Source organism: Girardinichthys multiradiatus, chromosome 6, assembly GCF_021462225.1.
Source record: "Girardinichthys multiradiatus isolate DD_20200921_A chromosome 6, DD_fGirMul_XY1, whole genome shotgun sequence".
Taxonomy (NCBI): Eukaryota; Metazoa; Chordata; class Actinopteri; order Cyprinodontiformes; family Goodeidae; genus Girardinichthys; species Girardinichthys multiradiatus.
Window position 1 is genome coordinate 12,126,465 of NC_061799.1, and position 72,089 is coordinate 12,198,553.

At 41.8% G+C, this 72,089-nt stretch overlaps 2 protein-coding genes and 1 long non-coding RNA gene across 4 annotated transcripts in view; 2 read left to right on the forward strand and 1 right to left on the reverse strand.

Moving 5' to 3' along the window:
* Nucleotides 1–1,692: 1,692 nt before the first annotated feature.
* LOC124869834 (vasoactive intestinal polypeptide receptor-like) lies at nucleotides 1,693–49,444 on the reverse strand. Of its 2 annotated transcripts, XM_047367988.1 has the most exons (13): nucleotides 48,947–49,438; nucleotides 46,102–46,195; nucleotides 41,317–41,430; nucleotides 17,961–18,067; nucleotides 17,761–17,858; nucleotides 12,497–12,626; nucleotides 9,396–9,549; nucleotides 7,848–7,908; nucleotides 6,414–6,480; nucleotides 6,236–6,327; nucleotides 4,686–4,815; nucleotides 4,189–4,230; nucleotides 1,693–4,029 (listed from the first exon to the last, which is right to left on the reverse strand). In XM_047367988.1, exons 1-13 carry the CDS (start codon nucleotides 49,028–49,030, stop codon nucleotides 3,841–3,843), a joined length of 1,362 nt encoding a protein of 453 aa, XP_047223944.1. In that variant the 5' UTR covers nucleotides 49,031–49,438; the 3' UTR covers nucleotides 1,693–3,840. The 2 variants fall into 2 exon arrangements, with proteins under 2 accessions (XP_047223944.1, XP_047223946.1); XM_047367990.1 differs by lacking the exons at nucleotides 6,236–6,327; nucleotides 6,414–6,480 and having other exon boundaries at nucleotides 48,947–49,444.
* Nucleotides 9,601–10,663, forward strand: LOC124869835. The gene is made up of 2 exons (XR_007038665.1): nucleotides 9,601–10,503; nucleotides 10,583–10,663. It is a non-coding gene; the product is annotated as an uncharacterized LOC124869835 (long non-coding RNA).
* Nucleotides 49,445–70,435: 20,991 nt separating the features above from the next.
* The window catches only part of LOC124870259 (mitochondrial ubiquitin ligase activator of nfkb 1-A), a 2,754-nt gene continuing 1,100 nt past the window's right edge, over nucleotides 70,436–72,089 (forward strand). The window contains exons 1-4 of the mRNA XM_047368836.1: nucleotides 70,436–70,639; nucleotides 70,805–70,930; nucleotides 71,011–71,098; nucleotides 71,184–71,304. Coding sequence (XP_047224792.1) covers nucleotides 70,814–70,930; nucleotides 71,011–71,098; nucleotides 71,184–71,304 — 326 coding nt within the window. The 5' untranslated portion in view covers nucleotides 70,436–70,639; nucleotides 70,805–70,813. The remainder of the gene's footprint in view (nucleotides 70,640–70,804; nucleotides 70,931–71,010; nucleotides 71,099–71,183; nucleotides 71,305–72,089) is intronic.

Sequence of the window (72,089 nt, forward strand, 5' to 3'; positions counted from 1 at the left end):
CCCCAAACCCAAACGCCATGAATCCCCTCCCCACAGGGGCACACCCCCACAGATGAGCTCCATCCTTAAAAGGCTGATGAAGACACATCCACACAGCGCAAGCTCCACACATGGCCCCACTCCGAGCACCCCCGTCATATCCTGCCCTTCATCACACAGCGCACCGTGATGGCAAGGGCCCCATGCAACGCCATCCCAGCCCCAGCCCCAGCCCAAAGACAAACAGAGTTGGGGCTGGGGTTCAGTTCTGTGGTGTCTGCTTCGTTGCCCCTGATGTACTCACAATAGACCCCCCGACCCCACACCTAGACGGGACAAACTCACCCGGCAAACACCTACATGCTGCAACCCCTCCACGCCACCCTCCAACCCGCTGCCCAGATCCCCCAATTGACTTCAGGCCAATTTCCAAACTACTATTTAAGCAAAATTACTTGAAAAAGTTGCAGAGCAATATTTAGAAAAATCAACAAGTCATCTTACGCAAATTCAAATCAGGTTTATGCAAGATAGATTCCCCCGAAACTGCCTTACTAAAAGTTTCCAGTGATGTCATGATGTCAGCCGATTCAGGAAATTAAACAGTCTTGGTTTTATTGGATCTTTCCTCCGCTCTTGACCACGTTGATCACAAGATTTTGATTGATAGACTTCAAAATCAAATTGGGTTGTCTGGATCCGTCCTTAAATGGGTTTCATCATACCTTTCTGACTGAAGTTTTAGTGTTTTTGTAAATGGGATTATGTCAGACACTTCCAAGTTTTTTGTGGTGTACATCTGTTTTGGTACCGATTCTATTCTATATGTTCTACCCCTTGGACAGGTAAAACATGCATTTTTAACTTTATGCTGATGACATGTAGCTGTACTGCTCATTTAAAAAAAAGAAGTTTCATAAATAAAAGTCCTTAATTGATTGCTTGGCAAATACTACAGTGGTTAAGTGACAACTATTTGCAGCTCAGATAAGACCGAAACTATGATTATTGCTCCTGAAAATAAGCAAGTTATTTTGCAAATTAAACAGATCCTTGGTGTTTTAGGATCTTCTGTGCAGTTCAGCCTTAGAAACCTGGATATTACTTTTGATTCTGAAATGCCTTTAAAGCAACACATAAAGCAGCTGACCAAAGAGTTATTTTCAACTCTGGAATACCTCAAAACTGAGGACTTTCTTGACTGAGCTGAACTTCAGATGACTATTTATTCTGTTATTTTGTCTAGTTTGAACTGCTGTAACAGCTTATTTATATGTTTAAACAAGAAGGAGCTTGACTGTCTTCAGATTGTTAAAAACCTGGCCGCTAAGCTGTTAATTGGCTCCCAGTTCACTTTAATGTCCTGATTATAACTTTTAGAGCTTTGCACAGATGAGCTTCCCCTTACATTTTTGATCTGATCCAGCTCCACACACCATCCCGTAAGTAAGATCATCGGGTTAGATGTTGCTAGTGGTACCCCTCTCAAATTCTTCCTGAAGAGATCGGTCATTCCAAGAAGTTGCACCCTGACTTTGGAATGCACAGCCCCCATTTTTACGCAGTGTCTCTGTTGATGCATTTAAAACATTGAATAGAATGGGTAAAAAAAAACTGCTTCTATATCTGCTAAATTGGTAAAGACAGCCAAAAAGACCTGAAGCTGTATTCACAGTGTAAGGAGGTTCAAGCATTGGCTCAGGGGGTGCTGAATGCAAAGGTTTTTCACAATTTTCCGGTTTTTATTTGTATTTTCTGTCCTCTGCACAATCACTGCTTTGTTTTGGTCTTTAAAATGCAATGCCAGTGAATTACATTGATGTTTGTGGTTGTAATGTGACAAAATGTGGAAATGTTCAGAGGGTACTAACACTCTTATAAGGGGAGTTGTTTAGAAACTTGACCTGAAATAATAAAATATTAAAACATCATAATAAAACTAATCATAATGAAATTGAAAAAAGGCATTTACATTATCGTAAATGACTTATCCTCAGGAAACCATGAACTGATGAGAATATGACAATTTATCTTCTCATTGCTAACATACACAGCTATTAGTGAAAACATTTACCTGCTTATGGTAACAGTATAGAATATTAATACAATCAAGTCATTTATCCATGCAGTCCACACAACAGAAGATAGCTTCCACATATAGTATATTCACTGTATTGAGAACTGATGTAATACATCTGCTCTATCTGCTCCAGAATGTGCACTTAGTGAAAACTAAAAGCTTCTCTTATCTGACCAAAGTCTCACAAGCCAGAGTTCCATTTCTTCTCTGGAATGTTATCCGGCAATAATTCAGCTGAGTGTATGGCCTGTATAAAACTGTCACAGACAGGATAGGCACATCCAGTGCACTGGTTGTGCAATGGACTTCTATCAACAAAGTCCATACATTTTGTCCCCTTTGCAACACAAGCCATTAGGTTAAGTGGTTGCCAAACAAACCTCTCGCTTCTCTTTGGATGTAGCTTGTTTCTGGATTTAGCCATCAGTTGTTTAGCGTAATGTGACAAGTGACAACAAAGTTCCTCTTAAGTACAGAGTAGCTAGAAAGGCCATCCTGCCTTTGTTAGCATGTTAGCATACTGTAGCCAGTGTTGCTCTTGTCAACAGTGAGTCCAGATTAACTTCTCCACATACGTGTTTGCTTGGCCTTTTTGACAACTCTCACTCTTCTGGAGTGAGACTCAACAGTTTTTCACTATTTCTCACACGACTCATAGAAATCCCACTCTACTGTTTGTCACAGATTATTCTAAACACAGTAGAAATTTTGAAATTTTACCATCTTGGCAGGCAGTTTAGAGTGCACTACAGACAAGATTCATATAACCACTATTATGATTAAAAGGCAGTTATGCACAAGTCATAAAAATAGGTCCTCACCTCTGTTTATGCACTTTGTAGAGTGTTTAAAGTACATAGCAGTGGATTTGTATGTAATCTGTATGTCAGCTGTGGTGGTGTGTCACATAACTCGGGCGATGGCAGCCAAAATGGCAAATTACGAGAGCTGAAATGCACAGAAATCAATCAAATGTAAAACATAAAAAATAATGTAGATTCATACCAGTTTAAGTTGTGAAGCCGACCATTATTCCTGTCACCACTTGTTTTGGCCCCTACATCCACTGCTAGCATCCAGCATAGCTTGTGGATTAGCAGTCATTTTGTGGCTTAAACATGGTTGGAGTGCTTCCTCTGTCTGAGTTTTATTTCTCCATGAAGAATTACTACTGATTAGATGAAAATGATTCAAACTCCACAGCAGAATCTGTCTGAAGTTGCTTGTCCAGAACAGTGTTTACCAAAGGCAACAAATCACGTAGTTTTGTGTTTCAGCTCTCCTTGTTTACAATTATTCTCATTATGAACTGTCTGTCCCCAAACCTACTGTGACATTGTGGAACTTGGACATTCACTATTTTTTGTGTGCTTTTTAAATGAGACTTATTTTGAAATAAGAAAGGAACATCCTACTTTCTTTCTTTCAAAAGTCTCAATTCATGATCCACTGAAAAGCTGGCAACCCAGTGGACATAATTTGTCATGCTGCAGTACAGTGAAATGTCTCCCTGATCAAAGCTGTAAAAATAGAAGCTTTCCTTCTTTGCAAACATTTCATTAATAAGAAAGTGTTGTCGAAGGTGTCAGATGACTGTGCTATGTAGAGAAAAACACTGAGCACCTGTTTCTTTTTACAGCTAGCATATAAGATTACAACAAAAAAAATCCACTTTAGGATTATCATGGACTTAGTACACTCAGTGTATGGTAACAGTACATGTGAGTCACATAGTCATTAAATGATAATAAAAACAGAAGGGAGTCAGCGTTCGGTGGGTTTCAGATTGCAGAAAGGTGCTCCTGGCAGGTCGAAACCCGTCGCGTGGTGGGGCTGCATTTGGTCAACAAGGTGATCTGGGTGCTAAAATTGTTGCCATTGCTCCCAATGGAGGGCTGCTGGTACTTGTCAGTGCCAAGGAACCTCTGCAGCATCCACCTGCGCCACTTGCGCTTAACCTCGGACTGCACCTGCAGGGGAGTCCCAGGGGTGGACAAACAGCATGGAGGAGTGGTGTTAAAGGAGGGCTGGACACACACCGAGGCTTGGTTAAAAAGTAACAGACTTGGTGACATTTTAAAAAGAGAGTAAACACCTTCAAGAGCTGTGCTTTGTTTGAATTTACTCACCTCTCCATTCAGGAAGCAGTACAGGACTGCAACAACAAAGCCCTGTTGTGAAGAGACACAGAGCAATAAGAGGAGTTGCTGTTGAAAAGGAAGCTGAACTACATAGCCCAGCTGGGGAAGTGCTCCAAATATTTTAGCATGAATAATGATGGTAAGATTAAGACCAACTTCAAGCTTAGACAGGAGGTTCATCATGTAGATGTCTGGGACATGTTCCCAGGAGATATCATTCTGAGCCAAAATGGTTATAAATTGAGAGGACTTTCCACCACAAAGTTTCTATTTTTGCACTTTGCTCTTAACATCTATGTGCATTGCAATACCGTGATTCAGTAAACATATTCCAAATGCAATCCAAGTACACTATTCTGTTGTTGTAGTACAAGTATTCCCCCAGAACTTATTAAAATGGTCATTTAAATAAAGAATTTCTGGTTGACCTCTGGAAAATACAAGATCCAGGCTTTGTATCTGCACAAAGTGATTAGGTGTATTACCTGAAAGGATCCCAGAACAAGATCAAACACCATCCTGAGCTGTGAATGGATGTGGTCGGGGATAAAGGCAAATATTATGTAGTTTATCCCAAAAAGAGGTATCAACAACAGGGTAGATTTAGCCAGTCTCCTAAAGACAACAGAAAAGGCAGATAAAAGGAGACATATATATATATATATATCTCTTGACAAAAAAAGTCTGAAAAGTATGGTGTGCTTTTGCATTTCTTTCTTTTGTCTTTGGGGTATGTCTCTGTCAGCTTTGCACATTTAAAATTTGGATCATTATTTTTTTTTAAATAGCTGAAGCTATACCATTACATTGTACCTTTGTTCTGCTGGATGGTCAACCTCCAACCCAGATCAAGTGTTTCGCAGCCTTTAAAAAAATTCTCTCCCACGGTTGTCCTGTATGCAGCTTCATCCATTCTCCTATGAACTCTGAACAATTTCACTATTCATGCAGAATGAAAGCATCCCCATGGCATGCTGCTGCCACAACCATGTTTCACTGTAGGGGTGGTGTGTTCAGGGTGATGTGTAGTTTTTCTTTTCTACCACACAGAGTTTTGCATGAAGGCCAAAGAGTTAGATTTTGGTGTGATCTGACCAGAGCACCTTATTCCACATTTCTCGTGTCCCCCACATGGTTTGTGGGAAACTAAAACAAATTTTTTTTAATAGTTTTGTTTCAGTCAGATTTGGAAAGGCCAGATTTGTGGAGTACATAAATAACAGTTAACCTATCAACAGATTCTGCCACCTGATCTGAGGATCTCTGCAGGTTGGTAGGTTTGGAGTTGTGGCATGCCCTTTTCATTCTCAGATGATGAATTAAACAGTGCTCTGTGAGAGGTTAAGAACATGGGATATTGTTTTATAACCTAAAACCTATTTGAACCTCTCCACAAATGCATCCTGACCTGTGTGCGGTGTTCCTTGACCTTCAGGTTGCCGTTTGGCCTCCAACAAACCCTTGAGGCCTTCACAGAACAAATGGATTAACTTACACACAGTTGGACTCTGTTTGCTAATTAGCTGAGTTGCCATGGATTTTATTTAGGGGTATCATATTAAAATGGGTTATAATACAAATGCACACCATACTTCTCACATGTGAGGAATGTTTTTGCTTAATTCCAGTTATAAGATAAGAGACTTTGTTGATCTCACAATGAAGAAATTAACTTGTTACAGCAGCTCTTAAGTAACACACAAGTAATGTGCAGATAGTTATGAAAAATGTGCAGTCAAAGAAGAACAGAGTAAATGTGCAAACACAAGTAGTAACAATAGAATTAAAGAGAAATATGATACTTTGTGTGTTCTAGTTACATAAAACTCTAATAAAATGTTTGTGTTTATAACACAACAAAATAGGAAAAGGCTCAAGGTGTATGAATACATTTAAAAGGCATTGTGTAACTTTGTTAATAAAGAGCAATTGCTTAACACCAAATCCTAACACAGAAAGCTGCGTTCTACAATGTCAGACCTGGCTGCAACCTTTGCTTCAACAGACTTGCTGACATTTGGCAATAAAAACCTACGAGTACTGGTTGGATTCCTTCCTTCCGATGTCAGGACAATTCATTTTTTGCCGCAGGATCCGAATTATGCAAATGAAGAGGAAAAAGTTCATCTGCCACAGAAGCGGGACACTGGTTAATGGCGTATTATGCAGAACTTTAGGTGAAATATTAAGTGCATACAGGTGACGTAACTCACAAGTATGGCGACTAAAATGGGTGTTTTGATGATCCACCATGGGGCGTCATCAATTATTTCCCAGCATCTGACACAGAGGAGCAACAAATGGAGAATATAGATCAATTAACGTAGGACTCAACACTACATAAAGTAAATACACAACAAAAGAAATACTTTTTTTGAATTGTTCATCTTAACAGTCAGAAGTATTGCAATGGTTAAAAACATAGATTGTTCTTTTCACTGAACTTCACCAAAGTGATTTTAATGTATAGACACAATTGCAGTGTCTTGCAAAAGGATTCATAATGCTTGAACTTCTGAACATTACAATCAAAAACTTGTGATAGACCAACACAAAATAGTTCATTGTGAAGAGGAAGGAACCCGATACACTGTTTTCTCGTTTATTTTCACAAAAAAAATATGGAACGGTTTGCTGTACATTTGTCTTCAGCCTTTTTCAGTCTGAAACCCCCGAAATAAAATCCTGGACTGCTTTCAGAAGTAACCTAAATTGCATAAGATGTTCTAGAATAAACAGCATCATAGAGACCAAGGAACACAGCAGGCAGGTCAGGGAGAAAGTTTTGGAGAAGTGTTAATCAGGGTTGTGTTATAAAACAATATCCCTGCTTTGTATTAGTTTGTATGCAGCACACCTGAGTCAATACTCTTCAAAGCTACATTTTGCTAGAACTGCAGATGCCAGTTTTTAGAGTAAAAGACAACCTCTGCCACTGTAGCTCTGGCTTTGGTTGGTGGAAGAAGGTGCTCTGGTCAGGACAAATTAAAATCCTTTGACTAACATTCCCAATTCTATGCGTGGCAGAAAACTAACATTGCAAATCTGAACATGAGTAGAACATCATTTATACACAGTGTGTTGCTGTTCTGCAAGAAACAATGTTTTTTTTTATTTTTTTTATTTCTAAGGCCCTGTCCACACAGACAAATATGAATAATATAGTTGTGAGGTTTTATAAGGCACTGTGTGTGGCACATTCTAGATTTAGAGGTTGTGCCGTTAAAGGACTCTTTAACATCTGTTGCAGGGTTCTTAATATACTGCTATTCCCTCCTCAGTTTAGAGTGCTTTTATAAGGTATTATGATTAATATTAAAGAAAACAAAACATCAAGAAAAATTGAAATGAGAGGCTAGATAAAGTGTCTCTCCTCATGAGTCTAAGGACCTGCAGGTCCTTTCAGCTTAGACATGGAGCACTCTCTTCTCCTGAACCAAGTGCTGTTTTTTTCCCGTCACAAATGTTAATATTTGCCACAACCTGGCTCTTTTTTTAGTCTAATTGTTGTTTACAAATTATTTCACAAGGAGTCTGGGTTTTTCCAATAGTGTACGCACTCGCTCACCAAAAGCAGCCATGTTCGCAGCAAAGTTGTGTAAGAAACATGTTCCTTTTTTGTTTTATAAAAATAACATTTAACTCACCCAGGATGATTTAAATAAGCTTTTGTAACCACCCATGCAGAGATGAAGATAGTTGGAGCCCCTGTAAACAAACAGCAGACAGAATTAGCTGTAATCAATGTTAAAATATTCACTGTCCCAAAAAGGAGTTATCAGTTATGTCAACAGTGATCCAAACAACCCAAGCACACAGCCAAGATGGCCAAATAAGTGGCTGAGTGTCACGATGGGGTTTTGGAGTGGACCAATGCGCAGACAAGGGCTTGGCAGCAGCATTTTGAAATGGTCTTCAGCTTTATTCAAAAGGTTATGAACATAGCAAAAACATAGCAAGTACTCAATGCAGGAACGTAGTAAAAACTGAACTTAATCAGTAGTTGTGAAACAGAGGAACCAGCAACACACAATGAAACAAAACCAACTAATATACTGAGGGAGACAAAGGCAGGTAATCAAAGGAACTAAGAACAGGTGTGACAAGGAGGCAGGGAGGCTGAAGGAACAGGTGAAACTAATTAACAATAAAGAGAAACATAGACCTAAGCAAAACTATAGACAGAGATAAATAATCAAATGAAGCATACAAAAACTAGAATAACCATAAACTAAAGGAAACAGAAGAATAACAACAACATAAGACCAGGCAACCTAAGTATAAACAAAGAACCCATAAAGAGACCCAGATTACAAAAGTAAACAAACCTAAAACCACACTGATGGAAACACGCAGAGAACATGAGGACTAGAATAAATACAAACAAAATGTAAATAGAACTAGAACTATAGAAACTAAACATAAAGAACCATGCTAAAAAGGGAGTACAACTATAGAGGAAACTAACACAGAGGAAGTAACCAAAACAACCACGACTAACAAAATACTAAATATACACATCTTAGATAAAAAGTAACTAAACACAAAGTCCAAACCCTGACACTGAGCCCTGCCTGATTTACTATAGCTGAAGCAAGCATGCTTATCAGTTTTTAAAGGATTCTTATGAGCTCAGTGCCACTAAGGGTTCATCTAGGGACCCTACAGGAAAGACACAGGCTCCATTTTCCTGCTGACAGACAGCATTTTACCCCTATTTATAGTTATTTTATTGGTGTGGTGGGGAAAATAAAACATGGTTACTGATTATTTCAAAGGAAATTAAAGGACAAAAAGAGTCATAAAAGAAGGTAGCATGAAAGCGGTCCGATTCTGACAGCTGCTCTGTGTGATTGTTTGTATTTTAATGAATAGTTGCTGCAAAGAGGAAAGTTTCAGTTATTAGGTAAAAATCATATTTATGTTTTTGTTATATTAGTTCAGTCCATGTATGCTGAAGCTGAATTTCTGTCATAAGGGGAAATGCTGGCAGTTCAAAAGCACAGATGCTGCTGCTGATCTAAGCATGACTCCTTCATATGGAGACAAGCGAGTCAGCACTTTACAGAACTAGCTGCATGCTTAAAATCAACATGTAAGTTACTTTAAGAAAGATATCACATTAAGAAAGGATGGACAAGGGGTACAGATTATACTCAGACACCCAGGAATGAGACTGCTATGTGAGCACTTACCCCAGCCAATCAAAATGTACCACCAAAAGTACTTCCTCTCAGAGAAGAAGGAGACTGCCAACAGGGCGTGAAGGTAGAGGCCCTCTACCAGCAGCCAGAAGTAACTTGCCATGACTCCATACTGGAAGAAGACCACTACTGCCTTGCAGCCCACCTGCAACACATGCATCTGTCTGTGGCTTACTGTATTCACCATGAATACAATATAAATGTGTTTCAAGACAGAAATTTGGTTTGATTAACTCTAAATCCAATAAATCAGTCTACATGCTTATAAAAAATATTTGTGAGGCAAGAAAAGTCCAAAATCTTTTTCTCCTTTTTTTTAACAATGATTTGCCAAATAAATGTTCCATTCATGTTAATGCTAATGACACTGTTATTCACGGTTCCTATCCTGATGTATTACAAATTCTGAAAAATCTAGTTTTAGCTTAGTTTAAAATGGTTTCATAATAACAAAGTGTAGTTAAAAAAGAAAAGGCTTTGCATTGTTTGATTGAATTTTATACTCTCTGCACATTCTTCTCCTTTGGTTATTGATTTTGATGACATATGTCATACCCACAGTGGCTGTGTGCAGTTTGTGCTGTGTTTTCTCTGTCCTGCAGGGTGTGACTGACAGGGGCAGCTGCAACAGGTGTTTCTCATTTGAGTCCAATCATCGAGGCTTCATAAGGAGCTGGAACCTGGAAGGAGGCATCAGCTTGTTGTCTCTGCCAGCATGGTAACCTGACGAGTTTCTGTAGTTCTGTGAATTTCCTAAAGCCTGCTCTAATCAAGTTTCTTGTCCTGCTTTGCAGATCTGATTATTCTTGTCTTTGATTCCAAGCTCCTGTTCTCTGTATTCATGCTCCGGTGAGTTTTGGAAACAACTCCACCACTCCAGCCATGAGTCTCCCTTCCTTTCTTACCTCCAGCTCCGCAGCTTTGAGTTCACCTTGTGGAAACACCAAACTATTGCTCACCTGCCTGTTCCCCCCTCAACTGCTGCTTAAGGATCACAAAGATCGTCAGCACTGTGAATCTCCGTGCTACTAATCCTGCAAAACTCAGCCTCTGTGGGAAAGACTTGCTACCTCTAACAAGCCGTCATCCACCACCAACAGTAAGCTTACCCCAATCCTACCCTGCACTACTCCCTATGACTTCCTCCGAACAACAATAACATCTCCTCTCCTCCTCAGTGCCAGTCCAGATCCCTCTGGCAGATCCAGTCCGTGTTCAGTCTTATTCTGGTTGTGTTACAAATAAACTGTTAGAACTGCTGTTTTGCCTCCATAATTGTTGCCATACTCAGTCAGTAAAACAAACATTATGACAACATGTCAGTACTTGAGAAGGTAGACTCCCTCAAATATCTGCTTTACAGTCTAATTATTTAGCCCTTCAAAGTAGGAAGAAAATAACAGCCCACCACAACTGATCGCCTCATGTTAGCTTCCTGAATGCCTGAATAACACTCCCTACAGATTGGAGTTGAGACCCTTTCATGTAGAATTCATCATTATTGCAAGCCTAATATGCTTAATTAGCTTCAATCTGAAAGCCTTTTCATTGGGATCAATTTATTTCCATATGTGTACACTTTATCCTTGCAACCCTAAATCAGTTTTCTTATTTTCACCAGCTTTATTGTACATAATTTTAAATCATTTATAAATGCAGCTATATTAGATTGAAGTTTATAAAATGTACCTTCAAAGAAAAGAACTGCCGGTGTTGCTTATAACTTTGTACACGCAGGCACAGTAAATTGGAAATTATATTGTGAAATCTACATTTGTATGTTGATTACAAGCCACGTGGTTGCTCTCCGTAGAATAAACCTTGCTTTTTTTAAAGGAATTTTAAAAGGTGATTCATCAAATTACATCAGAACATTTTGCTTCATTTAATCATAGCTCTGCACTGACGTCTCCTCTGATTTTACCTGTTTATTTTACCGCTATTCCCATCACTGCTTTTAAAACTCCTGCTGTTTCTCATATTCAGAAAGTGGATCGAGGATGACCTTGATCTGACACGCAAGGACTTCAAATTACTCACACCTGCTAAACTTGATGGGTATGCTGGTTTTATTAGAGCTGCTTGCTTTGTGAATCAGATACTGAGATGCCACAGATAACTTGGACAAAAAAATAAAAAGCCGCACAGGGGCCTTAAGCACAAACATTTTTGGACCACGTAAGGTCTTCATTCTAACCTAGTTAAACGGTTCCCAAAATATTTTGACGTGTTTTTCTTTGTAAAGTTAAGAAACATCTTATACATTTAGCAGCTGTGTGTAGTGTTGGGTAATCTTTGAATCCCTAGGACACAATATCTAAACCCAGACATTAAAATTCAGCCCTCAGAGCAGCAGGTTTTTTTTTTTACAGTCGAATGATCCAATTCCCTAGAGATAACACAGATCAATCAAACAAACTGAGATTTGAAATAGCAACACTGCATTAGAGCCTTGGACAGTCACGTAAAACTGAAACACCTGCGTTGCTCAAAACTGCAGCAGAGGTTAATCTGACTTATGGTTTTCTTAGCACTTAGGCTAATAGTGTTGTCAAGATTAATTCAAAGTAGATTTCACAGCTGTGAATGCAACGTACAGGCATTGCTGTCTGCTGTCCAGGTTCAATGTTAAACAAACAGGAACTCTCACAACATCCTGCATTACAGGTGAATAGGAAAACTTTGGCTCAGGTGTGTAAGGGACTCTGCAAACATAGTTACACCCAAAATGTTGAATAAACTCTGAGACACTACATTTAGGGCAGTATGGTCTGAAAGAGCAACTGCATCAAGTTAAGGCAAAAATCAATGATTTGGGAGGAAAATAGGCTAACCGTGCAGTTTCACTGACATGCTGGCAGCACTGTGTACTTTGAGGGCATAGTCATGTCTTGGAAAACATCATTGGTCATCATTTACTCTGACTCCGTTTGGTCTGAAGTATGACGGTTAGTTTCCTTAGACCTGATGCCTTTTTGTCTATGGTCTAACATCTAAAGTCTGACTATGCTTTCCTGAGACATGTACACAACGTAAAGCAATGTAAGCACAGCGTTTACCAGCACAGATAGATGATTGGACAGAGTACTCACTGTTGGCTGGCAGTTTTCTGTCTCACCGACCTCATACAGAACCACGTCTTTTATAAAAACAGTGACGGCTTTGAGGATGAGAGACACAAACAGATGCATGTGGATATAGTTTCTTGTGCAGTGAAGCTTCCTGTAGAAAACAATGTTCAAACTGAAAAGGACACACTTTTAATTGTTTTGAGTCAAGAAATATCACTTTGAACTGCATAATTTTACTTAAGCAAAGCAGAAATGGATCAGTGGTTATACAGGTCCTTGTCAAAAAATTGGCATATTGTGATGAAGTTCATTATTTTCCATAATGTCATAATGAAAATTTAACATTCATATATTTTAGATTCATTGAACACTAACTGAAATATTTCAGGTCTTTTATTGTCTTAATACGGATGATTTTGGCATACAGCTCATGAAAACCCAAAATTCCTATCTCACAAAATTTGCATATTTCATCCGACCAATAAAAGAAAAGTGTTTTTAATACAAAAAACGTCAACCTTCAAATAATCATGTACAGTTATGCACTCAATACTGGGTCGGGAATACTTTGGCAGAAATGACTGCTTCAAAGCGGCGTGGCATGGAGGCAATCAGCCTGTGGCACTGCTGAGGTCTTATGGAGGCCCAGGATGCTTCGATAGCGGCCTTTAGCTCATCCAGAGTGTTGGGTCTTGAGTCTCTCAACGTTCTCTTCACAATATCCCACAGATTCTCTATGGGGTTCAGGTCAGGAGAGTTGGCAGGCCAATTGAGCACAGTGATACCATGGTCAGTAAACCATTTACCAGTGGTTTTGGCACTGTGAGCAGGTGCCAGGTCGTGCTGAAAAATGAAATCTTCATCTCCATAAAGCTTTTCAGCAGATGGAAGCATGAAGTGCTCCACAATCTCCTGATAGCTAGCTGCATTGACCCTGCCCTTGATAAAACACAGTGGACCAACACCAGCAGCTGACACGGCACCCCAGACCATCACTGACTGTGGGTACTTGACACTGGACTTCTGGCATTTTGGCATTTCCTTCTCCCCAGTCTTCTTCCAGACTCTGGCACCTTGATTTCCGAATGACATGCAGAATTTGCTTTCATCTGAAAAAAGTACTTTGGACCACTGAGCAACAGTCCAGTGCTGCTTCTCTGTAGCCCAGGTCAGGCGCTTCTGCCGCTGTTTCTGGTTCAAAAGTGGCTTGACCTGGGGAATGCGGCACCTGTAGCCCATTTCCTGCACACGCCTGTGCACGGTGGCTCTGGATGTTTCTACTCCAGACTCAGTCCACTGCTTCCGCAGGTCCCCCAAGGTCTGGAATCGGCCCTTCTCCAGAATCTTCCTCAGGGTCCGGTCACCTCTTCTCGTTGTGCAGCGTTTTCTGCCACACTTTTTCCTTCCCACAGACTTCCCACTGAGGTGCCTTGATACAGCACTCTGGGAACAGCCTATTCGTTCAGAAATTTCTTTCTGTGTCTTACCCTCTTGCTTGAGGGTGTCAATAGTGGCCTTCTGGACAGCAGTCAGGTCGGCAGTCTTACCCATGATTGGGGTTTTGAGTAATGAACCAGGCTGGGAGTTTTAAAGGCCTCAGGAATCTTTTGCAGGTGTTTAGAGTTAACTCGTTGATTCAGATGATTAGGTTCATAGCTCGTTTAGAGACCGTTTTAATGATATGCTAATTTTGTGAGATAGGAATTTTGGGTTTTCATGAGCTGTATGCCAAAATCATCCGTATTAAGACAATAAAAGACCTGAAATATTTCAGTTAGTGTGCAATGAATCTAAAATATATGAATGTTAAATTTTCATCATGACATTATGGAAAATAATTAACTTTATCACAATATGCTAATATTTTGAGAAGGACCTGTATGCGCTTGATACTCTTGACTATTGCAATGTAAAGTGCCGTCACTGTTTCTAAATGCCCATATATAAACCCTGAAAATGTCAAGAAGTGATATCTTTATCAGCTGAAACAGATGTGAAAACATCTGACTTGACATTCAGCAAAGATTTAAAAATGAACAATCCAAAGAATTTCTGCAGATGCAATGACACTAATGTTAAATTATTTACTCTGGTTTCCACACAAATGTCTTCTCGTTAGGCAGATGACTTTGGTTGAATTGTGCAAAACCACTAGGCGGATCATCTGAGCAGGTCAGATGAGATGTTGCACACCATCAACCAGCTGCCTGAGCACTGCATTTAAAGCTGAACATAAACAGCAAATCCTCCTGACATCCTGTGTTTCTGCTCCAGAGTGCAAGCCAATGGCATTTCATAACCCGGTGGAGTAAACATAGCCCTTGTTGTTTAGCCCATCATGTGCAAACAGCAAAAATGCAAACTGAGAGGAATAGGATGCTTGCTAAAAGCCAAGTACACACCAGTTAAACTTATCAATGTCACATTATTGTTTAAGTGCAAGTCAACACAGAAGGTTGAAATGGAGCATGGTGTAAACATCATCCACCCCTCTAATTTGTTTGACTTCAAGCTGTAGCTTGCGTTTATGGTCACTTTTGGTTAATAGCATTGCAGTGTTCATATGATAAATGACAAGTATTTAAAATTCTGTTAAATTACTGTGCAAAAAGCACTCAAACTTCTAGATATTATAGAAAACGATTATTGAAAAACAATGCTCAAAAAAATAAAGGGAACACTTAAACAACACAATAAAACTCCAAGTAAATCAAACTTCTGTGAAATCAAACTGTCCACTTAGGAAGCAACACTGATTGACAATCAACTTCACAACTGTTGTTCAAATAGAATAGACAACAGGGGGAAATCTTTGGTGATTAGCAAGACACTCAATAAAGGAGTGGTTCTGCAGGTGGGGACCACAGACCACTTCTCAGTACCGATGCTTTCTGGCTGATGTTTTGGTCACATTTGAATGTTGGTGGTGCTTTCACACTCATGGTAGCATGAGACGGACTCTACAACCCACACAAGTGGCTCAGGTAGTGCAGCTCATCCAGGATGGCACATCAATGCGGGCTGTGGCAAGAAGGTTTGCTGTGTTTGTCAGCGTAGTGTCCAGAGCCTGGAGGCGCTACCAGGAGACAGGCCATTAAACCAGGAGACGTGGAGGAGGCCGTAGGAGGGCAACAACCTAGCAGCAGGACCGTTACCTCCGCCTTTGTGCAAGGAGGAACAGGAGGAGCACTGCCAGAGCCCTGCAAAATGACCTCCAGCAACGCCACAAATCTGCATGTGTCTGCACGAACGGTTAGAAACCGACTCCATGAGGATGGTATGAGGGCCCAACGTCCACAAATGGTGGTTGTGCTCACAACCCAATACCGTGCAGGACGCTTGGCATTTGCCAGAGAACACCAGGATTGGCAAATTCGCCACTGGAACCCTGTGCTCTTCACAGATGAAAGCAGGTTCACACTGAGCACATGTGACAGACGTGACAGAGTCTGGAGACACCGTGGAGAGTGATCTGCAGCCTGCAACATCCTTCAGCATGACCGGTTTGGCAGTGGGTCAGTAATGGCGTGGGGTGGCATTTCTTTGGAGGGCCGCACATCCTAGATCTGAATGAATGAAATATTCTCATTGAATACTTTGATCTGTACAAAGTTGAATGTGCTGACAACAAAATCCCACAAAAATCATCAATGGAAATCAAATTTATTAACCAATGGAGGCCTGGATTTGGAGTCACACACTAAATGAAAGTGGAAAAACACACTACAGGCTGATCCAACTTTGATGTAATGTCCTTAAAACAAGTCAAAATGAGGCTCAGTATTGTGTGTGGCCTCCATTTGCCTGTATGACCTCCCTACAACGCCTGGACATGCTCCTGATGAGACGGCGGATGGTCTCCTGAGGGATCTCCTCTCAGACCTGGACTAAAGCATCCACCAACTCCTGGACAGTCTGTGGTGCAATGTGACGTTGGTGGATGGAGCGAGACATGATGTCTCAGATGTGCTCAATTGGATTCAGGTCTGGGGAACGGGTGGGCCAGTCCATAGCTTCAATGTCTTCATCTTGCAGGAACTGCTGACACACTCCAGCCACATGAGGTCTAGCATTGTCCTGCATTAGGAGGAACCCAGGGCCAACCGCACCAGCATATGGTCTCACAAGGGGTCTGAGGATCTCATCTCGGTACCTAATGGCAGTCAGGCTACCTCTGGCCATGCGGCCCTCCAAAGAAATGCCACCCCACACCATTACTGACCCGCTACCAAACCGGTCATGCTGAAGGATGTTGCAGGCAGCAGATCACTCTCCACGGTGTCTCCAGACTCTGTCACGTCTGTCCCATGTGCTCAGTGTGAACCTGCTTTCATCTGTGAAGACCACAGGGCGCCAGTGGCAAATTTGCCAATCCTGGTGTTCTCTGGCAAATGCCAAGCATCCCGCACGGTGTTGGGCTGTGAGCACAAACCCCATTTGTGGACGTCGGGCCCTCATACCATCCTCATGGAGTCGGTTTCTAACGGTTTGTGCAGACACATACACATTTGTGGCCTGCTGGAGGTCATTTTGCAGGGCTCTGGAAGTGCTCCTCCTGTTCCTCCTTGCACAAAGGTGGAGGTAACGGTCCTGCTGCTGGGTTGTTTCCCTCCTACGGCCTCCTCCACGTCTCCTGGTTTACTGACCTGTCTCCTGGTAGCGCCTCCAGGCTCTGGACACTATGCTGACAAACACAGCAAACCTTCTTGTCACAGCTCACATTGATGTGTCATCCTGGATGAGCTGCACTACCTGAGCCACTTGTGTGGGTTGTAGAGTCCGTCTCATGCTACCACGAGTGTGAAAGCACCACCAACATTCAAAAGTGACCAAAACATCAGCCAGAAAGTATAGGTACTGAGAAGTGGTCTGTGGTCCCCACCTGCAGATCCACTCCTTTATTGAGTGTGTCTTGCTAATCGCCAAAGATTTCCCCCTGTTGTCTATTCTATTTGAACAACATCATGTGAAATTGATTGTCAATCAGTGTTGCTTCCTAAGTGGACAGTTTAATTTCACAGAAGTTTGATTTACTTGGAGTTTTATTGTGTTGTTTAAGTGTTCCCTTTATTTTTTTGAGCAGTGTATATAATATTGTGGGCCAAATAAAGCCAAAAACTGTTAAACCTTAGATAGTCATAAATTAGGTGTCCATGGTCCTCCAGAGGAATGATGGTAAGTTGGAAAACGCAGCACATGATGTGGTACTTGTTTTGAAAAGTTTGAAAACCTCTGCTCCTAATGATGAAAAAATTGTGTATGTATTTTCTAAGAATAATCCTTACCGAAAGAGACACAGTATGATGATGGCAACCATCAGAGAAATAAGGGAAACGCTGTGACCGACTGTGTAGCCAACTTTGATGGTGCTGTAAAATTCTTCCTGTAACAACATTATCCATGATACCAGACTCAGGCAAGTCATTTAGATATTTCTTGAAACATAAGCACATCACATAGGCTCACATCAGCAGCAAACACTGACCATGTTTTCTTCCACCGTGTTGTTGGGATTGTAGCCGCACTCCATTATATAAGAGTCTAGGCTGCTTGGGGGCCAGCCGTGCACAGTGCAGATCTTTGATAGATTACCTGAGGAACCGAGACACAGGGGAAGAACTAAGCATTATCATGGCATTATAACGTGATGATGGTTCTTGCATGTTTCATGTAAAAGTAGAGCAATGAATAGGACTTATTAAGGGGAATCAACAACTCTTACATTTACTCACTCCTAATTATGTCACTCTGAGATATGTATGTCACTGTGGAATACTCCCAAACACTGAAAGGAAAAGGACGCAATAACTGAAGATCAGTTTCTCAGGCTGCACCCACCCACACAAAGATGTTTTCATCTGTGGGACAGAGGTGAAAGATGTGAAGACAAGTACCTTAAGGGAAGAAATCTGCCCCTTAATGGAGATATTATACCACCATAGTTCATATCTGTGGTCAGACTACAGTGCAATGGAGAAGAGGAGACAAGTAGAAAATGAGCTTAGGAGAAGAGAGAGGAGATAGGAGAAGCAATGAAGAGTTCTACAGACAGGGAAAATATAATATTAAGGACAGCAAATTAGAGCACAGGAAAGGAGATTTAAGCTCTGTGGAGCAAATAAAAATGCTGCACACTGGAAGAGTCAAGCAATGGGATTAAAAAACTAAGAGGGGAAAACAAAAGAAACTCAAATATAGAAAAAAAAACGAAAGAGTGGAGAGGCACAGAATCAAAGTTGATTGAGAGCCAGTGTGAACTTTCTGCAGTCGGCATGTAATTTCCTGTGTCAGCTCAGTCGACAAATGGAAATTTGAGAAAACCTCCTTCTGCTGTTGAGCTTTAAGCAGATGCTGAGTTAATTTTCCAACAGGACTTGGCACCTTCCCATACTGCCAAAAATAAAGATAACTGCTTTAATGATCATGGTAACACCCTGCTTGACCAGTCAACAATCTGGCCTGACCTTAAACACCATAGAGAATCTATGCCTTGCTGCAACGATGCAGGAATTCATGCAAAAGGAGTCATGACTAAGCATTGAGTAACATATTTTTCAGTAGGTTGATATTTCTGCATTTTAAATATCTTTACAATTGGTCATATGTGGTATTTAAATTTCATAAAATTACCAAAATAAATTAACTTTTCAATGAAATTCAAATGTATTGAGATGCACCTGAAAGTAACACAAATCTAAAAATGTATGAAGTTTATTAAGAGAAAGCATTCAGAGGTCTGTCATAGCTGTGCTGGGTTCCTTATAGCAGGTTGCAACTATCATTTCAAACCCCTTCATCCAAAGTAGAGTAAGTACAATAGCCCTTTAATACTTTAGGCAGATACAGCTACTTTTCTTTGGGAATGGTAAAATAGGGAAATTAAAGCAGAAGACTGTATGTGCTAAAATTAGAGACCGATTAAAAATACAAGACAGGCACATCAGCAAGTTCAGACGAGATAAACCCTCCAAGGATCACTCCAGAATGACTCTGTATAGTCCTGAAGTGGTTACCAAAACCTGGGTACCAGAACCTCGCAAACATCTGGTGATGAAATAGTAAACAAGGTGGTCTTTGTGCTCCTTACTGCCCCGTTTGCTTTGTTTTGGGCTTGTTGTGGAGCTAGAATTCATAATGTCCATCTGGATGGGAAGCTTAACGGGATCAGGCTGTTTTTCTCATCAGCTCTCATCAATGATGTGCCACAGGCCCTGCAAACTCTATTGAGAACTATTCACTGTTTGCATCTGTGAATATTCTCCATCGTCTGAATGTTTCTGTTTTTTACAACTTGGAAATTTTGGCTTTTGAGTAAAACTGGAATGCCCAGTTGAATCGATTGATAAAGATTGATCATAGGGCTGACAACACACTGTTACATACGCATTAAAGACGTCAAAATAAGGTGAGATCTTTCCATGTAATCCATGCAACATTCATTAATTGTTCACAGTTAAATCCATAAAAACTACAATAAATATCCTTTTGTGTAAAACATGCAATAATTATTAAAATACACAGATGAAGCAGTAGAGAGTGAAACAAGCATGTTCTCATATTCTAGAACTGACAGGCCTGTGTGGAGCCACATATTTCCTGCCATATATTATCTGTCTTATCTTTTGCAAAAATATAAACAAGTGTATCCAAAGAAATGATGTACGATGATTTTACATTCTTTCACATGTATTAAATGAAATTAGTAATCTTTGAATATCAAGTTAAAAGATGTATGATTGAAATGTGGTTAAGAACTGAGAGTTAAAGTAAAAAACATTAAGGGTTGACATTCTCAATCAGCTATATATGAAAGATTTATAACGTTAATCATTTGTGAAACATGAATAAAAAGAATAAAGTAATGGTTTAAACTGTAAATGAAGTAAACGCTGTAACTAAAAGTTTGAGCAGCAGCGATGTAAGAAATAAAGCCTCTGAAGTGTAATGTTGAGTGAGACAGGAATAGAGCAGATGTTCAGGAATTGGGGAAGTGAGAGCTGCAGCTTACAGCACAAGGCTGATGACGGGGGCGCAGGTCAAATGGCCAGCAGACAGCTCAGGACTGAGGTGATGATGGCATGTCTGATATGGACACGACTCAGGAAATTCCAGAAAAAGAAGATCACCTTATGTCACGGGTGACCAATGGGACAGACATGGCAACAACCACTGGCCAATGAGCACAAAGAGTTTGGTGGAAATGCTCTATAAAATGGGCAAGAATAGAGGAACTAGTTGGTTGTTTCCTCGCAGAAGATCAGCGAACAAGATCGGAGAGACGCTACAGATGTCATGGTATGACACCCTTGGACTTGGTTTGTGTTTTTGTATTAACCGTTCTTAGGTCTATGGTTTCCTTTATTGTTAATTAGTTCCACCTGTCCCTTATGTCTCCATGTCTCCTTGCCACACCTGTTCTTAGTTCCTGTGATTACCTGCCTTTGTTTTCTCCCTGTATATTAGTTGGTCTGTGTTCTTTGTTCCCCGCTGGTTCCTCCGTCACTATTCCTCGTTCACTGCCCCTGTTAATGCTCAGTTTTGCTACGTTACAGAACTATGTACACATGTAGGTTTTTGGCTCGACTCATGTTTGTACTTGCTGGATTATGTTACGTTTTGGATACCTTTAATTAAAGAAAAGTCTTCCTTTCATCATGCGGCTGCCAAGCTCGTATATGCACTTTGGTCCGATCCAAACCCGGAACGTGATAACAGATGAATCAGAGGACCAGAGACACAGCCCAGCTGATCGACTGCATTAAAAAGAGGATAAACCCGTTCCTGTTTAACCATCGAAGCCTGGAGCATCAGTGCCTGCCACTTAAAGGAAGAAAACTGAAGATTAAGTCGTATTCCCTTCAAGAAACCACTCGTTGTTACCAGAAGAAACATCTCCATCAGGTGCATGGATGAGCCTCTGTCTTCAAAGCCTCTCCAGCCTCATTAGTTTCAGCATCAGGGTAAGACAGGTTGAATTGATTTATTTATTTCTATTATTGAAATTGTTACGTGTCGCCGAATTGAAGCTGTTACTGACCCCTGCATAAGCGTTGCTAATTAAAGAAAGCATATAAAATTCTAGTTAAATCGTGGACATTCAGTTAATTGAGCCACCTTATTTTGGTTTTTCATTGGTGGTAAAAAGTCTTGTTGCCTGGTTCTAAGAAATCTTAGGAGGTTTTTATAGGTTGCCTTAGCCAAGTTTGTTAAAACAGCGCCCTTGGGGATCGTGCCGAGTCACTAAAATTAACCTAGCCCATATACCAATAGCCAGTTGTAAAATTAGGGAATGAGCAGCCGTGAACAAAAGTGACTGTTGAAATGTGAATGACAGCGGTAGGCTACTCAGTCGTCCAGACCTCCAGTTGAAGAAGGGCGAGACTTTTGTATGAAGGCTGTCATAGGCTAGGCAAGTCATTTCCCGACACCAGCTTAAACAGAACGTTCAGTAAACCTGCTTAGTAAGGTCTTTCAGGTTTAGGGACGTCCGGACCTGTTGGATGGAGAGCTGGATTGAGCAATTCCTTTAGACATAGGGAAGTAGGAGGGAGGGGTTAGCTCATCGGACAACAAAAGGTGGCGCCCGAACAGGGACGAGTAAGAACAAGAGCAAGACCAAAGAGAAGCTGAACCCAGTCAAGGACCAATTATTACCCCCTACATTGTAAGGCCGAAGGGTGACATCCTTCAACGGATTGCTCAGACCAGACAAGAACTGCAAGAGACTGCCAGGCAGAGAGCCCTCTCATCAGCAGCCCTCGAGCACCATAGGGAAACCCTCCAGCGTATGGCAAACACCCCAAGCCACAGGGAGCATGACCCCACACAAAGTAAAGTAAGAGACCTTACCTTCCAATTTGAACAAGAAGCCAAAGAAAACAGTGCCAGTAACCAACTCAGAATGACAAGAAAGACAGATGTCGAAGAAAAAGAGCCAAGAAAGGTTAGTCAGAAGTCAGACAGAGTCATGATGAGGAAAGTTCTAGACCAGATGCCACTAGATGCAAGACCAATTTCCCTGCAAAATGGGACCCGACTCTACCAAGTTATCGGAGACCCCTGGGACATAGAGGGAGACGGACTGTTCCGTCCAACAAGGGAATAAAATCAAATCACACCCTGATTAAAAACACTACCTGCACAAGAGTGAGACCAACCAAGCTTCACCCCTGGAGAAAGGAACAAAATCAGCAAAGAAAGACGGAGCTGCCCCTTCAACCTCTCTGCAGGCTGTGGAACGTAGCTTAGCTAATTGCAGCCTGCAAGATCTAGATAAAACAGAGCTGGTTCCAAGAAAAGATTTAAAAGCAAAGAAGAAGATAAAACAAAGTCCAGACCTAAAGGAGCTCCTGAGTCCTTTTAAAATGGAGCCCTTGAACCCAGAAAGAGAAGACAATGAAGTCAGTGGCTCGGAAGAAGAAGAATCATCAGAACATGAGACCTCTGGGGCAGAGAGTGATGACAGTGAAAGCCTGTTTTCAATCCCAGCGCAGCCAGCAACCCCTCACACGCCACTCAAAGTAGGACAGAGAAAAGGAGAAAAGAAAGCAGTGGAAGTGTTTGACATCTACCGGGTCTCAGAGAGAATTGCCAGAGACCTGACATGGGGGCCGGTCCAAGCGAATGATGGGCATCGAGCGTACATACCAGAAGCTGTACAGAGACTAGCACATCCCGGCTGTATGGGCTGACCGCCTGGAAGACAAAGTTGAACTCAGGGTAAAAGCAACAGTTGGGGAATGGGCCAACATCCTAATGATGCCATCCTACCACACCCTAGCATCTTATAGCCCCTGACCAGCAAGTTCAGATCCGCTTATGTTGGAGTAGCTCATCGGACAACAACAATGTACAGAGAGACAGAAATGAAAAGGAAAAAAGGAAAAAAAGCAAGAAAGAGAAAGCAGTTGGGCAAAAAGGAAAAAGGGAGAGAAGGAAAGAAGAATAGAAGAGAGAAAAAAGGAAAGATACAAGAAGAGTGCTTCTGCACCAACAGAAACATATATAACAACAGCAATGTTACTGAAAAGTGCACAGCACTAATGAATGTAAGATGTATTTGGTGGTAACTGCGGCGCAATATAGAGCGTCTCTGTATCTGTTAACACCTGAATCCAAACACTCATGGGTGTAAGTGTGAGTGTGCTTGTGTATATAAGGTTTCTCCATAAAAATATGCAATAGAGAGTGTGAGGAGCCACAGACCTGCCCCCACTGGACCCGTGACAGACACAGAGGAGATTTGAGCCACAAACATCTAAAGGCCCCCCAGATCACAGGAACCCCAGGAGGACTACCGCCAGGACTACCGCAACCACCCAGCAGCCATGGTGCAGAAGTCCCAGAGAGCTGCAGCGACGAGCCCACAGGCCCCGCTGGCAGCCGTCTACGACAGAGCAGATCCAGCCATGGACCCAGAGACCCAAGACCCCAAGGCACATCAACCTCCAAGCAGAAGCCCAACAGAGCAAGGGAGTGATACCAATAGTGGGCACAGACACCAGCCACCGGCAGGGAGTGTGTTGGGGAGGAAATAGGCCCTACATTTGATGAGGGTCCTAAGCTGATCCACGAGAGAGAGCAGCCCAAAACCCAACGCCATGGATCCTCTCCATACAGGGGCTCCACACAGTGCCAGCTCCACACACGGCCCCGCTCCAGGCACCCCTGCCGCATCCTGCCCCCCACCACACAGCACACCATGACTGCCAGATAAGGACCCTGTGCAATGCCACCTCAGCCTCAGCCCACAAGTGCAACAGAGCAGACACCACCGAGCACCATACTCACAACAGACATCCAGACACCGCACCAAGACACTCAACTGGCAAGAGATCCCCAGCCGGATCCACACAAATACACCACATCACCGCCACTGCAACAACAGCACAGGGTGAAACACCAACCAGTTTAGCTCCACCACCACTCAGACAATCCAAATGCCTGTGACCACACATCCAAAAAGGATGTGTGGTCACAACCCCGCAGCCCGCTGCATTGACCCCCCTGGACATGTCAGCCAGTGGAGCAGCCCACCGCAAAGCCCACCCAACCATCCGGCCAATGCCAGCAGCCCCAGTCAATTCAATTCAATTCAAAAATACTTTATTAATCCCAAAGGGAAATTATATAAGAAGTCCGCCCATCCACGAGAGAGAAACGTGCCAGGTAACCAGGCTGGGCTGACCTACCGCCCCAGGGCGAGCACAACCCGCCAGCCTCCCCAGTACAGGTACAAGATGTGCTTCACAGCCCCACCCACCCGACCAAGAGTGCAGCCCAGCATCGGGCCGGGGGCCAGAGCCACAGAAGAAAACATCTGAGGAAGACCATCGCTGCAAGCCAGAAAGACAGGGCACCCCACCACCCTGAACCCTCGAGGCAGAGCCAACAGAGTGCCCAGTCCCAGATCCCACCCAGCCCGGCACCAGATCGTAGCCACAACCAGGCAAGCAGAGCAACAAAACATGCCCCACATCAACACCGAGGTGTAAGCCACATCTGACCCAAAACGGCAGGCTCACCCAAATGCAAACCCTGAGGCAGCATAGGCACATGCATCCCCCCCCCCCTCGAGGCAACACCACAGCGACAACACAACATCCATACGTCCATAGGGACACGCTGAAAATCAGCAACCCCAAGCACAAACCACCCACCAGGAACCAAACAGCAGACAAACAAACCCCACCACCACAGCATGCCAGACAGCGGAGGACAGAACAGCAAAAGCCGAGCACAAAGACCACACTACACAAATGCGCCCCCACTAGCCTCCCAGACAAATTAAGCCCCCCTCGAACATGCATTCCCACAAAAGAAGACCCACAGCATTCAGACTTAAGAACACATGCCCGACACCCGCGAGAAACCCCACACCAAAGCCCAAAAAAGCAGAGAGCCCACAGAGCCAAAACCAAAACCCACTCTGAAGCCAAGACCACCCCCACTCCCCCAGAGAACAACTCCGGCCAGCCCACCCGCCCAAACCATGCAGACCCCTCCAACCCGTCCTCCAAACAGAAACGGGACCAAGGACCGCCAAGAACTGGAATCAAGGCATGGAACCAGAATCCGAACCAGAGCCGTTCAGATCCAAATGATGCCTATACCCACCCAAGGCCAACCACCCATCCCCACCTCAGGAGAAAACCTATATCCACCCCAGCATTCAAAAACTCCCAGAACATGTAAGACATTAGACACCCAGGTTGACTAAGATTTCTTAGCGATACATAAGGCAGTGAAAACCATGTGAGCTGAATTTCTCTCCATGGTGATATCATTGAAGTTGCCCAACAAGCAAACTAAAGGGGAAGGTGAAATATTACAGTTCAGACACTTTGATAAGCCATCACATATCTGGCACCAGAACCATATCTGGCACCAGAACCTCTGAACATAAAAGGTCTGGATGTAATTGTCAGTTATATTGCCTGTGCACTGTAAGCAAGTATTAGATGGTGCAAAACCCATCCTGCACATCCATTGGCCTGTATAGTGTACTTTAAGAAGGCTTTTATATTGTATTAATTGTAAACTGGGGTTATAATTCATTTTTAAAGTTCTTAAACGTGTCTGAGACAAGAATGTTTGGCCACATTGCTGTCTTAATTTCTGTTCTATGCCTCTCCGTGTGACTCATGAGTGCCAAGAGGGAGTTAAGAGGCGGCTTGTCTTTGTGGGTTTATGATGGAAATGTTTTTTCAAAGAGGCTTCTGATGATGAATCACAATAAATTGTAAAAAAAAAAAAAACGTATTTTGTAGTTCAGTTTCAAAGCCTTCTTTAGTAATAGCAGCATCAATAAAATATTGTCCATACCTGAGAATGGAAAATTTGCTCAATTACTCTCATGCCTAATGTCACCAATTTGCATCATACTTACAATTATATTTTCTGTGCAACATTTTCTCTGTTAAGTGCTAGATTCAAATTAACAATATATACTTAATTTTGTACCTATTTGACAAAATAAAAAACACAATTAACTAACTCTAGATTTGATTGTAAATAAATGCATCCACCAGGATATTCTGCACTGACTACACATTCTTTAAAAACAGTGTGCGATCTGTGAAACCTTTACTCTATTTGTGAATACAAAAACACCCCAGAGATTCTTAGTTTTTGCAGTTAGGTTCCTATTTTAACACAAAATGATTTTAGAATATGATTTCATACTCAATATGGGATTTGTTTTCTTGTCTTTTTTTCTTTGCTCGTGCACCACCTAACCAGTTGAATGATGATGATAGTTCTTCCTGGTAACCATTAAACAGAAGTGTGTCCGATTGCATTTGTGCACATCTGTTCTGTAGCATCAACACCTACCTCATTCTGTCTCATAGTCCATATAATCCTGCAGTAAAATAAAGGATTGTTTAGTTTCTGACTGAGTAAATTGTATCTGTAAAATTTCCTCATCTCATTTGGGACAATAAGGAAAGAATGTTGTGTGCAATGGTGACAGATTAATCAGATTGCTTCAAGCTGCTGTACATATCCAAATGTTGGACTTTCCTAACATTTCCCAACCATATCACTTTAGTCTGCCTCTATCAAATTAAAGCAAAGTTGAGAAATGACAAACAGTCAAGAGTCTAAGAACGTTTTCGGCATTAAAGATTTGGTCAGCTCACAAATACCTAAGCAGCATACTGCAGAGAAGAACGAGGCTTAGCTTCTTCAAACAATATGACAAGACACAAAGACGAAGATAAGCCCCTGCTGTTTCAGCCAATGCTACCAATGGATTTGGCGTGTTTGAGGGATTGCCAGAAGAATGCTTTCATCATTCTACAAAACACGAGGATTTTCACTGCCATGTTTGACAAGTGAAGCCTAAATTAGTTCCTCTCAAAATAATTGTTTTATTTTTAGCCTCTTCAAATCTAAATTTTTTCTGTTAGTATTACATACTCAAATAAATTATCTCCAGTTATCTCAGGGTGAAAGATGTATGTTTGGGGAATTATATCAGCTTCTGGAGTTTTATGGCATGCAGGTAAAAGAATTGACATCCAGGCACTTTGTCACTGTGAGCCTGGACAGAAGGCGAGACTGTCATGTCATTAAAAAAGATGAATGGCTGTGTATTTGCGTTCAACCTACTAGGTAAAGAGTTCATGAGAATGGCAAACTTTCTTAGCTTAATTTATGACATGGCCCCTCTATCTCTGTGGCGCCGTGTTTCGTAATGCTTGTTTTTACTGCGTGAGCCTTATAAAAAGAAGGGTTCAGTATGTGTCAATAGCTTTGGTCTTTCACAACTCTTCCCAACAGTAAAACTGACCTGACTTTTACACATTTTCATTAATTAAAGAAATAAAGGAAGAACTCGCACACAGGTAACTATTATGTGTTTGCCCACACCCAAGGTGAATGAGGACCTATGTATAATAGTTAAATAATAAAAATATGATATTTCATAGCTCCTGCAATACTGACATTTGGAGCTCCAAAGGTAATTCACAATGCACAGAATCCCAAACTGTTCATCATGCCCTACTTACGTCCTCCTTATATGACCTGGGAGCCGAGCATGTTTAACCAACAGAGGCCTGCACTAATTAGTTGATTTATGAACATCATGTCCAACAAATGTCAACTATACTAACTTCTCTTTCTGTTGAGACCCCTGATCTTCATCCTGTCCGGCACCATCGGGGCCTTGTTGATCTTTTGAATCTTTGACATTTCAAGTACACATAAATTTTATTTCCACAGCCTCACGGAGCTGGTGTATCGTAATCTTTCCTTCCATCTTTTCCCTGGAGTGCTGTCTTGGCCTAGGTCACACCAGCTCCCATCTCGGTTGAAGAAAAGCTTCCCACAGAAGCCTTCTTCTCTGAACTGAAGTCTTTATAGGCTCATTGTAAATCTTAGATCTAACCTGATCTCATTCCCCAAAAACTGACAAACAAAATGCTATCTCAAAGCAACAGGCCCACTGATCTCAGGTTAAATATATCAAGTCAGACTTTCAATCCTTTAAAGCAGACATTTGCAACAAAGATGAGATACACAATGCTAGTCAATAGACAAACAACTTCAAATCTGTGCACAGTTTTACACATTAGTCAACTATTTTACTGGATTTTAATTTGATAGACAGATATAAAGTAGTGCAGCACTGTAAAATGTAAGTAGTTGTTTTAAATATGGTTTTCCAATTACAAAACTAAGAAGTGGAACATGAATATGTATGCAGAACCCTTTACTTATAAATACCCCTAAATAAAATCCAGCACAACCAGTTTCTGCTAAAGGTTATCAGTCTTGACTTGCTTTGTAATCAAGAGTTGATTGGCAAAAGACTTAAAGATATAATTGAATGGTGGATCTACTAAGGATTGACCAAGTATTAAAGTTACACTACCCTCTTCAGAAATTTTGGAAGCAATGTATTATTTTCCTTGCGCTTCACAATTATGAGCTACTTTGTGTTGATACCTTAAAAGTACAGGTCCTTCTCAAAATATTAGCATATTGTGATAAACTTCATTATTTTCCATAATGTCATGATGAAAATTTAACATTCATATATTTTAGATTCATTGCACACTAACTGAAATATTTCAGGTCTTTTATTGTCTTAATACAGATGATTTTGGCATACAGCTCATGAAAACCCAAAATTCCTATCTCACAAAATTAGCATATCATTAAAAGGGTCTCTAAACGAGCTATGAACCTAATCATCTGAATCAACGAGTTAACTCTAAACACCTGCAAAAGATTCCTGAGGCCTTTAAAACTCCCAGCCTGGTTCATCACTCAAAACCCCAATCATGGGTAAGACTGCCGACCTGACTGCTGTCCAGAAGGCCACTATTGACACCCTCAAGCAAGAGGGTAAGACACAGAAATAAATTTCTGAATGAATAGGCTGTTCCCAGAGTGCTGTATCAAGGCACCTCAGTGGGAAGTCTGTGGGAAGGAAAAAGTGTGGCAGAAAACGCTGCACAATGAGAAGAGGTGACCGGACCCTGAGGAAGATTGTGGAGAAGGGCCGATTCCAGACCTTGGGGGACCTGCGGAAGCAGTGGACTGAGTCTGGAGTAGAAACATCCAGAGAACACCGTGCACAGGCGTGTGCAGGAAATGGGCTACAGGTGCCGCATTCCCCAGGTCAAGCCACTTTTGAACCAGAAACAGCGGCAGAAGTGCCTGACCTGGGCTACAGAGAAGCAGCACTGGACTGTTGCTCAGTGGTCCAAAGTACTTTTTTCGGATGAAAGCAAATTCTGCATGTCATTCGGAAATCAAGGTCCAGAGTCTGGAGGAAGACTGGGGAGAAGGAAATGCCAAAATGCCAGAAGTCCAGTGTCAAGTACCCACAGTCAGTGACGGTCTGGGGTGCCGTGTCAGCTGCTGGTGTTGGTCCACTGTGTTTTATCAAGGGCAGGGTCAATGCAGCTAGCTATCAGGAGATTTTGGAGCACTTCATGCTTCCATCTGCTGAAAAGCTTTATGGAGATGAAGATTTCATTTTTCAGCACGACCTGGCACCTGCTCACAGTGCCAAAACCACTGGTAAATGGTTTACTGACCATGGTATCACTGTGCTCAATTGGCCTGCCAACTCTCCCGACCTGAACCACATAGAGAATCTGTGGGATATTGTGAAGAGAACGTTGAGAGACTCAAGACCCAACACTCTGGATGAGCTAAAGGCCGTTATCGAAGCATCCTGGGCCTCCACAAGACCTCAGCAGTGCCACAGGCTGATTGCCTCCATGCCACGCCGCATTGAAGCAGTCACTTCTGCCAAAGGATTCCCGACCAAGTATTGAGTGCATAACTGTACATGATTATTTGAAGGTTGACGTTTTTTGTATTAAAAACACTTTTCTTTTATTGGTCGGATGAAATATGCTAATTTTGTGAGATAGGAATTTTGGGTTTTCATGAGCTGTATGCCAAAATCATCCGTATTAAGACAATAAAAGACCTGAAATATTTCAGTTAGTGTGCAATGAATCTAAAATATATGAATGTTAAATTTTCATCATGACATTATGGAAAATAATTAACTTTTATCACAATATGCTAATATTTTGAGAAGGACCTGTATAAAATGGATGGGTGCATTCTCTATAATGGTTTTAAATAGTATACTTTAACACCTTTAAAAAGGCTCGGTGCTCCAACATAACGTTGAGGTTTTACTGTCTACTGAATAAAAATAAACAACTCCTTCAAATTGTACAGCATAATTACACTAAAAAGATGATAATTAGTCACAAACTGAGAGATGCAGGGACCCCACGCGGGAATCATTTTAGGAAGTACAGCCCAAACATTGTGCAAAGCAGCCAGTAAATCCCTCATTCAGTCGTTTAGTTCCTACATAATTAGCGTTGCGTCCCTGCAAGGCTTTCACAGATTAAAGAAAGATAGATAAACACCATGTCTCTTTGATAGTGCTGCAAGAAAAAGTTGTTTATCTTGTGTCACTCAGATGTATTATGTATGGAGATGGTGTGTGATCATGACGCAGAATTACATTATATGTCTGACCCAATGGGATGCCCTCCGCATCCCATGCTTTCACTTTGTTTTCTCAGATATGACATGTGATGATCCTGGCAGCAACTGAAGAGCTAGGAGTATTTGGACTTCACCATGGAAGTATGGAAGATGAGCAACATTTAAGTTTCTGAAAACAATTCTGACTTCATATTAAATCACAGATTTCATTTTATTGAACAGCAGGCAGGAAACAATAAGCTTGTGACAACAGCACAAGATCTGACATGTGACTGTATGAGCCAGGAAGTTTTTATGCTGGGGAGGGTGATTACTGAAATAATAAACAGGGGAGTCTGATAACTGAATGCAGGAAAGCTGTGAAGCGAGAGGCTGAGGGATAATGAATAATAAATACAGAAGTAAGAAAACACAACATGAAGCACTGAAAAATAACAACAAAATACAAATGATAAAAAGAAACTCCAGGTACAGTAGACCATGACAGTTACATGTCGGCATCATGTGTAAAAGAGGGGACATATAGGGCTTAAATTAGAGATTTTCTGCCGATATGCCACTGAGCCACAAACGGAGAAGAACTGACATGCATGTGTGAAGTGGGAGGGGGGCAAGCTTGGCGTGCTATGCAGAATAACAAAGACATTATCAATCAGCTGATTCTGTGAGGAAAGCTTGTCTTTAAGCCAGAGTTGTGCATAAACGCATTCATATATGTGCATTTATGAGCTGCAATAAGCTTGTTTATTGGAGAATTTTGAACTTAACAACGTTGCTTTGGACATGACAATCTTGAAATGTGTGCAGTTCTTCCGAGCACCATGTAACAGCACTTTATTTAGAAGTGAACAGAAGTATTTTTGTTTAGGGCAAAATTTTGCTTCTTAATGCAGAAAAAAGAAGTGACACTTTCCCATGAAGACACAGGCTTGGTGACTGGATTGTCTACATTTGTGTAGGTGTGCATAGATGCAGTTCAGGCTGTAACACAAATATATAAATTATCTGCCATTGCGTTGACCTGTTGCTAAAAATATTTGCCTCTGCAATTGCTTTAAGCTTAACTATAGACATTAAAGGCCCCTAGCCATTTAAATTGATAAATTATGCTGAGTTTTTTTTCTACACCAATGTTTTGTTGTCACCATATGCAAGCCTGCTGCAGGCAGAAATTGTGACTGTGGGTTTGCAGGCATAACAGACATGACCAAAGAAATGTAGCCCCACCTTAGTGCATTCTGTCACTTTTATCTTTTCTCTTCTATTATCACACAGGTAAGTTTAGCTGAAATAACAGTTCAAATGGTTTTCTGATATTAGGAGCAGAGAAATATGTACATGAGAGCAGCTTTACTGGGAATCTGTTTATATTAAAATATGGTTTGTGTTGTTACAACAGGAGATAATTAAAAATATGTAAATCCACTGACAAAGCCAAGGCTGCAAATGCTAAAATAATCAATATGCTAATTATGCCATGATGTTATGACTTAAGCTTTATTTAAACAAGAACTTGTTCATTTTAGAACTGTGAGTTTAGTTCAAATTGTTTTGGTGCTCAACTATGAGCATGAATTTATTCAGTTTAAACTGAATCAGTTCTAGATAATAATGTTTCTACCAATATTTGAAACAGGGTACTGTCAGATCAAGCAAACCTATATAATGTATAACAAAGGTAAACTGTAAAAAGCTTGGTCTGTCAGTCTCTTTTAAATATTTAAGGACGCTGACTCACAATAGTAAGATGAGAGAAATTTCATCAGGCAACCGAATCTTTCATGCAGATGAATTTTCAGAACATAAATGACTTGTAAAAAATTAACCTAAAATGAGCAACAACGAAAGTCAGTGAGGCAGTTATTAGCAAGGATGCAGTAAAGATGGAGTGAAAGAACACAGGCCAAACATTGAGTTGATTTATTTGTTTGTTTTTACTACATTGTAAACTGCTCAAAAAAATAAAGGGAACACTCAAATGACACATCCTATGGATGGAGCGAGACATGATGTCCCAGATGTGCTCAATCAGATTCAGGTCTGGGGAACGGGTGGGCCAGTCCATAGCTTCAATGTCTTCATCTTACAGGAACTGCTGACACACTCCAGCCACATGAGGTCTAGCATTGTCCTGCAATAGGAGGAACCCAGGGCCAACCACACCAACATATGGTCTCACAAGGGGTCTGAGGATCTCATCTCGGTACCTAATGGCAGTCAGGCTACCTCTGGCGAGCACATAGAGGGCTGTGCGGCCCTCCAAAGAAATGCCACCCCACACCATTACTGACCCGCTACCAAACCGGTCATGCTGAAGGATGTTGCAGGCAGCAGATCGCTCTCCACGGTGTCTCCAGACTCTGTCACGTCTGTCACATGTGCTCAGTGTGAACCTGCTTTCATCTGTGAAGAGCACAGGGCGCTAGTGGCAAATTTTCCAATCCTGGTGTTCTCTGGCAAATGCCAAGCATCCTGCACGGTGTTGGGCTGTGAGCACAACCCCCATTAGTGGACGTTGGGTCCTCATACCATCCTCATGGAGTCGGTTTCTAACCGTTTGTGCAGACACATGCAGATTTGTGGCCTGCTGGAGTTCATTTTGCAGGGCTCTGGCAGTGCTCCTCCTGTTCCTCCTTGTACAAAGGTGGAGGTAGCGGTCCTGCTGCTGGGTTGTTTCCCTCCTACGGCCTCCTCCACGTCTCCTGGTTTACTGACCTGTCTCCTGGTAGTGCCTCCAGGCTCTGGACACTACGCTGACAGACACAGCAAACCTTGCCACAGTTCACATTGATGTGCCATCCTGGATGAGCTGCACTACCTGAGCCACTTGTGTGGGTTGTAGAGTCCGTCTCATGCTACCACGAGTGTGAAAGCACCACCAACATTCAAAAGTGACCAAAACATCAGCCAGAAACCATAGGTACTGAGAAGTGGTCTGTGGTCCCCACCTGCAGAACCACTCCTTTATTGAGTGTCTTGCTAACCGCCAAAGATTTCCCCTTGTTGTCTATTCTATTTGAACAACAGCTGTGAAATTGATTGTCAATCAGTGCTGCTTCCTAAGTGGACAGTTTAATTTCACAGAAACTTGATTTACTTGGAGTGATATTGTGTTGTTTAAGTGTTCCCTTTATTTTTTTGAGCAGTATATTTTAGCGTGGACTAATAGAAGAGATTTCTCTAAACAGCTGCATTCCTGCTAAGATGGATGACAAGACTTAAAATGTTTAAGGATACATTTAATTTTTATTTCTCTTTTGCCTCTGTGAATTTTGCCATTGTCTATAATTCTCTCTATTTTAGCATTTCAAGCCTTTAAAAAAAGACACTGGATAAGTTGCCACTAAATCTTGTGTTTAATTTGTAATATAATGCATCCTGGTGGAGAGCTGTGCCCATATATTCTCACACATGGAATTACAATGTGAAAGGTCACAGCTAGGCACGTGCCGGTAATAAGGGTTTCCAGGGGTGTTGGCCTGATGTCAAAAAAAAAAAGTTTAAAACAAAAATGTACAACCTGATCTAATTTTATGTCTGTACTGCTAGTTTAATTTTTAGATGCAGCCTTAGCAACACAGTACTAGTCAAAAACTTTAAATACACTTTCTCACTTAATAGGTCTTCTTATTTTCATGACTATTTACATTGTAGATTCTCACCAAAGGCAACAAAACTGTTTATGAACACATGCAAAGTTTTATAGTAAACTGTGTGAAAGTGTGAAAAAACTCTAAACATTTTAACATTTTAAATTCTTCCAAATTGCTCAGGTGAGATTTTGACCCATTCTTTCACAAAACTTTCTTCATAACTCAAATTGTGCCGGGAGTCTTGGTTCTTTCCGTAGATTTATAATTCAAGTATTCAAGTCAATTCAAGTCATTAACTTGTCCATTCTAATGGCTTTTCTTTGTGTTTCTTTCTGTTCACTGGGGACTTCCTCCCATTTGGTCCGACATAGGTAATCTGATTGTTTGCAGCTGCTCTCTGCCTGCTCCGTCCTGCTGCAGACACTGGTTCGCTTCAGGACTGACAACAAATTTCTGAACCAAACACACTGTTTCATATTGGTATTGTTTTGTGTGTTTTGGGGGAGATGTTTGTGCGTCTGAACAGCTGATTTTATGTGTGATCAGCGCGTTTAGGATTAAATTCAGCGTCCTGCCTGCGTGTAATTTAGAAAGCTGACACGGTGTCCTTTTTCTTTTCTTTCAGCCTTCAGGCATGCTTAATGATTTGTAAATAATAAAATTCTATTTCTATTTGACCTGCTCCGGCCAGTTTGGTCGTCAGAGTTCCAGAACAACACCATGCATACTTGGACTGATCTCACATTATAATCCATTGTAAAGTCAATTGTGTACAGGTCCTTCTCAAAATATTAGCATATTGTGATAAAGTTCATTATTTTCCATAATGTCATGATGAAAATTTAACATTCATAAATTTTAGATTCATTGCACACTAACTGAAATATTTCAGGTCTTTTATTGTCTTAAAACGGATGATTTTGGTATACAGCTCATGAAAACCCAAAATTCCTATCTCACAAAATTAGCATATCATTAAAAGGGTCTCTAAACGAGCTATGAACCTAATCATCTGAATCAACGAGTTAACTCTAAACACCTGCAAAAGATTCCTGAGGCCTTTAAAACTCCCAGCCTGGTTCATCACTCAAAACCCCAATCATGGGTAAGACTGCCGACCTGACTGCTGTCCAGAAGGCCACTATTGACACCCTCAAGCAAGAGGGTAAGACACAGAAAGAAATTTCTGAACGAATAGGCTGTTCCCAGAGTGCTGTATCAAGGCACCTTAGTGGGAAGTCTGTGGGAAGGAAAAAGTGTGGCAGAAAACGCTGCACAACGAGAAGAGGTGACCGGACCCTGAGGAAGATTGTGGAGAAGGGCCGATTCCAGACCTTGGGGGACCTGCGGAAGCAGTGGACTGAGTCTGGAGTAGAAACATCCAGAGCCACCGTGCACAGGTGTGAGCAGGAAATGGGCTACAGGTGCCGCATTCCCCAGACCTGGGCTACAGAAAAGCAGCACTGGACTGTTGCTCAGTGGTCCAAAGTACTTTTTTTGGATGAAAGCAAATTCTGCATGTCATTCAGAAATCAAGGTGCCAGAGTCTGGAGGAAGACTGGGGAGAAGGAAATGCCAAAATGCCAGACGTCCAGTGTCAAGTACCCACAGTCAGTGATGGTCTGGGGTGCCGTGTCAGCTGCTGGTGTTGGTCCACTGTGTTTTATCAAGGGCAGGGTCAATGCAGCTAGCTATCAGGAGATTTTGGAGCACTTCATGCTTCCATCTGCTGAAAAGCTTTATGGAGATGAAGATTTCATTTTTCAGCACGACCTGGCACCTGCTCACAGTTCCAAGACCACTGGTAAATGGTTTACTGACCATGGTATCACTGTGCTCAATTGGCCTGCCAACTCTCCTGACCTGAACCCCATAGAGAATCTGTGGGATATTGTGAAGAGAACGTTGAGAGACTCAAGACCCAACACTCTGGATGAGCTAAATGCCGCTATCGAAGCATCTTGGGCCACCATAAGACCTCAGCAGTGCCACAGGCTGATTGCCTCCATGCCACGCCGCATTGAAGCAGTCATTTCTGCAAAAGGATTCCCGACCAAGTATTGAGTGCATAACTGTACATGATTATTTGAAGGTTGACGTTTTTTGTATTAAAAACACTTTTCTTTTATTAGTCGGATGAAATATGCTAATTTTGTGAGATAGGAATTTTGGGTTTTCATGAGCTGTATGCCACAATCATCCGTATTAAGACAATAAAAGACCTGAAATATTTCAGTTAGTGTGCAATGAATCTAAAATATATGAATGTTAAATTTTCATCATGACATTATGGAAAATAATGAACTTTATCACAATATGCTAATATTTTGAGAAGGACCTGTATACAGTGCCTTGCGAAAGTACTCGGCCCCCTTGAACTTTTCAACCTCTTGCAACATTTCAGGCTTCAAACATAAAGATATAAAATTCTAATTTTTTGTGAAGAATCAACAACAAGTGGGACACAATCGTGAAGTGAAATGAAATTTATTGGATGTGTCAAACTTTTTTAACAAATAAAAAACTGAAAAGTGGAGCATGCAATATTATTCAGCCCCTTACAGCAAACTCACTCCAGAAGTTCAGTGAGGATCTCTGAATGATCCAATGTTGTCCCAAATGACTGATGATGATAAATAGAATCCACCTGTGTGTAATCAAGTCTCCGTATAAATGCACCTGCTCTGTGATAGTCTCAGGGTTCTGTTCAAAGCGCAGAGAACATCATGAAGACCAAGGAACACACCAGGCAGGTCCGAGATACTGTTGTGGAGAAGTTTAAAGCCCAAGCTTTAAACATCCCAAGGAGCACTGTGCAAGCAATCATATTGAAATGGAAGGAGTATCAGACCACTGCAAATCTACCAAGACCCGGCCCTCCCTCTAAACGTTCATCTAGAACAAGGAGAAGACTGATCAGAGATGCAGCCAAGAGGTCCATGATCACTCTGGATGAACTGCAGAGATCTACAGCTGAGGTGGGAGAGTCTGTCCATAGGACAACAATCAGTCGTACACTGCACAAATCTGGCCTTTATGGAAGAGGGGCAAGAAGAAAGCCATTTCTCAAAGAAATCCATAAAAAGTCTCGTTTAAAGTTTGCCACAAGCCACCTGGGAGACACACCAAACATGTGGAAGAAGGTGCTCTGGTCCGATGAAACCAAAATCGAACTGTTTGGCCACAATGCAAAACGATATGTTTGGCGTAAAAGCAACACAGCTCATCACCCTGAACACACCATCCCCACTGTCAAACATGGTGGTGGCAGCATCATGGTCTGGGCCTGCTTTTCGTCAGCAGGGACAGGGATGGTGGTCAAAATTGATGGGAAGATGGATGGGTCCAACTACAGGACCAGTCTGGAAGAAAACCTGTTGGAGTCTGCAAGAGACCTGAGACTGGGACGGAGATTTATCTTCCAACAAGACAATGATCCAAAACATAAAGCCAAATCTACAATGGAATGGTTCACAAATAAACGTATCCAGGTGTTGGAATGGCCTAGTCAAAGTCCAGACCTGAATCCAATCGAGAATCTGTGGAAAGAGCTGAAGACTGCTGTTCATGAACGCTCTCCATCCAACCTCACTGAGCTCGAGCTGTTTTGCAAGGAAGAATGGGCAAGAATTTCAGTCTCTCGATGTGCAAAACTGATGTAGAGACATACCCCAAGCGACTTGCAGCTGTAATTGCAGCAAAGGGTGGCGCTACAAAGTATTAACGCAAGGGTGCCGAATAATATTGCACGCCCTACTTTTCAGTTTTTTATTTGTTAAAAACGTTTGACACATCTAATAAATTTCATTCCACTTCACGATTGTGTCCCACTTGTTGTTGATTCTTCACAATAAATTAGAATTTTATATCTTTATGTTTGAAGTCTGAAATGTGGCAAGAGATTGACCAGTTCAAGGGGGCCGAGTACTTTCGCATGGCACTGCAAATGTACATTTAAAAAGATATTCTTTACTATTGAGAGCCAAGTATACCAGAGTCAAATTCATTGTTTGTCTGTAAACAAAGCTGATTCTGATTCTCAGGATTAATGTAGTCACTATTCAGTTTTACTAACCTTTCCCTGAACTACCTCTTCGAAAACCTTCTCATTTCTCCTGGCCCAAAAGCCAATCAGTGAACAGCAGTCTGTTCGCATCACATGTAGTCCCTGCTCAGCCCCGGTCGTACTTGCTCAGGAGCACGGGCCGAAAAGCTAGGTACTGCTACATAAAAAATAGCAATGGACACGATTGCAAAGCTAGCCGAGTGGAATTGAGTAGGGCCAAATCGAGACAGTGGAAAAGGGGTATAGGTTAAGTAATGTCATCACTGTATTTATATTGTTTTATGTAACATATCCTTGTCCACTTCAATATATTTGACTTAGTAGACCCTGTCTAAAGTCATATTGAGGTATTGTAATATCGATTTTGCAGGTTTTCCCACTTGCAAAGCATCTAGAAGTCTTTAATTTTTATCATAGGTACTCTTCAACTGTTAGTGACGGAATCTAAAACAAAAATCCAGAAAATAACAATGTGTGATTTATAGGTAATTAATTTGCATTTTATTGCATGACAAAATTATTTGATAAATCAGAAAAACAAAAGTTCATATTTGGTACGAAACCTTTGTTTGCAATTCCAGATATCAGACGTTTCCTGTAGTACTTGATAAGGTTTACACAAACTGCAGCAGGGATTTTGGACCACTCCTCCATATAGATCTTCTCCAGATCCTTCAGGTTTTGAGGCTGTCGCTGGGCAATACTGACTTTCAGCTCCAACCAAAGATTTTTGATTGGGTTCAGGTATGAAGGCTGCCTAGGTCACTCTAGGACCTTGAGATGCTTCTTTCGGAGCTACTCCTTAGTTGCCCTGGCTGTGTGCTTCGGGTCGTTGTCATGCTGGAAGATCCAGCCACAACCCATCTTCATTGCCCTTACTGAGTGAAGGAGGTTGTTGGCTAATACCTCCCGATACATGGCCCCATCCATCCTCCCCTCAATACGGTGCAGTCGTCCTGTCCCCTTTGCAGAAAAGCATCCCCAAAGAATGATGTTTTCACCTCCATGCTTCACGGTAGTAATGGTGTTCTTGGGGTTGTATTCTTCCTTCTTCTTCCTCCAAACACAGCGAGTGAAGTTTAGACCAAAAAGCTCTATTTTTGTCTCATCAGACCACATGACCTTCTCCCATTCCTCCTCTGGATCATCCAGATGGTCATGTCAGACGGGCCTGGACATGTGCTGGCTTGAGCAGGGGGACCTTGTGGGTGCTGCAGGATTTTAATCCATGGAGGAGTAGTGTGTTGCTAATGTTTTCGATTTTTTTATAATTGCACTAATAGGTGTTGCCTTCTCACCGAGCTGCTTGGCTGTTTTCCTGTAGCCCACCCAGCCTTGTGCAGGTCTACTATTTTATCCCTGATGTCCTTTCACAGCCCTCTGGTCTTGGCCGTTGTGGAGAGGTTGGAGTTTGTTTGATTGAGTGTGTGGACAGGTGTCTTTTATACAGCTAATGAGTTCAAACAGGTGCAATTAATACAGGTAATGAGTGGAGAACAAGAGGGCTTCTTAAAGAAGAACTAACAGGCCTGTGAGAGTCGGGATTCTTACTGGTTGTTAGGTGATCAAATACTTATGTCATTCAATAAAAGACTAATTAATTGATTGATCTGGGGGAGCAGCTGGATCTATCAGTCTGGATTGGAATGAACGATGCTCTCTTTCGATTTTAATGTCCTAAGGAGGCAGCTTCACCACTTTGGGAAGCAAGCCTTTCACAAAAGCAACCACATCTCCCTGTTCACTCCCCTCTGGCATTTGGAACATATTAAGGTTGTTTTGTCTTAGCCTATTTTGTGGATCGTCACAAACAGCTGTAAGTTGTTTTCATAATTGAAGCAGGCACCGTAGCATGCGATGCTACCTTACTTTCTCATCCTCCACATCGCTCTCTCTCCCCTCCAGCTCAAAAATGCTTTGCTGATGGTCACCAAGCTGTCCTTTAATATCAGTCAAAGCTTCTTCCTAGCACTCAAGTGTCTATGTTGTTTGTTTATGTCCCTGGATTATTTCTTTGTGAAGTTTTCTCATTTCCTCTATCAGAGACATCTTGGCCTCACACGCTGCCTGGTGCTTGTGGCTAGTAGCATCTAAGCTAGCACTGTCCGTGTTTGGTGATTTTTCGTCTGTTTCTTTCAAAGTCCTTTGTTTTCCATTACCTCTAGATCTCGAGGTGGAAGACATCATGTCCATTGGTTATTTTTATTTCTGAGGTGACATTGCAGTATGCACAGAAAAACCAAGTATTATGAGGTGCCTGAGGTAAACCAGAGTTCGGCCCTGGAATTTCTTTTCGTCTTTTCATGGAAAACGCCAGTTTCATCACCAGTTCAAAATTACGTTCGGGAACGGGCTCCGAACCGCTTCAGTGGAACATGGGTATTTGTGGCGCTACAGAGCTCAGCACCAACACACCTCTGCTACATGAAAACTCACAAACAGAAAGGTTTTTTTAAAGCCAGTCACTAAAGAAGAGATAAAGAAAGAAGGCATGTTCTCAGAATAAATATGAACACAATATCTCTGAACTCAGACACTGTATTTAGTCTGTAGTCATTTACTTTGAAAAAATAAATGACTAATAAATGAAATAAGTTGAATTCTAAATAATTAAGAAATAAGATTTAAAAAAAGACTTTTACAGAAATCATAAAGATGCTAGAAAACTGTACAGAACACATTCTTACGAGGAGGAGCATTGCTGGTTAAGTAGAAGAGATACTCGGGGCATGGGATGGTAACCTCCTCTCCAATGTCAGCAGGGGGCCAGCAGGTGATCTTGTCCCATGTGATATTGCAGCCTATGAGGAAAACAAAATCAAAAAAGTGGTTCATAATCAAAAGAGGAAACTGTAAAACCAAACGGCCCACGGTCAGGATGAGGCTGAACCTTTCTCAGTTTGTAATATCGCTCCTTGGTGACGAACATCAGCCTCATTAAGCTGAAGATGGAGTTTCCATGGCAGTCGAAACATGTAAGCCTGTGTCAGCAGTCACAATGAGCCTGGGTTCATAACAGCGGATAACCCAAGGTAGCAAACAGCCACCATGACTATTAAAATAGCTTCCCTTTTGTCATCACTCGCTGCTGTTTGAATTCAACAGATCGCTGTAACTTTCCACACTGTGGATGCAGATTCAGGTCACCACGCCATCCAAATCCACACCTGCTCAGAAATTTATCATAATAAAAACTCACAGCACCACCTAGAGAAACCAGAAATATTCAGACCTAATGGAGTTTTTGCACTACAAATGATGACTAAATTAAAACGGTAATGAGAATTTGATGACTTTTGTGTAGTGTGAAAATGAACAGTCTCCCAACTTGGCAAGTTGGCAATGTTTCAGTCACACAGAGACAACAGTGTCTTGGTGAAGCGAAATCATAACCAAGTAGAATAAAATGACGTGTGTTGCTGGTACAGAGCGCCTCACTGTCTGATGTCGTTCAAAACCTATCAAGACTAATGAAATATATCTCCACAGTGAGGTTCATTATTGCATATTCATTGCTTGATTTGTTCTTTTATAAAATGTCATTCATGTAAATGAATGTGCATGCTGTGATGGATTTGTTTTGCTTTTGCATCCCATTGCTTACAGTGAGAGGTAATTGTACTGCATACTGAAGTTCAGACACAGGCTTCTATTTCTAATTAAACTTCATACTACTTTCTTTTTCCACTCTAAAAGCACAAACTTTGATGTATTTTACTAGGATTTTATGTGATAGGACAACACAACACAAAGTAGTGTATATAGATAAGGTGAAAAGACAAGGATGCGTGGTTTTGATTTTTCTTTTTTTACAAATAAAGGTCTGAAAAGTGTAGTGCGCATTTATATTCAGACGACTTTAGTCAGTACTTTGCAGAACCAGTTTTTAATGCAGTTCGAGCGGCAGGTCTCTGGGGTATGTCTCTTCCAGCTTGTACATGTACAGGTCCTTCTCAAAATATTAGCATATTGTGATAAAGTTAATTATTTTCCATAATGTCATGATGAAAATTTAACATTCATATATTTTAGATTCATTGCACACTAACTGAAATATTTCAGGTCTTTTATTGTCTTAATACGGATGATTTTGGCATACAGCTCATGAAAACCCAAAATTCCTATCTCACAAAATTAGCATATCATTAAAAGGGTCTCTAAACGAGCTATGAACCTAATCATCTGAATCAACGAGTTAACTCTAAACACCTGCAAAAGATTCCTGAGGCCTTTAAAACTCCCAGCCTGGTTCATCACTCAAAACCCCAATCATGGGTAAGACTGCCGACCTGACTGCTGTCCAGAAGGCCACTATCGACACCCTCAAGCAAGAGGGTAAGACACAGAAAGAAATTTCTGAACGAATAGGCTGTTCCCAGAGTGCTGTATCAAGGCACCTCAGTGGGAAGTCTGTGGGAAGGAAAAACTGTGGCAAAAGACGCTGCACAACGAGAAGAGGTGACCGGACCCTGAGGAAGATTGTGGAGAAGGGCCTATTCCAGACCTTGGGGGACGTGCGGAAGCAGTGGACTGAGTCTGGAGTAGAAACATCCAGAGCCACCGTGCACAGGCGTGTGCAGGAAATGGGCTACAGGTGCCGCATTCCCCAGGTCAAGCCACTTTTGAACCAGAAACAGCAGCAGAAGCGCCTGACCTGGGCTACAGAGAAGCAGCAGTGGATCGTTGCTCAGTGGTCCAAAGTACTTTTTTTGGATGAAAGCAAATTCTGCATGTCATTCGGAAATCAAGGTGCCAGAGTCTGGAGGAAGACTGGGGAGAAGGAAATGCCAAAATGCCAGAAGTCCAGTGTCAAGTACCCACAGTCAGTGATGGTCTGGGGTGCCGTGTCAGCTGCTGGTGTTGGTCCACTGTGTTTTATCAAGGGCAGGGTCAATGCAGCTAGCTATCAGGAGATTTTGGAGCACTTCATGCTTCCATCTGCTGAAAAGCTTTATGGAGATGAAGATTTCATTTTTCAGCACGACCTGGCACCTGCTCATAGTGCCAAAACCACTGGTAAATGGTTTACTGACCATGGTATCACTGTGCTCAATTGGCCTGCCAACTCTCCTGACCTGAACCCCATAGAGAATCTGTGGGATATTGTGAAGAGAACGTTGAGAGACTCAAGACCCAACACTCTGGATGAGCTAAAGGCCGCTATCGAAGCATCCTGGGCCTCCATAAGACCTCAGCAGTGCCACAGGCTGATTGCCTCCATGCCACGCCGCATTGAAGCAGTCATTTCTGCAAAAGGATTCCCGACCAAGTATTGAGTGCATAACTGTACATGATTATTTGAAGGTTGATGTTTTTTGTATTAAAAACCCTTTTCTTTTATTGGTCGGATGAAATATGCTAATTTTTGAGATAGGAATTTTGGATTTTCATGAGCTGTATGCCAAAATCATCCGTATTAAGACAATAAAAGACCTGAAATATTTCAGTTAGTGTGCAATGAATCTAAAATATATGAATGTTAAATTTTCATCATGACATTATGGAAAATAATTAACTTTATCACAATATGCTAATATTTTGAGAAGGACCTGTAGATACTGCCCATTCTTGTTTGCAAAACATCTCAGACTAATTCATGATTGGATGCAGAGCATCTGTAAACAGCAATCCTGCTACAGATTTAGGTCTTGACTTTGACTGGGCCATTTTAACACATGGATATGCTTTGCTATAACCAGGGGTAAGTACTCATTACAGTTAAAAGAGCAATTAAATGAAATTAAGAGCCGCAAATGTTACATGACATTACATGACAACGCATCTTATAATCTCTTATGAATATCTACCGTAGGAATTCTTTTTAATAAAAAAACACCTTTTTATTTCTATTTTTAAGTTTTAAAATAAATAAAACAATTTTAGTAAAAAGAGGATGGAAACATTTTATCTGTGGGACCTAAAGACAAGAAAAATAGACGTAAAACATATTACTGGTACTTTTAGTGTCTTCCTGTTATGGAAATTCAATGCACTTATTCCATGAAAAAATGCTTAAACCTGCAATTGGTGTTATATTTAAAATACATTAGTTGGTTTAGAACCATTACAACCAAAGAGCCACTTGCTGCTCCAGAGCCGCAGGGTGCTGACCCCTGTTATAGACAACGGATAAATGGACCTTCACTAAAGGTCCTTCGATGTCTTTCTATTGTGGACATTTTTGAGAATTTGTTATTATCTTTATGGGGCGACAGTGGTGACAGTGGTAGAGGTTTGTCCCGTAACCGGTGGCTTGACTGCCTTTTGATGCATCTAAAAGGTTTTCTTCCAGGATTGCTCTGCAGTTATCTCCATCCATTTTCCTATAACCTCTGACAAGGATTCCTGTCCTTGCTTAAGAAAAGCATCCCACAGCTGCCATCCTTTTGCTGACACCATCATGTTTCACTGTGGGGATGATGTGTTCAGGGTGACATGCAGTGTTAGATTTTTAGACACACATAGTATTTTGCATGATGCCCACATAAATTGAATTTTGGTCTCCTCTGATTAGAGCGCTTTCTTCATCATTTTTGTTGACCTCTTATGACTTTCTTTCTACAATGGCTTTCCTCTTCATCAAAGTCCATAAAGGCCAGATTTGTAGAGCGCACAAGTAATAGTTGTCCTTTCATTAAATATGCCATGTGAGTTGTAGATCCCTGCAGCTGCTCCAGTTACCTTGTTAATTAGTTCTCTCCACTCCCGGCCTGTCAGTTTAGGTTGAAGGCCATGCCCCGGCAAGTTTGCAGTTGTCCCTTACTCTTTCCATTTCCAATGAAGGTGTTGAACAGTGCTCCAAAGAAAGTTCAGAGGTCTCCCTGACCTCTCTGCTATGTTCCCCTGTCTTCATGGTGCTATTTGTTCTCTAATGTTCTCTAGCAACCCTGTGAGGCCTTCACAGAACAGTTGAATTTATACTAAGATTAAATTATACAGAAGTAGACTCTATATACTCTTCAGGTTTATGAGGATAACTGTCTGTGTTAGATTTTATTTAGGGGTCCAAGGAAAATGGGCTTAATCCATCACATAATTTCATTCAATTTCTTTATCATAAACAATTTTGAACACCATACATCATTTTCTTAAGAATTTCTTCCACTTCATATCTTTGTAAAGTGGAAAGAAAACGTGAAAAATTCGAAAGGTTTGTTGTGCTACTTTGTGTTGGTCGGTCACATAAAATGCATTGAAATTTGTAGTTTTAAATTGACAACATGTAGAGTCAAAACTAGTACTGACTGTACATGATAACCGCTTGGAATAAGGTAGAAAACTACGTTCAGCCATGCAGATTACAATGTAAAGCCAGTGGAGCGTTTCCACAGCTTCTGTTGTCGTTAGCCCCTTTTGGGTCAATCATAGCCGAGTTCTGTGATGCACAAAGGATTATGTGACAAAATAATGGCAGCTGCCAAAATAAAGTAAAATTAAGCAGGCACACAAAATTACATACAAAGACCACATACCTGTTGTATTGTTGTCAATCTGAGTGTGGCACATGGCTCTCTCCTTGTCTATTTCCAGAATGAGGTCACACATCGAGCTCTGCGCTGAGTACACCTGCGGACACAACATTTCATATTTATCTTCTTTGAATGTTCTGTGCAGTGCTATACAATATGCAGCTTTGCAATGTGATTGGAAAGTCATTCATACACCTTGAACTTGTTTATATATGGTCACATTAAAAACAAAGAATTGATGTATTTTGTCATTATTTTATGTGATAGACCAACACAAAGTAGTGCATAAAGGTGATTTTTGAATATTTTTTCAAAAAACATTTGAAAGGTGGGTCATGCATTTATTTTCTCCCCCCTGGAGTCAGTATGTTGGAAAACCACTGACTATCACAGCAATTACAGCTGCGAATCTTTTATGGTATATCTGCCAACTTGCACATCCAGAAACTGTAATTTAGAGTCTGTTATTTACTCATTAGGTTGAGCTCTGACGGAATGGATGGAGAGTATCTGTGAATATTGCATTATAGCTCTGGCTATATGTTTAGGGTTGTTATCCTGCTGGAACGTGAACCTCCATCCCTTTTGCAATGTAACAAGTTTTCTTCCTGGATTCTCAGATAATTAGCTCCCCAGCAGCATAATACAGCAACCACCATGTTTCACCATGGGGATTGTGTGCTCAGGTTGATAAGTGTTAGGTTTTTGCCTTTCAAAAGTTACGGGATGAGATCTCCTTTATCCACGTGTTTGCTGTGTTCCCTCCATGATTTATAGCAAACTGTAAATGACTTCTTATGGCTTTCTTTCAACACCAGCTTTCTTTTGCACAGGATTTCGCAGATACAAATGAGGGGGTGGTAAATGTATGCCACAATCTTCAGGTTTTTATTGAAAAAAAAATATATTTTTTGAACTACTTTACATTGGTTCATCTCATGAAATCCCGGTAAATTACATTAAACTTTTTGGTTGTGACAAAATGTAAAAAATAATTCAAGGGGTATGATTATTTTGCACAAGAGTGTGGGCAGCCCTTTGTAAGTATGATGATTAGACACAACCTCTGAAGCTGACAAATTTTACAAACTTTTCACGTTAGAGAACAATAGTCTAGATTATTACCTGTGATAAACGTAGGATTCAATTTGGTTAAATTTGCATGTTTTACCACAGGATAGCAGGAAATAATGGCAAGATTTCCATAAAATCATTACCATAGATAAGGTTGGCCCAGTGGCTTTTTTATTGACTTCACTAAGAAAAACATTTGAATATACCTGTAAACGCTGTGGGTTTGTTAAATAAAGCTGACAAAAACTGACCCAGTTGGTAAGCTGACCTGGTTAATGTGCATTCACAGTATGATAAATATTTCTGAAAAGAAAAAGTGGTGTCTTATTGGGTGACCTCAAATCCTCCCTACATTGTATTAGTATGTTTTAGCATTGAGTACAAAATAAGATATTCACTTTAAGTTTTCCATACCACTTTTCCACATTTTGACACATTAAATAACAGGAAAATGATTATTGGCTTTTAATTTTCGTAAAACCCATTACATTTATGGGTACCAAAGGGTGCTGAATACAAATTTATGTCATGTTTTTGTGAAAGAGTCACAGGGCATGAATACTTTGATTAGATGACTTCTGAAGACAATTGGTTGGGATTTATTTTGGGCTACCAAAGTAAAGGGGGCTGCATACAAGTACGTGCCACACTTTTCAGATTTTTATTAGTAAAGGATTTAAGGGCTGTACATACTCATGCAATGCACAAACTTTGTGATTTCTCAAGGTGCTGGCTTCTATTTAGGGGTTTCAGAGTAAAGGGGGTTGCATTCAAATGCATGCCACAAGCTATTATTAGTAAAAGATTCAAGGGGAATAAATACTTTTACAAGATGCATCATATATGTCTTTTGCATGACGCTAAGAATGTATGGCTCCTACTTTGATGGATGAGTCGTTTCTTTGTGCGCATTAATCAGACTGGTGGGACATATAGTTGGCCACAAAAGCAGCACATTTGAAATCAGATCTGTACACACACAAGATGGCGCCCTCTCTTAGATGACGTTTAAACATTTATCTTGCTCCTCAGACAACGGAGTTTTTCTCCTGCTACTTCCCACAGTGATGATTTGGCAATAGAGCATGCTGACAGTGATGGATCAGAGTTCCCTTTAAGTTGTGCAAGTAGTGAGGAGGAGGATGAGGATGATATCACGTTTAAAAAATACCCTGATTGAATTGATTTCTATCCCAGGAGTCGAAACATACTTTCACAGAACTGCAGCTCAACGAGATCTGACTTTCAACTGAATTCCAGCATGTGTCATAAAAACAGCTCAGTGCATGAGGGAAGTGGAGACCAGACAGAAGAGAGAAAAAGAAGGCCGTTGCCATGGTGTCCTTCTGGGAGACTCTGGTTCTCCAACCTTGGTCATGTTAAGAAACTCAGATCTCCTGGAGCCACAGCTTCAGTCGAGGACTACGGTTTTGTTTGGTGCCAAAATGAACTGAAAATTGAGAACTTGGAGAAGAATTGGAAGCAAAAACAGCAGTATGGAGAGAAGACAAGATGAAAGTCACATCATTTCATCCACGCGTGGATCAGTGAGTGAGTTCAGCCGATCCACGGAGCAGTTTGGTGCGCGCTGCATCCAACCACAGTTTGGAGAGTATCTGTACACAGTCGGCTCATATTTACACGATTTACAACTAGAACGGTTCACAAGGTCAGTCTGACATTGGCCCAATTTAGTCAACCAACCGAAGCGCACTTGTGAAACGAGCGAAAAGTTCAAGTCATGAGAAAACTCGGAGAGCTTAAATATACTCACAGGTTCCAGCAGCACGCAGGACAAAAAGAGACAAATGCACCTGGAGAACCGCACATACATAGTCCTCCAAATCAACCAGAACATTAAATATTAAAACTTTGAAAACTAATGCAAAAGAGGTCTTTAAAAATCAGCGTTAATCCGAGGCAGATTGGAATGGGTCGCTGTGCTGACTCTGTGCGCCCTGCGCTTCTGGTGGAGATCTGCTCCGCGCCTGAAGTCCTCCCACACCTCCTGTTCCTCCTCCTCCTCCCGCCGAGGCATTACCTTCGCTCAACAGTAAACCAAAGACAAACCATAGAAAAACAAAGATGCGTTAGAAAAAAACTTAATAGCAAAATAACCGCAACAATGCCGTTATCATACGGAGTATAAAGCAACACTTGTTATTAAATAAATACTGTACATCAATATGTTCAATTTAAGTAAATTTGTCAGTACCTATTTGAGCTATAAATACTATTAAAATAATTCGATTACAATAAAAGCTAATACAACAATATCAGTGGATCCCAGTTTTTACGTTTTATGTCTAAAGGCAAAAAAAATAAATAAATAAATAACGCCTGGATTTCTATATTTTAGCTGACAGCTCAACTCCAACTTTAATTTAATTCAGTTTAGTTTTATTTATTTATATAGCACTGATTCGGCACAAATGTTGTCTAAGAGGGGCAGGGTTTTAGATTGAGAGACAATTGGAAAGAGAACATGAAGTTATTGGCAGCAATAGCTCAGCCGATGGCCTCCTCCAAGAGGGTGTCATGGTTTAACAGAAGTATCAGGTGAGGTGTAACTTCTATGAAAAGAAATAAAAAACAAAGAGAGAACGTTAAATTAATGTTCAAAATGACTGCAGATAATCCATAACTGGAGAGTAGTAGGAGAATGTCTCATACTGAGGAAAAGTGGTGTTGGGACCCACAGCCATGAGTTACAACAGGAAATGCGGTAGGACTTTTCTGGAACTTTCAAAATAAATTGCATTAACCTACTTCTGGCACAACTTAGGAATTGGGGGTGACAGCGAACTTCCCATGATGCCACTGGCCGTATAAAACCACCACCTTTCCAAGGAATCAATCTCTTCTACGCGGATTCCTCCAAGGGGGTCCGGACAGAGAGACACAGCACACTAATGTCTCTTTGCTGGCAAACAGATATAAACTCTTCAAACTGGATCCAAGAGTGTCATACGATCATCGATCATATGCACTAAGTTAAGTACGAATGAATTGCTGTTTATGTATCCGGTATTCATTCATAAAAGGGGATAATTAAGGTACAAGCGTTGCTTGACTTTCTCTCTGAGGTCTACAGAGATTAACTGTTTCCAGAGTTCCCAGCACGACGCTGAGTGAAGCAGTTTCCCAAGGAAGTACAACGGCACTGCATCACTGTGGTTACGGCAGTTAACGTGCAGTGTGGTCAGTGGACAGAGCGCGCCGCCCAGCCACAGCTACGGAGTTTAGCTGTAGCTAACCTGTTGTTCACAGTTTCTTCAAACTTCGTCGTCGCCCGGACAACTTTTCCTCAGCACTGTTCACATACAAGGTTAGGAGTTGGGCAGAGTGATAGAAGTGATTTAGAATGAAATAATCTAAACGTTTTTCATTTTATGAAGTTTGGTTTTGTTTGTGTTGAACTCAGCTATCTTAGTGCTAGAAGGATATCTGCTCAGCACATGCTTAGTTTTGTGTTCTGTGTTTGTGTGTTTTTAAAGATAAGACAAACTTTATTTAATGGGTGATTTTAAACACAGAAGATTGATCATAACGCGCCGTCCGCGTTTATGCATTTTAACCCTTTTATTAACGGTATTTTAAAGGTATGTGTTTGATTCTGGTGCTAAGCTATAAGCTTCTTTTGTTTGCTTTAACTGCTAACGATTAAGAACATGTGCTTGCATATTTAAGCCCATTTCTACAGAAAGATTTGGTTCTTTTCCAAAATATTTCCCTATTTCCTTAATATTTCTTTGAATATTATTTTAATAAATAAAGGCAGCTTATGAAACACCATTAAGCCCCATTTCTCCAGAAAGATTTGGCTCTTTTTCAAAATATTTCCTTAAATATTTTAGTATTCAACCATCTTTAATCAACTTGTTTATATTGTACATAGCCCATTAGTCTTCCCTATTCCTTAATTCTGCTTTGTAGCTTAGTTGGATCGTTTTAGCATAGTAAAGAGTTTGTTGATTGAAATATGTTTGACTTTGAGTTGACTTATTTTTGTTAAATTCTTGTATTTTAAGAAATTGTGTGAATTCATTCCATGTGTGTGCAGAGTTTATGCTGTTTAATAATGTCAGAGCTTGGCTCACCCTTTTCGATTTTGTCCTAATACCACCGCCTTACTGGGCTGGTATTCACAGGACAACCCTTATCAGACCGAAATATTATTTAATAAAATATTAAAGTATTAATATTAAATAATATATTCAGATTAATAGTCTCAACAGTGGTCATTATGTCCTCCAGCAGCCTAAACCGATGGTAGCATAACTACAGAGATAGCTCAGGATAACCTAAACCACTCTAACCATAAGCTTTATCAAAAATAAAGGTTTTAAGCCTGGTCTAAACAGGGTTTCTGCCACACGAACTAAAACTGGGAGTTGGTTCCACAGAAGAGAAGCCTGATAACCCAAAGATCTGCCTCCCATTGTTTAGAAACTCTAAGAAACACCAGTAAACCTGTAGTCTGAGAATGAAGTGGTCTGTTAGGAACGTCTGGAACAATCAGATCTCTGATGTAGGATGGAGCTTGATTATTAATAGCTTTACATATTAAAAGGAGAGTTTTACATTTTATTCTGGATTGAAGAGGGAGGCAATAAGGAGAAGCTAAAGTATGGAGAAATATGGTCTCTCTTTTTATTTTAATTAGAACTCTCACTCCAGAGTTTTGGACCAGCTGAAGACTTTTTCCTGATTTTTTTCAGACTTCCTGGTAGTAAAGAATTACAATAGTCCAGAGACTTCGGAAGGTTTGATTTGACAGCAATTTTTTGGTGCTACACTGGTAATCAGTAAGAACCAGAACCTCCTGGTTCAAACCTCGACATTGAAGCTTAGCTGGCAAACTGCACTTCTGTACAGGAAGTAAATTGTTCATCCGTGTTGGCTTTTTAATAGATAAATGAATAAAGGAAATGCTCTAGTGTCTTTACAGGACAAATCCTTTGAGAAACATTGAGTTTCTTGGCCTTAACGCTTGCTGGTCGGTTTGTTCCTCCTTTTTGGTCATTACTTTTATAGGTTCAGGCTTTCTGCCACAGAATGTTTAATACCAGCAATCCATCAATTTCATAAATGTGGTAATGTGTTATCATGCAAGAGCTCAAAGGTCACACATATTCATCTGTGGTTTCTAAAAATACCTTTTACTCACTGTGATGATCCCAAACAGCTTCAACACTGACTGCTTATTTAATGACCAGCCTTGACAACCTTACTGAAAATTAAATTTATTCAGCTGTTTCACAAATCCCTGAAATTAGAGTTACTTACAAATTGTGTGAAGTTTTCTGCCTTTCTTTCCTCTTGTCACAATTTATTTTAAAAGGATGGTCATTTAAAATTTAGTTCATGCTTTTTTGCCCAAATACATTAAGGCTTTGCTGCTGTGGCTGCCAGCGTGTCCAATGTGTTGCTCTTACCGGATAAGCCTCCAGCCATTTGAGAACAAGATGAACTGCTAACAGAAATGCTTGGATGGGAAAAAGCTTTCAGGTAAATAATTGGCTGAATGGTTAAGGCTTTTTAATAGAGTTTAAAAAGGTTTTTGTTTTCAGACTGTAGGTTGGATTTAACTGCAGCCTGCTGACGACAACTTGACAGAAATTTAGATTTTATTTTTATATCCAATGGTGGTTTTATTTCTATTGTGGTAAAACATGTAAAGCAGATTTCCCACACATTCTACGATAAACATAATTTATTTTTGCTTGGAAAATGAAGACAATTGCACTTTTAAATTATTATCTGCTTCTGGCAAAAGGAAAGTTGCTTCGCATAAAACTATCTTTGCACCATCAGTCACTCAAATAACCTCCTAGACATGAGGATGAGCAGAGTAAATATCACGCTAATCAGATGGAAATGACTCGTAAAGCATTACCTGCTTAAAATGAATATGGGGATTACTTATTGGAGATAATTGCTTTGCAAATTGTTGCCCTAACACACTCTGAAGCATGCAGCCCATGGGGCACATGGAGAAGCTGATTCAACAAGAGGAGCTGACCTGCAAGCTGTTGGTTAGCAGCTCAGATCCCTCACTGTGGGCATCGAGGGTAATTATGAAGATGCATCCAAATCATTAAGCTGAAGCTACAAACAAGGATTGAAATCACATTCAAAACAGGGAAACCAAAGGCAGCATAAACCTGGAGTATTTGGTCCTAATTTCTGATGAGTGTAGCCATAAATCTTCCCCAACCCCCCAGTTTTGTTATTGGTACAGAAAATACAGTGCCTTACAAAAGCATTCACACCATTTATATCTTTTCATATATTGCCATGTTATAAGCACAAAACTTGGATGCACACTCACCACTTTATTAGGTACACCTGTCCAACTGCTCATTAAATCAAATTTCTAATCAGCCAATCACATGCCAGCAACTCAATGCATTTAGGCATGTAGAAATGGTCGAGACGATCTGCTGCAGTTCAAACCGAGCATCAGAATGGGGAAGAAAGGTGATTTAAGTGACTTTGAACGTGGCATGGTTGTTAGTGCCAGACGGGCTGGTGTGAGTATTTCAGAAACTGCTGATCTACTGGGATTTTCACGCACTACCAGAGGTTCACAGAGAATGGTCCGAAAAAGAGAAAATATCCAGTGAGCAGCAGTTCTGTGGGCGCAAATGCCTTGTTGATGCCAGAGGTCAGAGGAGAATGGCCAGACTGGTTCGAGCTGATAGAAAGGCAACAGTAACTCAAATAACCACTCGTTACAACCAAGGCATGCAGAAGAGCATCTCTGAGCGCACAACACGTCGAACCTTGAGGCGGATGGGCTACAGCAGCAGAAGACCACACCGGGTGCCACTCCTGTCAGCTAAGAACAGGAAACTGAAGATACAATTCGCACAGGCTCACCAAAATTGGACAATAGAAGATTGGAAAAACGTTGCCTGGTCTGATAAGTATTGATTTCCTCTGCGACATTCGGATGGTAGGGTCAGAATCTGGCATCAACAACATGAAAGCATGGATCCATCCTGCCTTGTATCAACGGTTCAGGCTGGTGGTGGTGTAATGGTGTGGGGGATATTTTCTTTGCACACTTTGGGCCCCTTAGTACCGATTGAGCATCGTGTCAATGCCACAGCCTACCTGAGTATTGTTGCTGACCATGTCCATCCCTTTATGACCACAGTGTACCCATCTTCTAATAGTTACTTCCAGCAGGATAACGCGCCATGTCATAAAGCTTGAATCATCTCAGACTGGTTTCTTGAACATGACAATGAGTTCACTGTACTCCACAGTCACCAGATCTCAATCCAACAGAGCAGCTCTGGGATGTGGTGGAACGGGAGATTCATATCATAGATGTGCAGCCGACAAATCTGCAGCATCTGTGTGATGCTATCATGTCAATATGAACCAAACTCTCTGAGGAATGTTTCCAGTACCTTGTTGAATCTATGCCACAGAGGATTAAGGCAGTTCTGATGGCAAAAGGGGATCCAACCCGGTACTAGCAAGGTGTACCTAATAAAGTGGCCAGTGAGTTTAAGTTATGAACAAGACCAGTGACAAAGGGCAACCCTGCCTGGAGTCCAACATGCACCGGGAACAGGTCCGACTAAGTGCCGGCAATGAAGACCAAATTCTTGCTCCACTTGTACAGAGACCAGATGGCCCCTAATAAAGGGCCCCTGACTCCGTACTCCTGGAGCACCCCCCTCAGGGCACCACGAGGGACACAGTCGAATGCCTTCTCCATGTCCACAAAACACATGTGGACCGGTTGGGCAAACTCCCATGAACCCTTGAGTACCCTGCAGAGGGTGTGGAGCTGGTCCTGTGTTCCACGGCCAGGACAAAAACCACACTGCTCCTCTTAAAGCTGAGGTTCAACAATCGGCCGGACTCTCCTCTCCAATACCCTGGCTTAGGCCTTACCTGGGAGGCTGATGAGTGTGATCCCCCTATAGTTGGAACACACCATCCTGGTCTGCCAGTCCAGAGGCACTGTCCCCGACCGCCACGCAATGTTGAAGAGGCGTGTCAACCATGACAGCCCTACAACATCCAGAGACTTGAGGTACTCAGGGTGGATCTCATCCACCCCAGAAGCTCGGCCACCGTGGAGCTTTTTAACCACCTCGGTGACTTCAGCCTGGATGATGAAAGAGTCCAACCCCGAGTCCCCATCCTCTGCTTCCACCAGGGAATGCATGATGGCAGGATTGAGGAGATCCTCAAAGTAGTCCTTCCACTGCCCGATAATGTCCCCAGTCGAGGTCAGCATCTCCCCACCCCCACTGTAAACAGTGTTGGCGAAGTACTGCTTCCCCATCCTGCGGCGCCAGACAGTTTGCAATAATCGCTTCGAGGCCAACTGGTAGTACTCCTCCATGGCCTCACCAAACTCCTCCCAGGTCAGAGTTTTTGCCTCTGCCACAGCCTGGCCTCACGGTACCCGTCAGCCGCCTCAGGAGTCCCACAAGCCAACCACAGCCGATAGGACTTCTTCTTCAGCTTGACATCATCCCTTACTGCCGGTGTCCACCGCCGGGTTCGGGGATTGAGGCACCGCAGACCTATGACAGCTATGGGCAGCAGCATCAATAATAGATGCGGAGAACATGGTCCACTCGGACTCTATGTCTCCATCCTCCCCCGGAATCTGGTCAAAGCTCTCCCAGAGGTGGGAGTTGAATACATACCTGGCCGAGGGTTCCGCCAGACGTTCCCAGCAGACCCTGCACTTGGACCTGCCAAGTCTGTCCGGCTCCACCATATCGGGCGATGTCATATGCCTCGATTGTGTGTTCCTCATAAATAAATCTTGAATCGCTCTTTGTCTGACCCTACCAGGGGCATTTAAACCCCAGACAACATAGCCTCTAGGACCATTTGAGCACTCAAAGCCCTCTACCACATTAAAGGGGCGGTTGAAGGAGGGGGACAATGATAATTGTTTTTTTTTAAAAATAGAAATCTTTTGGATTCGGCCTTCTTTACCCTGGAACCCTCTAAATGAAACAAAGTATGACAAAGTATTTCTTCAAGAAGTTACCTGATCGGTGAATAGAGTCCATTTGAGTACAATTTGATGTCAGTATAAATCCAACTGCTCTGTGAAAGTCTCAGAGGTTTGCTAGAGAACATTAGTGAACAAAGCAGAAGACCTAGGAGCACAGAAGACAGGTCAGGGAGAAAGTGGTGAAGAAATTTAAAGTAATGTTGGGTTATTCAACAATATTCCACGTTTTGAACGTTCATGAAGCAAAGTTTATTTTATAGTCTGAAACTTAAAAAAATAATGACACAGCTGCAAAATCACCAAGACATGACCATCCACCTAAACTGACAGGCTGGGCAAGGAGAGCATTTATCAGATAAGCAGCCAATAGGCCCATTATATCTCTGGAGGAGCTGCAGAGATCCATGCTCATGTAGGAGAATCTGTCAACTTTTAGTTGGGCACTCAAAAGAATCTCTCCTTTGTAGAGGCATGGCAAAACAAAAGCCATTGTTGGGGAAAAAAAAGCCATAAGAAGACATTTTTGCAAACTGCATCAGGCTGTGTAAGAGAACACTTTTAAGAAGGTGTACCGGTAAAATGAGTCCAAAATTTAACATTTTGGCATACAAAACGCTACTTGTGTCAGAGAAACTTAACACCTTACATAACTGAGACTGCCATACCTATGGTCTAGTATGTTGGTGATGATGCTTTTCTTCAGCAAGAGTTGGTAGGAAGTTTGATGGAGCTAAATACAGGGAAATCCTGGAAGAAAACCTGTCAGAGGCTGCAACAGACTTGCACCCGGGGTGAAGGTTCACCTTCCAGCAGGACGAGCCTAAACATACAGCCAGAGATATAATAGCATGATTTATAGAAATGGTGTAAGAACAGCCCTGTCAAAGTCTAGACATAAATCCAATTAAGAGTCTTTGGCAAGATTTAAACTGATGTTGGCAGACCGTCTGCATCCAGTCTGATTAAGCTAAAGCTAGTTTGCAAAGAAGAATGGGAAAAACTTTCCAACACTAAATGTGCAAAGCTGTAGGAGACCGAAAAGACTAAAAACCAGACGTCTTTGCAGCGAGAGGTGCTTCTACAAAGATCTGACAAAAGGGACGATTCACTACAAGGGCTTGCCAAACTTTGGAAAATTTTATTCCTAAAAGCATTTTGAAAACCATTCATCATTTTCCTTTCATATACAATTATGTAGTGCTTTGTGTTGGTCAATCACATATAAACCCACTAAGATTCATTGAGGTTTGTGGTTGTAACATGACAAAATGCGAAAAGTCCAAGGGGTTTGAATACACTGTGTGCATTTAGTGACATCTCCTTTGTTTCCTTTTCACCTTTCGCAGTTCAACATTTTTTGTTCATCTTACCTTCATCTAAAACAAGAACTCAGAAATGTACAGTGCAATACACTGATGAAACCATCAGGCTTAAAGCAAAACTAGGCAGACCTTGAGGTTCCAATAGATGTCATTGCAGTAAGCTTTAAGAGATGTTGCATAATGCTTAGGAAAATGGATCCACAGATTGCTGAAACCAAAAGAGTATTAAGAGTTACGACTTTCTGGAGAATTCTGGGACTTTTTTTACCTTTGAAGTAAGAAATATTATTTTATTTGTAAACCCTGAGACTGTATTTTGCCCCAATTTATTATCCTGTCTTGGGAAAATCCTTCAGTAAAGCCTCCGCATTCCTCCTTAGATGCTTCACAGCTGTTTTCCAGTCAGGTAACTTGTTAGCTTGTCTGTGGCCATCATTTTTTTTCTCTGTTTGACGCAGTCTCGCAGCAGCAAAGTTGCATATTCCTTACTGCAAGGCTTTCCAACAATGGGCAAGCTGACGTCATTAATTCGAACGCCATTCAGTGAGCAGTCAAGGTCAGATGTACTGAAGAGGAAGGAACACCTGAATAATGATGAGGTGTTATGAAGTGACAAAGGAGGCTTTGACAGATATAAAACTATTTAATGGTATGCAGTCTCTTCTTTCACCTACCCTCCAGATTATAAAAACCAGCGGAATCAGAGATATCCTTAAAGATTTGCTTCTCTATCTGTGGAGCCGATAATCAGAAACACAATAATCTGTTTCAATGAGGAAATTTACTTTTCCAATCTCAGTGACTTTTTTCTTTCAAGGAACAGATGTGGAAACACTGTGCAAATGTGGCATACAGATGAGAGGGAAAGGCACGGAAATACACACAGTCATGTAGAAAAAGTAGGACTCCCTATGACAGCCTCTGTGATTTCTAAACATATTTCTAACACATATAAATTGATGTTTAACATAAATTTTAGCAATACTGAATGCATCACATGATATAACCAGACAATTAAACTGAGGAAAAGACCATTTCAAAACCCTCTGTAAAAATGGTTCTCCTCCAGGCTTCCTCCTGGCTGTTGAAGTGAGAGTGAAAATAATAGTAATATTGAAAAAGCTGTAGCTGCTTGTCTCTCTGGCAAAGGATTTGAAGAGATCTTTAAATGCAAAAATAGGAAATTTCAAGAAAATTCCACCTGTAAAGCATGGAAGTGGATGTGTCATGGTTTGGGGACCTGACCAGCTCACCATTGTTCAATCCACCATGATTTCTACTGCATATCAGACGGTGCTTGAGGAAAATCTGAGACCATCTGTAAAGAAAATAAAGCTGAAGCAGAACTGGACCATGTAACATGATAAAGTCCAGATCTTGATCTCATTTAGATGCTGCAGGGTGACTTAAAAAGGGGCTGTACATGAAAAACACCCCTCAGGGGGGGCAACATGGCTCAGACTAATGTCAGAGACTGGTAGATAGCTATAAGAGGCATCATTTCAGGAATAAAGTGTAACCCTGGTCCTTAGGTTGTAAGGTGTGCTAACTATTTCCCTAATTAGAACAGCCTTTCTCTTGATATCTTTTGCTCATGACTAAAACAAGATTATTTATGTTGTTTATGTTCAGGTGAATCACTTTATATGTGCTTTTTTTAGGCCTAAATATTTCATAGGGTGTCCTAATTTCTTGTGACTGTGGTAAGCGGGTGTGTGGTTACAGTCAGATGATGTGTTTGACATGAGAGACACAGACTTCTGCTCAGCAAACAAAGAGAAGCTGAGAAAAAGGAAGCTGCCTGAACCTGACACTTCACTCTATGATTAACTATGGCATCGCCTTGAGTGAAAAGCAATCAGAGGATTAGCTGCTTCAGAGTGGAGACCATCTGTGTCCTGGACCTCTTTAAGGTTATTGTTGAGTCAAGATGTTATTAATGGTATGATATTGTTGGTATTAAAAGCCAAACCACATTAAAAAAGAACTCAAAAAGCCACATGATTTGATGCAGGTTCTGTTACATGCATGGCGATGTAAGACCGTGGCCTTAAATTGAAAGTATCCAATTCATTCTTTATAATGTACTGCAAAAAGAAAAGATTGAATATCTTCTTCAACAGCAACATTATTAATCTATATTTCAAATACACATGATTGCACTGTATGGGATCACATTTCTAGCAGTACTTTACATGCACTCATTATATTTAATTCAATCCAATTCCGTTTATTTATATAGCTCCAATTCACAACACATCTCGTTTCAAGGCACTTCACAAAGTCAGGTACATACATTCCAATTAATCCTAATCATTGAACAGTACAGTCAGATTCAGTTATTTATTCAAATTGGATAAAAAGTTTTATGCTTATATGATTAATTGTTGGCTTTTATGAAGCAGTTGAAACATCCCCAAATACAATTTGAGGATGGTCTGGTTATTCAACAAGCAATTTTAATTAGTTTTGAATACAAGATTTAATAGTGACAGTCTGAATTTATTGTCATTTCTTTTTAATCCACAAAGGGTCAACATACAGATGAAAATATAAAGTTACACCTCTATAAATATTTCTTTAAATATGTTTTAGCAAGCTGGTCCTCCACCACATGCTTTGTGTCGCCATCAACAAATTTGTAAAAGAAAAGGTGATGAAAGTAAGATGGAAGGCGTTCTTCCCATTACATCTGGCGTAAAACTAACTTGTTTCAGTAAAAAAACATCAAACATGGTGGTGGTAGTGCGATGGTCTAGGGCTGCTTTGCCTCTTAAGGACCTACATGACTTGTTGAAATTGATGAAACCATCAGCCCTACTCACTACCAAAAAATCTGGAGGGACAAATGTCCGGCCTTCAGTTTGTAACCTTAAGCCAGAGTGCACTGGGGTTATGCAGTAGGACAATGATCTGAATTGCATTAGCAAGTCCATCTCTGAAAAGCTCAAAAGAACAAAATGGTTTTGATGTGCCCTAGACTTAAAGACTTAAGTACGACTGAGATGTTGTTGAACTTAACCAGGCTGCTCAGTTTCTAAAAAAATTATTTAAAAAAACTTCAATTGAAACAATTCTGCAAAGAGTAGGCCCAAATTCCTCCACAGAGATGTAAAAGGCTTATCGCTTGTTATCAGAAATGCTTGATGGAACTTGTTCCTGCCAAAGGTCACACAATCAGGTATTAGGTTTATGGGACAATTACGTTTTCACATAATGCCAGGTTGGTTTGGTTTAGCTTTTTTCCCTAATGAAGAAAACATAATTTGAAAAGTGCCTGTTGCATTTACTTGGGTTATCTTTGTCTGATATTAAAGTTTGATTATCTTAAACATTTAAATGTGGAAAAAAAATAAAAATGTAAGAAATCTGTAAGGGAGAAATACTTTGTCACATCTCTGGTATAATATTTAGTTACCTTTAATGTAATACATCTGTTTTATTGGCAATTAAAGTCATGTTGATGAGAAAAGTATTTTGATTCTTTTTGTATAAAAATATCTGACAATTAAGCATAACTCAAGGTGTGATTGCTGACCCAGTTAATGCATGTCTTTGCATCTTCAAAGCTTCTAAATGATCTGGTTAGAATATATCAAAGTGTGTCTTTATATATGGGATATAATTGTCTTTAAAAGTCAGTCTGATAAGCTTCTAAGCACTCAAACTGGTGACCCAGGTTACTGAACGAGAGAAATTACAGTATTCAGTCTCAATTTACTGAAACGTTGTCTGAAAAGCTGTTAAGCTGTTGAGAAAGGATCTATAACTCCTAATTATACGTTCTGTAGCCGTGAAAAATTCAAAACTTTTCTGCCCACATTTGTGTGACATTTTCTTTTGTCCAGCATGAACAATCTGAACATGCAGGTGAAGTATGAATCCAGTCAATTTTGCTTTTTCTCCAAAAAAAAAGAAAAAAAACCTTCTTTCCCTTTTGTGTTAAAGCCAATGAGGCAGATGGTGTCATTTCTGTCATATAAAAGCTTAAATTAGAATATGAGTAAAGCTGTTAAATAAAAAAAAATGACATGAGTACTTCAGAAGCACTTCAATATCTGTCAGAAAAGTTGAAGGAAATTTCAAATAAATAAAATGACCGTTGTGGCATTCGACTCATGAAGTAGTTAATCGTTGATGATTCAAATACCGTAAAGGTTTATATTTTACACTACTGGTCAAACATTTTAGATACACTTTCTCACCTAATGGGTTCCTTTATTTACATTGTAGATTCTCACCAAAGGCAACAAAACTGTCAATGAACACACATAGAATTATGTAATAAACAAAGTGTAAAAGGCCTCCATTTTTATATTTTAGATTCTTCAAAATAGCTACCCTTTGTTTTGATGACTGCTTTGATCTTTGGTATTCCCTCCATGGGCTTCATGAGGTCGTCACCTGAAATGGAGTCTTGAAAGAACTTCTCAGAGGTTTATTGAGAAACGGCCAAAGGTCATCACAGCAAAGGGCAGCTACTTTAAGGAATCTGAAATATAAAACATGTTTAAAGTTCTTTTGTAATTTTTCATTTCCTACAAAATTACACGTTATCATTCAGTTTTGATGCCTTCAGTGAGAATCTACGTACAATGTAAATAGTCACAAATATAGTCCCTTCAGCAAGTTCGGGGCCGTTGCCTAGGCCTCCTCCCAGTGGGATGTGCCTGTAACACCTCCCAGGTGAGGTGTCCAAGAGGCATCTGATCCAGATGCCCGAGCCACCTCAACTGACCCCTCTCGATGTGGAGGAACAGCGGCTCTACTCTGAGCTATATACCCCTCCTTGAACCGCCAACTTAACATAGTGGAGGGGTTTGAGTGCTTGAATTATCCTAAAGGCTATGTTGTCCAGGGCTTAAATCCGCTTGGTAGGGTCTTGCATGGCAAACAGTCTCTGGGTGACAGGTCAGACAAAGAGTTGTACAAGAGTGGTGTAATAGTCCTCATCAAGACACCTTGATGAGGACTATTACAATGAGGTACGTGACATTGTCTTCTCATTGACGTGACATTGCTGAGCCAAGGTCTCACCCTGAAGCCAGGACTGGGGTCGGGACTAGTCGGCGAGCGACATGTCCTATGGAGACAGAGTCCGAGTGGGCTATGTTATTCGCCTCTATTGTCAATGCAGCCACCCTTAGCTGTGGCCATAAGGTCTGTGGTGCCTGTCGCAGCAGCAACCCCCAAACCCGGTGGTGGACACCGGCAGTAAGGGACACGTTAAGCTGAAAAAGGAGTCCTATCAGCTGTGGTTGGCTTGTGGGACTCCTGGGGTGGCCGATGGGTTCCGTGAGGCCAAATGTCCTGTGGCCATCGAGAAGGACTACCGGTCGGCATCGAAGCAATTTTGGCTAACCATTCAGCGCCTCGGGAGAGGGAAGCAGTGCTTCGCCAGTGGGGAGCCGAAAGAGTACATATATATATATATATATATATATATATATATATATATATATATATGGTCCTGGGTTCAACTCCTGGCCGGGGGTCTTTCTGCATGGAGTTCGCATGTTCTCCTTGTGCATGCGTGGGTTTTCACTGGGTACTCTAATCCCATAGTCCAAAACCATGAAATTGCCCTTAGATGTGAATGAGTGTATGCATGGTTGTTTGTCCTGTATCTGTGTCCTGTCTCTCTGTTGCCCTGCAATGGATTGGGGACCTGTCCAGGGTGTACCCTGCCTCTCGTACGGTGGAGCCGGGGTCCCACCCTTGAGCCTGGCCTGGGGTCGGGACTCGCCGGAGAGCACCTGGTGGCCGGGTTGCTCCTCGCGGGACCTGGCCGGGCCAAGCCCGAATGAGAGACACGAGGCCATCCCCCAGTGGGCATACCACCTGCAGGGGGAACCGTGAGGGACCGGTGCAAAGAGGATTGGGTGGCGGACGAAGGTGGAGACCTCAGCGGCCCGATCCCCGGATACTTAGGCTGGCTCTAGGGACCTGGAAGGTCACCTCGCTGGGGGAAAAGGAGCCTGAGCTTGTGCGGGAGGTTGAGAGATATCGACTAGAAAAAGTCAGGCTCACCTCCACACACAGCATGGGCTCTGGAACCCATCTCCTTGAGAGGGGTTGGACTCTCTTCTACTCTGGAGTGGCCCATGGGGAGAGGCGATGGGCTGGTGTGGGTTTGCTTGTTGCCCACCAGCTCAGCCGTCTCGTGTTGGGGTTTACCCCAGTGGATGAGAGGGTCGCACACCTGCGCCTTTGGGTTGGGGATAGGTCTCTGACTGTCGTTTCAGCATACGGGCCGAGCAGTAGTGCGGAGTACCCGGCATTCTTGGTGTCCCTGTCGGGGTTGCTGGATAGTGCCCCTCCCGGGGACTCCATTATTCTGCTGAGGGACTTCAACGCCCACGTAGGAAACAACAGTTACAACTGGAGAGGCGTAATCTCAAGGAATGGCCTCCCCAATCTGAATCCGAGTGGTGTTTTATTATTGGACTTCTGTGCTAGTCACGGATTGTCCATAATGAACACCATGTTCAAACATAAGGGTGTCCATCAGTGCACTTGGCACCAGGAAACCCTAGGCAGGAGGTCAATGATCGACTTTGTTGTCATATCATCAGACCTTCGGCCGCATGTTTTGGACACTCGGGTGAAGAGAGGGGCTGAGCTGTCCACTGATCACCACCTGGTTGTGAGTTGGATCCGCTGGAGGAGGAGAAAGCCAGACAGACTTGGCAGGCCCAAGCGCATAGTGAGGGTCTGCTGGGAATGCCTGGCAGAGCCCTCGGCCAGGGATGTATTCAACTTCCACCTCCGGGAAAGCTTTGACCAGATTCCGGGGGATGTTGGAGACATAGAGTCCGAGTGGACTATGTTCTCCACATCTATTGTCGATGCTGCTGCCCGTAGCTGCAGCCGCAAGGTCTGCGGTGCCTGTCCTAGCGGAAATCCCAGAACCCGGTGGTGGACACCGGCAGTAAGGGATGCTGTCAAGCTGAAGAAGGAGTCCTATCGGCTGTGGGTGGCTTGTGGGACTCCTGAGGCGGCTGACCGGTACCGTGAGGCCAAGCCTACTGCGGCCCGGGCTGTGGCAGAGGCAAAAACCTGGGCCTGGGAGGAGTTCGGTGAGGCCATGGAGAAGGACTACCGGTTGGCCTCTGGCAAACCGTCTGGTGCCTCAGGAGGGGGAAGCAGTGATTCGCCAACAATGTTTATAGTGGCGGTGGGAGGCTGCTGACCTCGACTGGGGACATTATCGGGTGGTGGAAGGAGTACTTCGAGGATCTCCTCATTCCTGCCATCACGCATTCCCTGGTGGAAACAGAGACTGGGGACTCGGGGTTGGACTTTTTCATCACCCAGGCTGAAGTCACCGAGGTGGTTAAAAAGCTCCGTGGTGGCAAGGCTTCGGGGGTGGATGAGATCCACCCTGAGTGCCTCAAATCTCTGGATGTTGTGGGGCTGTCATGGCTGACAAGCCCCTTCAACATTGTGTGGCGGTTGGAGACAGTGCCTCTGGACTGGCAGACCGGGGTGGTGATCCCCCTTCACAAGAAGGGGGACTGGAGGGTGTGTTCCAACTACAGGGGGATCACACTCCTCAACCTCCCTGGTAAGGCCTACGCCAGGGTATTGGAGAGGAGAGTCCGGCCAATAGTCGAACCTCGGCTTCAGGAGGAGCAGTGTGGTTTTCGTCCCGGCCCTGGAATACTGGACCAGCTCTATACCCTCTACAGGGTACTCGAGGGTTCATGGGAGTTTGCCCAACCGGTCCACATGTGTTTTGTGGACCTGGAGAAAGCATTCAACTGTGTCCCTCGTGATGCCCTGTGGTGGTGCTCCACGTGTATAGAATCGGGGGCCCTTTATTAGGGGCCATCCGGTCCATGTACGAGCGGAGCAGGAGTTTGGTCCGCATTGCCGGCACTAAGTCGGACCTGTTCCCGGAGCACGTTGGACTCCGGCAGGGCTGCCCTTTGTCACCGGTCCTGTTCATAACTTTTATGGACAGGATTTCTAGAGGCAGCCAAGGGCCAGAGGGGGTCTGGTTTGGGGACCAGTGGATTTTGTCTCTTCTTTTTGCAGATGACGTGGTCCTGCTGGCCCCTTCTAGCCAAGACCTACAGCATGCGCTGTGGCGGTTCGGAGCCGAGTGTGAAGCGGCTGGGATGAAGATCAGCTCCTCCAAGTCAGAGGCCATGGTACTCGACCAGAAAAGGGTGGCTTGTCATCTTCAGGTTGGAGGGGAGTTCCTGCCTCAAGTGGAGGAGTTCAAGTATCTTGGGGTCTTGTTCATGAGAGAGGGAAGAATGGAGCGGGAGATCGACAGACGGATCGGTGCGGCTGCCGCAGTAATGGGGGCACTTTGCTGGTCCATTGTGGTGAAGAGAGAGCTGAGCCGAAAAGCAAATTTTATTCAGTAGGACTATCAGCTGTGTACTGTATCCACCTCCTACACAACACAACTGATGGTCCCAACCCCATTTATAAGGCTTGAAATCCCACTTATTAAACCTGACAGGGTACACCTGTGAAGTGAAAACCATTTCAGGTGACTACCTCTTGAAGCTCATCAACAGAATGCCAAGAGTGCGTAGCAGTAATCAAAGCAAAATGTGGTTACATTGAAGAACCTAGAATATAAAACATATTTAGGCCTGGTCAAAAATAACACCAAGGTTTTTTACTTTATTATCAGAGGTCAATTTAATGCCATCCAGGTTAAGTGATTGACTAAGCAGTTTCTTTTTTAAAGACTCTGGTCCAAAGACGACAACTTCTGTCTTGTCTGAATTTAGAAGCAACAGGAAGTGTAATGTTTCACTTAGCGTGGCCCATATTTGATCCCCTTCACCTAATCAACATGAAACTATCTCCAATGACAGATAACACAATGGTCTAACTTGGTCTCCTGTACTGACAGGTTTGGGTGGAGGGTGTGGCCGTGGCGCCATGGCAAAGTCTGATGTCAAGCCATGACCATACGTTTGGCTTTAATTTCCACATACATTATCTGATCTGCACCAAATTCAATGTGATTGATCCTAGTCCAGTCGCCAACAGAAATCTGATGACATATTTGGTGGGCGTGGCCTAATTCTTCCACAGCGCCCCCTAGAAAATAAAAAAGAATGCCCCAAGCCATGCTTTGACCGAGGAATCTAAAATTTGGTACACATATGTAACTTCTCAGGACCTACAAAAAAGTCTCTTGGAGCATTGGTCCAAACCCAACAGGAAGTCGGCCATTTTGACCCTGTTTTGGGCGATTCTAGGCCGCATATCTGAGTGAACTCCTCCTACAGCTTTTGACTTAGAGACATGAATATCACTCAGTATACTCGTAAGGCATTGGGGATCCAAAGCTATCAAAAGCTTTTTGATACATGAAAGCGTGTGGGCGTGGACATGCCTCAAAATATGACTTCTCGCCATAAAAGACGAAATTGATATAGCTCCTACAAGGAAAGTCACAGACAAATGAAACCTTCTTAGGATTGATCTACCTCTAGGCCTGAACAATATTCACTGATCAGATGCTGACATCATCGAAGCTCCGCCCCCTGAGAACAGGAAGTGTAATGTTTCACTTAGTGTGGTCCATGTTTGATCCCCTCCACCTAATCAACATGAAACTGTCCCAAGTGACAGATAACATGATCGTCTCAGTTTTTGTCAAGTACTGACTGGTTTGGCTGGAGGTTGTGGCTATGACGGTGTGGCAAATTCCGATGTCACTCCACGGCCATACGTTTGGCTCTAAATTACACATGCATCGTCTGATTCACTTGAAACTGAATATGCTTGATCTTTGTCAACCCCCAAACAGCTCTATTGGATTACATTGAAATTTGGATCAATAGCGCCCCCTAGGACACTTCAAGGGCTATATCTCCCTTATACATCATCAGATCCACTTGAAATGGAGTATACATCATCAGGGATCAATGCTGAACATGTTGACAAAGTCAGTTCATGACATAATTTCAGCTCCGCCCACTAATAAACAACTGAGTGCAGGTTCTCGCTGGAAGGTCAGATTTCCCCCAAATGTTAAAGGCTTTTCGCCAGACCAGAACTCTGCATGACCGAAGATCATATGACATGTCGCTCACAGTCCCCCTTTGTGGCGACGTTTGGAATTGAACGGCGGTCTCATTGGTGTCGTGCAGGCGGTGATGGCAGGCTCCCGCGGTTGCTGCACAGGCCGAGTTGCGCTGAGATGCGAGGGCCTTCAATGCTGCTTGCAGCTTTAATTTCAGTTGTTTCACACTTTTTTGTTCAGTATACAGGTCCTTCTCAAAATATTAGCATATTGTGATAAAGTTCATTATTTTCCATAATGTCATGATGAAAATTTAACATTCATATATTTTAGATTCATTGCACACTAACTGAAATATTTCAGGTCTTTTATTGCCTTAATACAGATGATTTTGGCATACAGCTCATGAAAACCCAAAATTCCTATCTCACAAAATTAGCATATTTCATCCGACCAATAAAAGAAAAGTGTTTTTAATACAAAAAACGTCAACCTTCAAATAATCATGTACAGTTATGCACTCAATACTTGGTTGGGAATCCTTTGGCAGAAATGACTGCTTCAATGCGGCGTGGCATGGAGGCAATCGGCCTGTGGCACTGGTGAGGTCTTATGGAGGCCCAGGATGCTTCGATAGCGGCCTTTAGCTCATCCAGAGTGTTGGGTCTTGAGTCTCTCAACGTTCTCTTCACAATATCCCACAGATTCTCTATGGGGTTCAGGTCAGGAGAGTTGGCAGGCCAATTGAGCACAGTGATACCATGGTCAGTAAACCATTTACCAGTGGTTTTGGCACTGTGAGCAGGTGCCAGGTCGTGCTGAAAAATGAAATCTTCATCTCCATAAAGCTTTTCAGCAGATGGAAGCATGAAGTGCTCCAAAATCTCCTGATAGCTAGCTGCATTGACCCTGCCCTTGATAAAACACAGTGGACCAACACCAGCAGCTGACACGGCAACCCAGACCATCACTGACTGTGGGTACTTGACACTGGACTTCTGGCATTTTGGCATTTCCTTCTCCCCAGTCTTCCTCCAGACTCTGGCACCTTGATTTCCGAATGACATGCAGAATTTGCTTTCATCCGAAAAAAGTACTTTGGACCACTGAGCAACAGTCCAGTGCTGCTTCTCTGTAGCCCAGGTCTGGGGAATGCGGCACCTGTAGCCCATTTCCTGCACACGCCTGTGCACGGTGGCTCTGGATGTTTCTACTCCACACTCAGTCAACTGCTTCCGCAGGTCCCCCAAGGTCTGGAATCGGCCCTTCTCCACAATCTTCCTCAGGGTCTGGTCACCTCTTCTCGTTGTGCACCGTTTTCTGCCACACTTTTTCCTTCCCACAGACTTCCCACTGAGGTGCCTTGATACAGCACTCTGGGAACAGCCTATTCGTACAGAAATTTCTTTCTGTGTCTTACCCTCTTGCTTGAGGATGTCAATAGTGGCCTTCTGGACAGCAGTCAGGTCGGCAGTCTTACCCATGATTGGGGTTTTGAGTGATGAACCAGGCTGGGAGTTTTAAAGGCCCCAGGAATCGTTTGCAGGTATTTAGAGTTAACTCGTTGATTCAGATGATTAGGTTCATAGCTCGTTTAGAGACCCTTTTAATGATATGCTAATTTTGTGAGATAGGAATTTTGGGTTTTCATGAGCTGTATGCCAAAATCATCCGTATTAAGACAATAAAAGACCTGAAATATTTCAGTTAGTGTGCAATGAATCTAAAATATATGAATGTTAAATTTTCATCATGACATTATGGAAAATAATTAACTTTATCACAATATGCTAATATTTTGAGAAGGACCAGTATAATTCCACATGTGTTAATTCATAGTTTTGATGCCTTCAGTGTGAAGCTACAATATTCATATTCATAAAAATAAATAAAACTCTTTGAATGAGAAGGTGTGTCCAAACTTTTGGTCTGTACTGTATATATATTCTTAACACCTTGCATCAACAAATGTGGCTATAGTGACTCAACAGGCCATGCAACCTTAGCTGGGAATGGACTCTGTTATTGTCTCTATGAATGCTTTATGACTCAGTCTAAAAATCATCCGGTCATGAATGCTTTGTTCACACTAGCAGGCTTACTCAGTAACACACAACACCACAACAAGCAGCAGAAAACATATGAAACCAACATGGAGGAAGGGTTGTCTTCTCAGAGTGCCGAGCAGAAGGCAGGAACCTTGAGTCCTTAGATTTTTTATTTATTTTTCGGAAATAGTGTTAGAAGTTTGCCAGAAGCTCTAAAACCTTATTCATAGGAGCAACATTGCTGTTGTTGTGTGTTGTGGGTATTTTGGGGGGGTTCTCGCTATTTTGTAGTGCAGGTTGTTTTCTATACAGTATATCTACCTTCTTATAAGATCCACAATCATATTCGACATATTAAAATATGTGTTCCACTAGGGTTTGTTTTCAGATTAAAAGTATCTTAATCAATTATTCTAATTTATTCAATATGACTATAGATTATAAAATCTATCTTGATTTAAAGAACACATTTCCAAAAAAATGAGAGAAATACAAAGTGCTTTGCAAGTAAAAAACAGATGGACAGACACACTGGAAATAATCCAGCATATAAAACAGAATTGTATTTACTAAGCAAGTAAATCAAACAATTAGGAAACACAACCGTGGTTAGAATATCACAGAAATAAACTGAACATTTGATTTAAGAAAGAAAACACTGAAATTCTCAAATATAAACCATAAATAGTACAGTGGTCACTGCTGCTCAAGGACCACAATGACTCAGTTGGTGTGAATGTTCTGGATGATATATCAAACTTCTTCACTCTGTGGAGCACGCAGCTCATTCGGTTATTTTCCAAACAAGCATTACTGACCAAAGCCTATTTTCTATGTATTTCCTGAAAAAGAAATGTTTATATATCAGCAACATCCCAGCTCGCTCCAAATACCTGATTATTTATCCTTCAAGCAGAATTAAGCTGAAGGAAAACGAAAGCACTTCACAGAGAGGTAAACCTTAATTGACGTATCGCTGCTGCCACATGCTGGACAAGAGGCGTAAGTAATTCTACTGGCTGAGCAGACGTGACGTCATAACAAAAGAAGGAAATTAAACTACCCAAGCCTCTGTTTTTGTTTTCAGTGACAGGTATGTATGACCCTTTTACCTTTTGGTGTTATTAGATAAAGGTTTGTTTAACTTTTCCTGTTTATAACAATAATAGCGTTTAATTGGTCAGTTTTAAACCCGTGTTTTAACACTGCCAGCATCTGTAAGTACATCTTCTTTGTTGTAAACTGTTTCACTTTGCAGATTTCAGCTATGGCTGACTCGTCTCTAAACCCCGTGGTCTGGCTCGGTGTGGGCTCCAGTTTCGCTTTCTCTGGTTTGTTTTATCATCTCTATCAGGAAAAGAAGAAGGAGCTAAAAAAGCTAAAGGCAAGTTAGGCGCTGTTATGAATCTCGAAGACAATCCTGGTTGGGTCATGATGATTGAAGTTGTTTTTGCCACATTTTAGGAAATCCCTATTTTCAAGCCTGATGATTATTTACTTAAAGTGCTGAACTCATCTCCACACAAGCGACTTCAGTATGTTGCTGTTGAAGGTAGAACCCTGTCCACATACTTATCTAATTATTTTTAATGAGGTCAGTCATAAAGGCTTTCGCTTTGCTTTCTGTCTGTGTGAAGGTGTTGTTCAGGCTGATGGGGAACCCCTGCCAAGCAAGTTCGTCCCGCGACGCCGCGGTGTGATCCAGAAGGTTGTTCTGGAGGAGCACTGGAAATACTGGAACTATGTCACCAGGACTTGGTAAATCCAACTGGAGAATAAAGAATACACACATGCAAAGATTAAACATATTGCAAAGGTTTTCATACACCTCTTGAGATTTTTCACATTTTGTTGCAACCACAGATTTCAATGTGTTTTAATGGGAGAAAGGAGTGTAAAAGTGTGAAGTGAGCAGAAAAAAATATAATGTTCAGGGTTGTCCTGCTGGATGATGAAACCTCTGTCCGACCAGATTCCGTATTCCTGCAGAGGAAGCATGATGCTGCCACCACTATGTTACACAGAAGGAGCTCTGTATTTGTGGTGATATGCATTATTTTGCATTGCCTTTTCCAGGTCAAAAAGTCAACTAATCAGCATGAGTTGTGGTAAACTGCAAACAAAAGTTCTTGTGGTGATCTTCTTTAATAAAGGCCGGATTCATGGAGTGCACAACTAATAGTTGTCTTGTCAAAAGGTTGTCCCACCTGAGCTGTGGATATCAGCAGCTCCTGCGGCTGCTCCCCTGATCACTAGCTCTCCTTGCAGGGACTGTTGATTTAGTTAGACATTCATGTCTTGGTAGAATTACTGCAGTGCCATACACTTTAAAGCAAGGGATGTTGTTTTATAAAATAGGTCTTTAAAGGTCTCCCTGACCTGTGTGCTGTGGACCTTGGCCTTCATGGTGCTGTATGTTCACTAATGTTCTCCAATAAACCTCCTAGGCCTTTACTATATAGCTGAATTTATACAGATATTAAAGAAAGTGTGTATGCTGAAGTTACTTTAAAATCACTTCTGTAAATTTTAGGTTTAAATAA

What these genes read in the sequence shown, in the direction of transcription:
- LOC124869834 (XM_047367988.1), bottom strand. Translation starts at nt 49,030, where the DNA reads ATGTTCTGGTTGATTTGGAGGACTATGTATGTGCGGTTCTCCAGGTGC. An exon ending in ACACGGTGGAAGAAAACATG is followed by an intron (nt 17,859 to 17,960) that starts GTCAGTGTTTGC and finishes ATGTTGTTACAG; the next exon opens with GAAGAATTTTACAGCACCAT. An exon ending in TTGTTCTGGGATCCTTTCAG is followed by an intron (nt 4,231 to 4,685) that starts GTAATACACCTA and finishes TCTTCACAACAG; the next exon opens with GGCTTTGTTGTTGCAGTCCT.